The 55572-nt window shown below is 39.2% G+C and overlaps 2 protein-coding genes and 1 pseudogene across 6 annotated transcripts; 2 read left to right on the plus strand and 1 right to left on the minus strand.

Annotated features, from left to right (window-relative positions):
* Positions 1-2185: 2185 nt before the first annotated feature.
* On the minus strand, positions 2186-3596 carry LOC130736787 (protein FAR1-RELATED SEQUENCE 6-like). The gene is made up of 3 exons (XM_057588576.1): positions 3493-3596; positions 3266-3398; positions 2186-3184 (listed from the first exon to the last, which is right to left on the minus strand). The coding sequence occupies exons 1-3, from the start codon at positions 3594-3596 to the stop codon at positions 2186-2188; spliced, it is 1236 nt and encodes a 411-aa protein (XP_057444559.1).
* Positions 3597-5273: 1677 nt separating this feature from the next.
* LOC130738676 (TMV resistance protein N-like) lies at positions 5274-8836 on the plus strand (annotated as a pseudogene).
* A 12978-nt stretch (positions 8837-21814) lies between these two features.
* On the plus strand, positions 21815-24644 carry LOC130738677 (disease resistance protein RPV1-like). Of its 5 annotated transcripts, none has more exons than XM_057590775.1 (3): positions 21815-22638; positions 23108-23729; positions 23892-24036. In XM_057590775.1, the coding sequence occupies exons 1-3, from the start codon at positions 22175-22177 to the stop codon at positions 24006-24008; spliced, it is 1203 nt and encodes a 400-aa protein (XP_057446758.1). In that variant the 5' UTR covers positions 21815-22174; the 3' UTR covers positions 24009-24036. The 5 variants fall into 5 exon arrangements, with proteins under 5 accessions (XP_057446758.1, XP_057446759.1, XP_057446757.1 ...); XM_057590776.1 differs by having other exon boundaries at positions 23108-23724; XM_057590778.1 differs by lacking the exon at positions 23108-23729 and adding an exon at positions 24290-24644 and having other exon boundaries at positions 21818-22638; positions 23892-24183.
* The last annotated feature ends 30928 nt before the right edge of the window (positions 24645-55572 follow it).

A 55572-nucleotide genomic window follows, 5' to 3' on the forward strand; every position in this document is an offset into this window, starting at 1 on the left:
GAAACCAGTAAACGGCCGAAGCCTCTCAGAAAACATTTTCCAAATTCAGCATAATAATCATAATCATCTGCCAATCAATATAAACATCTTCATCTCAAACACAGGCAGTGCGATAAAAGCATGCAAGACTCAAAGACGCTCTAAAACCGAGTTACCCTTACCTTCGTGAGTAGAAGTTGGGCATGGAAATTGCGAACCTAGAACAAAGAAAACACAATCATCAACACAAGCTTCACTAGGAGCAACACGATCTACTAATACTAATCGAAATCGTAAAGAAAGCCTCTAAAGCTTCAGAGTTCCTACTTAGGCACAAATTGACAACGGAGACTTCGTTCGCTAAAACGAGCATAACTCGAGCTACAGAACTCAGAATGACACGAAACCGGCGCCAAAATTTCGACAATTGAAAGAGCTACGCAATGGCTCAGGTCATAGAGACCCAAAAATTATTTTTGGACACGGTACCCAAGCAATAAGGTTTCGGCCACTATGGAAAATAGGGTTTTCGAACTTTTTCTTCGATCTAAATCAATTCACAAGGTAGTTTTAGGGTAAAACTAAGGCAAAGAAATTGTCGGAACAATTTTCGGACAATCGGGTCGAAATACGACTATCCAGGGGCATTTTGGTCCAAAATAAAGGCTCAAAACTTCAAAGTTATCAGTTCGGAAAACAAATTTGACAGCATTGATCCTCATGACATCCGTGACAACAAATCCTAAAGGCACGAAGTCAGATTACAGCTTTTCGACAATAAAGTTTCGAAATGTGAGACAAAAAGAGTTTTGAGTCAATTTTTCAGATCCTGGACAACTGAATCGCAATCAGAGTTTACTGACAGAGGTTTTAGACTCAGGGGAACATAAGGAACATAACCCAAGCGAGAAATCAGAGAAATCGGACAATTTTAGAAAAAGCTCAAAACTTAGAGCACAGAAACGACTTCAGAAACTCAGCAGAAACAGAAATCAGAGGCAGGATTCATGATAGTTACCTCGATACCTAGAAGTAGGGACGAACTGCACGAAGATTGGTCAAGTTTTCGCGGAAATCTCCTCCCCCCTTGCTCCCCACGAAATCAGCCACAAATGGAAAGAAAATGAGAGGATTTTGCTTTTTCGCGCTATTTATAGGCGGGTGAAATCGCGGGAAAATGAAAATTTCGCGATTCCGATTTTTGCAGCACGATCACCGAGAAATTCTAAGAGAGATTCTGGCGTCAGAATTCCAGAACTCAAAACAAATATCTAGGATTTGGGAAAAACGATATCGAAAAAACTCAAAAGCGGTGTCGGTTAATCTGCCCCGAAAAACTACTTTTTGCTGTGATGCTCAAACGACAAAACTTCCTTCTGAAGAAAGATTGGAAATGTCGAAACAAATCTGGCAACGCGGACGGAAAATTCGTTAGAAGTCCCGAATAGAAAAAGTCTTCATCCATCGCTCGAATCTAGGGTTTCGAAGCAAGGAAATTAGCGTCGGCGGACATCCGAAAAGTGAAACCTATCGTGCGTACAGTCCAGAGTTCCGAAATGAAACGCTGGTCGAAGGAAAAATAAAGAAAATCTTTAAATTTTCCAAGGATTCGAAATCTCACTTAAAACGTTGCTCTAAAGCGAAATTAGCCTATTCTGGACACGCTTGCCATAAGGCGGGTGTGCAGACGACTCGCTCTAATTCCTAAAATGACTACGCAACATTCCTCAAGCAATTCCTGAACTTTCTTCTTCATTAATCTTTCTCAAATATCAAACTCCTGTCACGCTTACACTGATTCTACGCGTGAGTCGGAAATTAGCTTGTTCTGAAAATCCAGGTCTTACAGTGCACCTATGTATAGCTGCCCAAGCCGCACACATGTCACTCTTGCTATCTTTGATGCACGCTTTCAGTTTTGTGTGTGCACCTTCAACCCTGTGCAAAGGTATAACATTAACATTAATACATCCTTAATGAATGTAGCATACTTAATGAAATGTCAGTGTCTAAGAATGTACCTGTTTGTAGTTGTGTTACCCATGTGCATATAACGGTCAATCGCATACTTCACAAACTTGTGCTTAAACGGAAACCAAGTTTCCTTAATGTAATGCATGAGGTCGGAGTGCTCCCCAACAAGTGAACGTAAGAAGTCCATGCTCGCATTAAACTCCTCTGCTGACTCGGCATACATGACTCTATTTCATGCGTCCCCGACATCATCCCACATCTCCTTGTCTTCGATAGTGAGCTTGCACTTTGCCTTCTTACACTTAGCAATATGGAATTGGCATAGCAAGTGAGCTGTTGTAGGGAATGTGACTGTAACTGCGTTCATCAAAGCAGTGTCTTTGTCAGTAACCATGACTTTAGGCATGTCCTCCTCCCTAAGTAGCAACCCCCTTAGTTTTTGAAGTGCCCATGTAACTTCAGGTTCACACTCATTGCACATGTAGCCAAAAGCGATGGTGTATGTGAATCCAACTGATGTCATACCAACCATCTCCAGCAATGGTATCCTATACTTGTTGGTCTTGTACGTGCTATCAAGCAAGACAACAGTAGGAAATTGGTTGAACAGTTGGATGGAAACTAGATGGGCCCAGAATAAGGACCGGATCACCTTGGAACCCTCTTCAGTTCTGAACCAGTGCGTGTAGTTGTCTTCCTCCAACAACCTCATCAAGTGCTGCATCTCTGACAATTGTCCCCTCTTGGCCCTAATGTGTGCCATCCGCTCATTGTACAATTGCCTTATGGTAGTCAGATTCTGAGGGTTGACATCTTTTAATGCCAGCAACATGTTACCTGGCTTGACTTTATTGTCAACCGTTTTACCCACCATATCCTTTTCTTGACTTGTAAGGCGACCGACATAGGCATGGCCAACCAGAGTCTCGGCTGGCGCATGGTTGTGGTCTCCACGTACTACAGTCAACCTCCACAAACCATCTTCTGATGTGTATCTCGCCTTGAGCCTGAACGGACAATCACATTTCTTGGTTCCTGTCCCCTTCCGCATCAACACAGGCTTGTACTGTTTGTACTTGCCGCTCATCTCGCACACCAAAATAGCCAACTGTCTGCCTTTACTCCCACGACCCATGCTCCCACAATCAGACCTTCTAATAATGATCACAAAGCCTAGTTGCTTTCCTACATTCTTAGTCCAATCCAAAAGCTCATCCCGAGTAGCAAAAACCTACAGAATATTAACACATATACGCATCACATATAAACTCAACTTATTTGACATAAACTCACTCATTGGTTATGAAAATACCCTGTCTGTGGTAAATTGTTCTGTGTAGTCCGTTGCAATTGACACATCATGTCGATCTTCTACATTGGCTAATTGCCTTTCTTCCACCCTTTCTTGTGGCATGTCCACTTCATATGACTTAGGGAGACTCATTCTGAAATGCAAAACGAAAATTACAAATTGATTACCGTTTCTGTTACAGGCCAGAACTGTATAAATCGCACTTATAAAGCGCGTCACAAACGCACTTTATAAGTGCGACAGAGACGTAGTTTAACATTGCGTCGGGATAATAATAACAGAAAAATGCACTCTCAGTGTGCGTCTCTGTCGCACTTTCAGAGTGCGACATTAACGCACACAAAGAGTATGGTGCTAACGCTTATTAAAAGTGCGATAAATCTAGATCGGGATTAGTGCAGTACCTTCACAGACGACGACGACAACGAGGGAGGAGAATTCGGGTGAGGACGACGACGGCGGCAGCGGCGTTGGTGATGGTGTTGGGTGAGGACGACGGCGTCTGTGGCGTGGGTGGTGGAGGCGGTGGCCGGCAACAATGTGGGTGTGGAAGTTGAGAGTGGGTTTGGAAGTTGAAGAAGAAAGAGAATGTGGTGAGAGGGGGGTGAGGGGGGGGGTGGGTGGTGGGGTTTGAACAAAGCATTAGGAAGAAGGTTAGGATGGACGGAGGGGTATTTTTCAAATTTTCTCTTTTCATTAAGGGTATTTTTGACATTTCCCAGATTTTTAGGGGTCTGAATAGCGATGGGGGGTCTGAATAACAATTCTCTTTGGTTTATGACTTATTTTTGGGTGTTAATCTTTACGGATTTTTATTTCAACTCTAGTCTAATGATAGGATTTACATGATATTTTTCCTATCTATGCTATTTTGTTATGGTTATGTATATGTTTAATTATATTTTTCCATTTATAGTAGAATCTTACGATCCAATTTACAATTTTGTGATTTTCGATTTTGCAACTCCTCTCAAATTTCAGATAGAATATCGATTTTCTTTACTTTTCTTACATGTGTCACTTAACCAACCCTTAGCTTCTTCTTCGCGAGGACTTACCTAAGGATAATTTGGTGATACAATTTCATCTTCATCAAAAAAACGTTTAACTTTGCAAATATTAAAGTTACAAGAAAATACCTCGGACAAAATTAAGTATTGACATTCATTTTCGTCTGCACTCAAAGATTTTTGATTTGGCAAGAGATATTCTAGTCCTTCTAAATATCCATAAGAGATGCACATGATCTCAGTGATATCAACATTCATGAGAATACACACTGACTTGTGATTTGGAAGAAACAATGTAGGCAAAAATGCATTAGAGATAGACGTTTTTGGATGAGTAAGGGTAAAGAGACTGTGATTGAAGACGAGGTCAATAATGTTAATCTTCCGATGTTTGGCAATGTGATGGATGATAAAGACCTCTTGGTTCGTGACACAATCTTCTTCAGTATCTCGCGGGCAAAGGACATATAATATGAGAAGTTGAATGAAGTAAGCTTCAAGCTTAAGAAAAACTATATGGGTTTGCTCTTCCTTAATAAGGTAAGAGATTTTATAGAGAGTGGTGCCAATGTCATTGGGAGGGAAGGAGCTTCTCCAGAATTTAGAGAACTTGGCTCATGAAGAAGGATGATACAAGAGAGTTAAAGATAACCCTTGTTAAAGGAGATGACTTGGTTTCACACACTATATAAGATCCTGAAGGAAGGTCCAAACTCTGCGTTCGCCCATAATTCTTTAAGCAGATGTCTCAAGTTCGAGTCTATGTGAATGAAAGTATGTTACATACTTAGTGGATAGATTTTTGTCGCTGATAGTTGTCTTACCCAACTTAATGTATAGAGAGTGGTGTCAATGTCATTGTGAAGGCAATTAAATATAAAATAAAATTGTAAAAATGAAAATGAAAATTGAAGGAGTTAATAGGACTATAGGAGGGAAGGGTGATTGATTCAATGATTCAATGATTCTCTTCAGACGTGATTCAATGATTCTCTTAAGTCCACAAAAGTGGCTGTAGAGTTCAACCACCATCCACATCCCTTACACTATAAGTTCTCTATCTACTTGGAAATTCTAGTTTCATTTTGAACATTGCCCTGTTTTTTCTCATGGCTGTGCCACAATCAACGTCATCTTCCTCCTCCTTATTCACATATGATGTGTTCCTCAGCTTCAGAGGCTGTGATACTCGTCGCCATTTTGCTAGTTCTCTCTACGAAGCTCTTCGTAAGATGGGAATCCACACGTTCATGGACGACAAGGAACTTGAGAGAGGGGAGGAAATCACACCGGCACTCGTCAAGGCCATTGACGAGTCCAGGATTGCTATCCCTGTATTGTCAGCAACCTATGCTTCTTCTTCCTTTTGCTTGGACGAACTTGTCACCATCATGGACCGCATTAAGAACCAAGGTCGGTTGGTCTTACCTGTCTTCTATGAGGTGGATCCTTCTGAGGTGAGGCATCAAACTGGGAGTTACAAAAAAGATCTGGCTAATCGTGAGGCCAGGTTTGAAGAGAACAAGAAAAAGTTCATGGAAAACATGGAGAGGTTGCGGAAATGGAAGGAAGCTCTTAGCCAAGTAGCCAACTTATCAGGCTATCATTACAGCAAACTTGGGTACCCAACTTAATTTAATCAAGTCTACCTTCTTATTATCTTATATTATCTCCGTTCCTATTTAACTGTCTACGTCTAGAAAGAAAAGAAACGCACATATTAAGGAGTATAATTAATGTTGTTAAGTTTCAAAAGAAATATTTTACACTCTAGTATAGTATGTCTTAATTTAATCAAGTCTTAATTTTACCTTGTTATCTTTTGTTTCTTGAATTGCGGTGTAGACTAGTAGAGCACTTCATAGCTAAATCTTTTTCTTATCCATAATTGAGATTTTGATGATATATATTGACTGAAAGAGTGTGACAATTAAATTGTGTGATGTAGACATAAATATCACAATTTTAACCTTACATCAGTGAATTTGTTGGACAGAATTACAGAAAAGAATACATCGAATGATATTTCAGTCCCTTGTGAAGTGGGCTTAGATGCATTAAATATATATACATGGTGATTTTTCAAACTCATAACGAATTATAAAATTATTTGAGTTTCAAGGGAAACTATTTGGTTTTCTATTCAACCCATCTTATAAAACCCATTGCCTAAACCAATGGAAGTACTGTCCTGAAAATTCTTTAGTCTAGTACTTTAACATTAAGGGGGAAGAAATGCTTGTTTATGTTGAACAAGATACTTCATTGCATGGCAAACAAGTCTTAATTTTACCTTATATTTTATTTCTTTAATTACTGTGCACTTCATAGCTAAATGAATCTTTCTCTTAATTTCCTTCTCCATAATTGAGATTTTGATGCATTTAGTATATATCACTTTACATAAGCTTCTCTGTTTTGGCAGGGATGAAAAGGAACATGAGTTTATTGGAGAGATAGTTAAACAAGTCTCCAATAAGATCAACCGTGTTACTTTACATGTTGTCAAATTTCCTGTTGGACTAGATTCTAAAGTGCTAGAAGTAAAATCACTTCTAGATGTTGCATCTGATGATGGAGTTCGCATGGTGGGGATTTATGGAATTGGAGGAGCAGGGAAAACAACACTTGCAAGAGCAGTTTACAATTCCATTGTTGACAAGTTTGAATGTTTGTGTTTTCTTCATAACGTGAGGGAAAATTCAAGCAAATTGGACCATCTCCAACAGCTTCTTCTTTCTAAGACAATTGGTCTGAACACTGGCATAGGAGATGTCCATGAAGGAATTCCAATAATAAAGCGAAGGTTACAACGAATGAAGGTTCTTTTAATTCTTGATGGCGTTGACAACCTGAATCAGCTGCAGGCTATGGTTGGAGAAATTGATTGGTTTGGTCCTGGCAGTAGAATTATCATTACCACTCGAAACAAACACTTGCTAACAACTCATGGGATTGAAAGAACATATGAAGTAAATGTGTTAAATGAGGAAGAAGCTCTTGAGTTGTTGACCTTGAATGCTTTCAGAAATAACAGTTGATTCAAGTTACAAGGACCTTATAAATCGTGCAGTAACTTATGCTTCTGGCCTTCCATTGGCTTTGGAAGTAATAGGTTCTAACCTGTGTAGTAAAACTGTAAAAGAATGGAAATCAGCTCTAGATCAGTATGAAAGGATTCCGGACAAAGATATCCAAAAGGTACTTAAAGTAAGCTATGATGATTTGGGAGAGGAAGAAAAAAATGTTTTTCTTGACATTGCTTGTTGTTTCAAAGGGCATCCATTGGCCGAGGTTGAAGATATACTCCATGCTCATCATGGTGGTTGCCTGAAACATCACATTGGAATATTGGTTGATAGATCTCTTGTAAAGATCGGTTTGTATGGTAAGGTAACAGTACATGAGTTGATAGAGGATATGGGTAAGGAAATTGTTCGACTAGAAAAAATAAAAGAGCCTGGTGAGCGTACTAGGTTATGGAGCCCTGAAGATATACTTCAAGTTTTAGAGGAGGAGACGGTGAGTAAGTTAGATATAAATGGTTTGGTTTTTCATCTTAAAACCTTGATTTATTGTTTTAGACCGTTATATGCTCTCGTTACAATTGTTTCTATATATGCACGTTTAAATCTTACATGTATATATTGTGCTTTATTTGTGCATTGTCTTAAAAAGGGAACCAGAGACATTGAAATCATCTACCTAGATTTCTCCTTGACTGGCGAAGAAGAAATAGAATGGGATGGAAAGGGCTTCGAGAATATGAAAAAGCTCAGAACACTTATTATTAGAAATGCTCGTTTTTCTAAAGCTCCCGAATATCTCCCAAATAGTTTGAGAGTATTGGAATGGGAGAGATATCCTTCAGAGTATTTACCATCTAATTTTAATCCGAAGCAACTTGCCATATGTAAGTTACCCAGATATTGCTTTGTTTCATCCAACTTGGCTGAGTTATTGAAGACAACACCAAGGCAAGTGTCATGTGTTCATTTATTCAATCTGGTATATTAATAAATAAATTCTCTTTTAAGATATTAATTTGGTCTTTATGTTTTATTTCTTTGTTTCTACATTTTTTGTGTTGCAGAAGCCTGTGAATTTGGAAGTTTAGAAGAACTTAGCAGAGATACTTATGTATTTGGTCTGTCAAATTTAGAAGAACTTTCTGTATTGGTCTCAGATCACTCGAACTTGATTGCTGAAGTAGTTCCTTGTCCGTGTTATAATTATCTTGAAGAATAATTCTATGGTGAGATGAAGTTATTTGGAGGTTCTTTTTCACCATTAATAAAGGCAAATGGAGGTTCACAGAATGAGATGAAAAATGAGGCTGCTGTGCTATGTGGTGGTATACCTCCAAAAATGATAACTGATTCAAATTCTGTAATATTAAGCTGGGTTTGTAACATTTGTTGTGATTGGACAAATCTGGTTTATTGGAGTTACACTTGCAGATGATGGTATTAATCTTATCCTTATTTGTTATTGTAATTTGTTGGCTTCTCAGATTAGTTGCATATGGTTCTAATTCTACTGTTTCCCATTATCTTTTTAATGAATTCCTTGTATTTAGTTCCCTATTGTTCTGCCTACATGTTTCCTTTTTTACGATCAAAGATCACTCAAACTCGGTTGCTAAAGTCCTTTTCCCTGTGTTATGGTGAGATGATGTTATCTGGAGGTTCATTTTATCATAAAATGTACATGGAGGCTCAGACAATGAGATGCAAACTGAGGCTAGTGAGCTATGTTGTTAGTCATATAGCTCCAGGCCTCCAGCAACGATAGCTGATTCAAATTCTATAATCTCAAGCAGGTCTTCTAACATTATTGGTGATTAAGTTAAACTATCTTGTTGCTACTCTCTCTTTTGTTAGGAAGAGATTTGACAGCCATTGTTTATTGTAGTTAAATTTTCATATGATGCTATTAATCTTATCCTTGATGTAGTTATTAATAAATAGTAAATATATCACAAGGAATCCAATAGGAGCTTAGACCATTAGATTTTACATCAATAAGAGAAATGAGATGCTATAACCTATACAAAGTACTGTTCGTATCTGCTACTGTACGCGCGCAGCGCGCCTATCTATTTTCATTTCCCACTGTGTTTGAGTGAAGAAATTTTGATAAATCATATTTCCTTGAGTTTGAATTGATTTTGCCTTAGCTTTTCCTTTCATTCTGGCTTCATGTCTCCTTTTTAAATGTGTTAAATATCAGAATTTATGTTTCTTTATTAAGACATGTATAATAATATCAAATCATCCTAATGGTTTTTATGCAACTTTTCTCTAATATGAACTAATCAAACATTTTTTCATTTCTCCTTGTCCATTTGTTTTTAGAACATCATCTGTGGTTCTCTGCCTTGTTCTGTTGTCAAACGAGATGTTTAGGAATATGTGACTCACAGCACATATTCCGTTGATTTTTGAAAGGATATTGTGTAATGTTAGGATTTGCAGCTCAGTTTTCCTGTGATAGAATTTGGACATTGCACTCTCTACTTCTGCAGCTTTAGGTGTTTTCTTCCAGACTATCCATGCCGATGCCGACCCCTGAGCCCTGAGGAGAACTTGGATTTTAGATGAGTGAATGCTACTCCTCAAAGGTAAATTGATGCTCTTCAGTTGATGCAGAAAAATGTTCATTTAGGTTGTTAGAAGTTGGGGTGTTAGTAGTAGTGTTTCTGGTTGTAATACAACAATAACAATAAAAGAAGTCTTATCTCAGTAAGTGAGGTCGGCTATATGGACCTACTTGATCCATTTTTAAGTTGCCTAACATATACTTCCTCTTTACTCGGGCTTAGGACTGGCTATGACACAACATACGCAGAGTTTAGGATTTCTAGTTGTAATGCTCACAATTTTCGCATTCCCCAAAATGTGGCAAAAATAGTTTTTGTACTGATGTTGATATTGGTACAAGTAGAAAGGACTTGAGAGCTCCCACTTTCTTAAGGTTTGCAGGGTACAGCAGAAGATGATAAACAGAACTCATTATGGCACGCCATTTTTCTATTTTTATATAGTTAAGAAGAAAAAAAACTTGGTTCAAACTTAATGCTCTGCCGAATAATAAGATACAGGATCAGTTTCAACATTGAGTATTTTAGATTAGTCATTTATGTTACTGTTTTTATAGTATTGTGACAGGGATGTGATAATGTGTTATAATTCATATAATATAATTGCTATCATCTCACATCAGGATATTTTTGACACAGACATGCAAAAAGAGAGAGAGTATAAGAGAAATGAAAATATTATTTCTTTGCATGCAATTTATGTATGTTCTTGCCTTGGCTTCAAAAGTCAAAACGTTTGCCTGAAATGCTCAAAGGCAATCACACTTAACCTTGAAGATTTTATAAGTTGGGCTGAAAAGAAAATGATCTTGTTATTATGAATAGTATCAATTAAATCTTTTATGCTCTCTTCAACTGTGTAGTCTCATACCTATACAGTCTCAGAATACCTCTTATTCAGGTGCGAGATCGGCTCATTCTTGTGTCCCTTCGCCTAGAAGCCTGCCAAGAGTCGCTTCTTGTCTATGCCTCACTGCACCAGCGATCACTTCCCGCCCTCGTCGGCCCCGGGTGTAACATTGTCTTTAGCACATCGATTTATCAAAGATTGCTCCCAGCTTTGCACTTTATTTCGATTCAGGTCATTCTTTCTGATGCTGCCACCGGATGAGAATTGCTAATAGGCCAGGGGGATATGAAGTCAAATGTGTTTCATGTGGTGCTCACACAAGTTAATCCTATTCCTAGCTTGCATTCACACGAGATACACATAATGGATTACAATTCAAGTTTCTAGGTTTTTGAAGGTGTTGATTTTTTTTTCTTAAATATGTCAGCATAAAATCAAGAAACCAACGGCACCAAAGCCAAAATATCAGTATTTACAAATGAAAGCGCTTCCGGGCGGAACTTTTTCTACCCAAATGGCACCTGCATAAGCGGAAGCATTTCGGGCTAGGAAGTCAGTAACATAATTACCACTATGATGAACAAAATAAAGTTCAACAGACTCAAGTTCAAAAAAAAAAAAAGGACTCAAAATAAGAAGTAAACAAACGAAACTCCCTAATTATAGAAATCAAATAAGAACCACCATCGGAGGCTTCCCCATCGTTGGCAAAGATGAAGGAAGGTTGTTTCAAGGTGAACACGGCAGAACCCCAACTGGACCGCGAGGGACATAGCCCAACGCATGGCCAAAGCCTCCGTCAACACCGACAACGAGACGCCCACATAGCACTCTACAATAGTAGCAAGGACCTCGCCTGCATAATTCCTGACCTTTAGAAGAAACGATTCTCGTACCAGCGAAACCAACCACATTCACTGATGCGTCAAAGTTGACCTTCAGACAACCTCGCGGTGGACACTTCCAGACCGCAACCATGGCTGGAGCAAGCCATTGGTTCTTCGGCGTCGAACCACGAAGCGCGGAGGCCCTTTAAGTATTTTAGTTTTAGACTTGCCAATCATAGTAGGCAAACCCAAATACTTGTCAAAGCTTCCAACTGCCTTAGCTTTCAAAAGTTGTTTACGCTCATAAAATCTGTTCTGAGGCACATTTTTGCTAACAGAACGCATTAATTTGTCAAGATTTATCATTTTACCTGAAGCACGCTCATAGGTGGCCAAAATATCCTTCAAACACTCGGCCTCCTCCTTTGTCACACGGGCAAAAATGATACTATCATCTGCAAACAACAAATGTGTAATAATAGGCGCACAATGCACAATCTTAATACCCTGCAACTTAGAGGAAGCTATAGATTTCTGGAATTGAGCTAAGAAAACCTCTCCACAAATTATAAACAAATAAGGGGATAAAGGGTCGCCCTAAAGTAAGCTCCTATGGGGCATAAACCCCGGCTGAGGGTTTCCATTTAGCATATTAGAAAAATTCGTTGTTGTTACACAACTCATAATTGATTGAACCCAATTAACTAGGAAGCCCATCTGTTGGAGGACCCGCTGCAAAAAGGGTCATTCCACCCATTCATATGCCTTAGACATATCTAATTTCAAAGCCATCATGTCATTTCAGCCACAAATTTTCTTATGCATACAATGAAAACATTCGTACGCTACAAAAGTATTGTCCTTAATTAGATGCCCTGGCACAAAGGCACTATGAGAGTTACAAATCAAATCAGGCAAAATTAATTTCAATATTTGCAATGTTTTTAGTTATAATCTTGAAAAGAACACTGCAGAGAATAATCGATCGATCTAAAATGGGTCGCATGCACATGCTTCTTTATCTTAGGAATCAAAACAAGCAAAGTTTTATTTAAAATACCTAGCGTAACCATCTCGTGCAAAACCTGCAAACAGAAATGGAGACATCATCCCCAACAATATACCAATTCTTCTAGTAAAACAAAGCCGGATAACAATCCATCCTCGATGCTTTTGTTGGGTGCATCTAGAACAAAGCCTCCTCCACATCCTTCTTAGTAAATGGGGCAGCCAGGACCTGCATATACGCCTCAGAAGCTCTTCCAGCAACCAGTGAGGTAGCTTCCTCAATGCCTTAAGGGTTAGATGAAGCAAACAAACCCATGAAATACTCAGACAACACCCTAGAAATATCCACACCATCCTCATACTCCCTCTTGTGATCATCCTTGATAAGTTCTATTAGGTTCCTTTTCCGCCGCTGTGATGCTTTCTGGTGCAAAAACAAGGTATTCCGATTACCATTTCTAAGCCAAGTAGCTCGAGACCGTTGGATCTACCAGACCTCCTGTTCAAAAAGGACATCCAACCCTTTCTTCGCCTCTTGAATAGCCTCCAACACCTGTTGGGATTGCTCCTTTCTTTGAATCTCTTGAAGAAGAACTTTTGCATCAAAGATCTTGTTTAGAAAGTCCCCAAAATTTTCTTTTCACCAAGTCCTCGGCCTCCCACCAACCTCAAATTTTTTTATTGTTAGATCCGATCCAATGCCACTCCACGCCTCCGCCACCACCTCCTTACACTCATCCTCACTTTGGAGCCAAAGTTACTCAAAGCGAAAGAGATTTTCCCTCCTCATCCCCTTCCATCTCACGCGAGCATTACAAGTCAGTAAAATAGGGTTATGATAGGGACGATACCTGGAGAGATGGGCAATGCCTGTGTCTGGCCAAAGTGTCTCCCAAGCCTCATTGTCTTAGGCAAAGTCAAGTCGTTTCTCAACCATGCTTGGAGCTCGCCTCTTGTTTGACCAAGTAAACATGTACCCCGAAAAGCGGACATCATGAATATCACAACCACTACACATATGTGCTGCCACCTGTAAACATTCCATATCATGCGGGTCACCCCAAGCTTATAGAATATCATTAAAGTCACCAATTTAAAGCCAAGGGACATCTCCATTAGGCTTTACACCTCTATTTCGACCCTCCAAGAAGCCATAAACTACTAAAACCTGCATCGGAGAAAAGTTATCAGGATGAGTTATCCAAAATAAAACATGATTAAGAGAAGCGTTGACCACCTCCCTCTGAACATCATCCGTCCATAACAAACACAAACCACCTGCCGAGACCTACCTTGTCCTACATACTGAACCGGAAAAATATTTGAAAGGCCACTCATGTCACGATGGCGCAACATCTCAGAAGAATACAATTAACCTAGTCTCCATTAGAAATACCACATTAGGAGATATGGAGTCAAATGCGTTTCATGTGATGCCCACGCAATATAATCCTGGTTTGCATTCACACGAGATACGCATAATTGATTACAATTCAAGTTGTGTTATCTAAATCACTCAAGATTTAACTTGGGTAACTCATCCTAATTTGAGTGGTTTGTAAGATCAAGGTTTGATCAGTGGTTGCATCTCTATATTTTGATGATTACAATTAAGGTTTATGATGATGAACAATTGTGGTACCCTAACGTTTGTCTTTTTAAGTTGTGACAAACAGGTTCTGAATCTGACCCAAGCCTATTCGTTCAGAAGAAGAAGAACCAAGGGTTACTAAAAAAGAGAGCTCTTCATCCTACCATGTTCGTTCTGAATAGTGGCAAACGCTTCAGAAGCTCTGAAGATGGAAGCTCTCAAGAAGATCTGAAGAACTCAAGTCAGAAGTTCTGAAGGCCAGATGTTCCAGTGGAACGGTCCAGATGCAGAAGACTCAAGTTCTGAAGACTTACAAGAAGTTGGTTCTGAAGACCCCAGCTATTCTAGCTCTGACGATCAGAAGTTCTGAGGAACTTGTTCAGAAGCAGAAGTTGCACGGTCAGAGGAATCCAAGCTCCAATCTGACGATGATCAGAAGCTTCATCAACGTTCATCTAAAGCTCCTTCATCTCAAGTCAACTGGTGAAAAGACAGGTCACTATCACAGTACAACGTCGTACAAATCTCAGTCTGTCCGCCACCTACCTTGTACAGCCTAGCAGTCTGATATTACAGAATTTCCACTCCAACGGATAAAACCCTAGCAACGGCTACATCACAAGTCTTGGAGTATATAAAGGCTGAAGAAAGAAGAAAGAGGCTAAGAAACTTTGCTGAAAATATTCAACATATACGAACCATTCTCTTAGCATTATTTCTTCACTGTTCTTAAACTTCTGAGTTTACTATTCGCTTGTTAGAAGCACTCTTTGTAAACCCGAAACCTTTTACATCATATTGTAAAGTTCATCAAGAGACCAAGGTTGGTCGGATCTTGAGAGGACTGAATCAAGGCTGATTCAGTATTTAGCTAGTCTTAAGAGGATCGATAGATCAGCTTCTTAAGAGGATACTAGTGAGAAAATCAGTGTATTGTTAGTCACTTAGCAGGTTGCAAAGTGCAGTTGTAACACTCATTGATTTTAGTGGATTGCCTTCATCAGAAGAAGGAAGAAATCACCTTCACAGGTGGACTGGATTAGCTTGAGCTTTTATCTCAAGTGAACAAGGATAAAATACTCGTGTGCTTTACTTCCTATCATTCAGCACTTAGTTTTTATCTTTGAGTTTTGAAAAAGCAGAAAAAGTATATCCAAGATTCAAAAACTCTATTCAAACCCCCCCTTTCTAGTGTTTTTCGCACCTTCAATTGGCATTAGAGCTCCGGTTCTGATTTTAACACCTAACAGTGTTCAGTGATCCAGAACCTTGTGTGAAAAACAAGCAATGGCCCAAGCCAATACTTCCGCTGACAACAATAACAACAACAATCAACTCAGAGCACCAATCTTTGATGGTGAAAAGTTTGAGTACTGGAAAGAAAGAATAGAACTCTTCAGGAGATGGCACGCACCATGATGCAAGAATCAAGTATGGCCAAACACTTCTGGGCAGAAGCAATCAACACTGCTTGCTACATCCAGAACAGAATCTCCATTAGACCAATTCTGGAGAAAACTCCTTATGAGCTATGCAAAGGAAGACAACCTGACATCTCTTACTTCCATCCATTCGGAAGTACTTGCTTCATGCTCAACACTAAGGAGCAATTGGGTAAATTCGATTCTAAAGCTTTAAAATGTTATTTTCTTGGTTATTCTGAAAGATCCAAAGGTTTTAGAATTTATAATATTATTCATCAAACTGTTGAGGAATCCATCCAGATTAGATTTGATGATAAGCTTGGCTCAGAAAAGTCAAAGCTGTTTGAAAGATTTGCAGATTTAAGCATTGACTGTTCAGAAGCAAATCAACCAATAAAAAGCCCAGAGGATGTTGCTCCAGAGGCTGAAGCATCTGAAGATTTTCCAACAACTTCTGATCCTCTTCAGAAGAAGAAAAGAATAGTTGCTTCTCATCCAGAAGAACTAATCATTGGCAACAAAGATGCTCCCGTCAGAACCAGGTCTATGCTCAAACCTTCAGAAGAGACTCTTCTGAGTCTGAAGGGATTTGTGTCTCTCATTGAGCCAAAATCAGTTGATGAAGCTCTTGAAGACAAAGGCTGGATTCAAGCAATGCAAGAAGAGCTAGATCAGTTCACCAAGAATGATGTATGGACCTTAATGCCTAAACCTAAAGGGTTCCATGTCATAGGAACCAAGTGGGTGTTCAGAAACAAGCTGAATGAAAAATGAGAAGCAACAAGAAACAAGGCGAGACTGGTAGCTCAAGGCTACAGTCAACAAGAGGGAATTGATTACACTGAGACCTTTGCTCCTGTTGCAAGGCTTGAAGCTATAAGGCTACTGATTTCCTTCTCAGTAAATCACAACATCATTCTTCACCAGATGGACGTCAAAAGTGCCTTCCTCAATGGCTACATTTCAGAAGAAGTGTATGTCAAGCAACCTCCTGGCTTTGAAGATGACAAACACCCAGAGCATGTCTACAAGCTCAAGAAGTCACTCTATGGATTGAAGCAAGCTCCCAGAGCGTGGTATGAAAGGCTCAGTTCCTTTCTTCTACAAAATGAGTTTGTAAGGGGTAAAGGTGACAATACTCTCTTCTGCAGAACCTATAAGAATGACATTCTTATAGTTCAGATTTATGTTGATGATATCATTTTTGGTTCTGCTAATCCCTCCTTGTGCAAGGAATTTTCTAAGTTAATGCAGGCTGAATTTGAAATGAGCATGATGGGAGAACTTAAATACTTCCTGGGAATTCAAATAGATCAACGACCAGGAGTCACCTATATCCATCAGAAGAAGTACACCCTGGAACTTCTGAAGAAGTTCAACATGAGTGACTGCAACATCTCAAAGACTCCAATGCATCCAACATGCATTCTTGAGAAAGAGGAAGTTTCCTCTAAGGTTTGTCAGAAGCTCTATCGTGGAATGATAGGCTCTCTTCTTTACTTAACTGCATCTAGACCTGATATATTGTTTAGTGTGCATCTCTGTGCTAGATTCCAATCAGATCCTAGAGAGACTCACTTAACTGCTGTTAAGAGGATCCTCAAATATCTGAAAGGAATCACTGACCTTGGCTTGATGTATAGAAAAACATCAGAGTATACACTTTCAGGTTTTTGTGATGCTGACTTTGCTGGAGATAGAGTGGAAAGAAAAAGCACTTCTGGAAGCTGCCATTTCCTTGGATCAAATCTTGTCACGTGGTCAAGCAAAAGACAGAACACAATTGCTCTATCAACTGCTGAAGCAGAATATGTCTTAGCTGCCACATGCTGTACACAAACCATATGGATGAAGAATCATCTAGAAGATTATGGGTTGTCTCTGAAGAAGGTTCCTATTTATTGTGACAACACAGCTGCTATCTCACTCAGCAAGAACCCCATTCTACACTCAAGAGCAAAGCATATAGAGGTAAAATATCATTATATTCGTGATCATGTTCAGAAGGGCACTCTATCACTAGAGTATGTTGATACTGACCATCAGTGGGCAGATATTTTCACTAAGCCCTTAGCAGAAGATAGGTTTTTATTTATTCTTGAAAACCTGAACATGGATTTTTGTCCAGAGTAAGGTTCTCTTCAGAACTTCTGACCATGGTACCTCTGAAGTCATCAGATGTTACCTCTTTCAGAAGTTACTCGATCAGAAGCACTTAACCCACTGGTTAAACTTCTGTGGTAGACAACAATACACGTGTCACTTCATTTGTGACATAGTTCCTTGAGTCGCGTGGTATATCTGCTATAATGATGATGTCTACTCTCCTCTACTATGCTATTTTCAGACTATATACTTTATAACCGTTGACTTTGCCTTTAATTTCTTAGAAAAACTGTCAACGGTTACCATTAAACCCACAATATGCACTATCACACACGATCTCCCACTCACTTACACTTACGGTTTTGAAACTCCCGTGTGCATTGCATTCATTCATACTTCTCCCTCCAACATTTCCCCTTTCTCTCTGAACCCTAAAACCTCATCCTCTAAGAATCATGGGTAAATAAAGGAAACCTAAGGCGAATGTTTCTGCTGCTACCACACAAACTGCCAAAGATCAGGAGAAGCAAAGATTCGAGGAAGCTCAGAAGATTCTGAATGCACCAAATGTAGTCACCTGTGCAAAGAAAGTGGAAGAACTGAATGTGTGCTGCGAAGCAAGAGTTGATTTTGATAATCTTGCTCAACAAGGGTTTGATATCAGGAACCAAGTCGAGTTGCAAGGATGGTCTGGGTACTTCAACAGGCTCGTTGGTCCAATCTATCACAAATTGGTTGTCGAGTTCTGGAAAAATGCAGTGTGCAATGACTACTACGTCGTCTCCCATGTACTGGGCAAGAAAATTGTGATCTCTGAAGAATCTATTGCAAAGCCGCTGGGTTTGAAGTTCCAGGAGGGAAAAAGGATCAAGAATGTTGAAGCAAATGTTGTTGGAATGAGGACCGTTGTCAACAAGGCGCTCTATGATAACTGGTCTTACGAGAAAACCAAGTACAGCTTTAAGGACTTGAAGTCTGAGATGAAGATTTGGCAAAAGATCTTCATGCACTGCATTCACCCTAGAACTGGAGGAACTGATTACCTAAATGCAACTCAGAAGGTAATCATGTACTACATTTCAACTGGTGAGCTTATATGTCTGCCATTCCTTCTTTTCAATTATCTGAAGGAGTGTGTGGAAAAATCAAGGACCACAACTGGTTCTGAGAACAAGAGATTCATCTCCTACATTCCGTATGGAAGGCTACTGTCAGATATCTTCGTCCAAAACAAGCTTGTTAAGACTCTATCAGATCTTGAACTTCACGAAGATCTGGCCACGATAGTTGGTGATACCCTCAATGGCACAAAGTTAAAGAAAATGCAGATCATTGAGAAGATCAAAGTAGCTCCCAAAGAAGACACTTCTGATGAAGTTCGTCAGAGGAATTACCCCATTGATGACTTTCCTATTTGGTCCAAGAAGGACAATCCAGCATGCATTTTGGAATATGTAAGGATGCTCAGAAGACAAGGAGATCCTATCACCCTTACAGAATTCGTTAACACCCTTCCTGAAAGTCCTCCTAAGCTGACTACCAGGAAATCCAGAAGAGCAACAAGCAGCAAGCCCTCAGATCCTAAGGGCAAAGGGATTCTGATAGAGGAACCTGCAAAGAAGAAGGCTGCTTCCAAGACCGTGATCATCAGGGAAGCATCTTCTGAAAGGTCACTGAAGAGAACCTCAACTCAACAACAACAAATGTCTGATTCTGAAAGCTCAGAAGACACATGGGAAGACTTCTCAAGTGAGGAAACTGAAGATGAAGACATGCCTCTGGCTAAGAGACGCAAAATCATTCTTGAGGAAGAGGAAGATGAGCAGGATGACCATGTGATCATCCAGAATGTAATTCAGGGTATAAGAGACTCCTCAGAGGCTGAAGAATCCACAGATTCTGATGAGGTACACTTGGTAAGAAGAAGAAAGCTGCCTCTGAAAGGTCCCCTTCAGCAGAAAGAGACAGTTGCAGAACAAGCTTCTGAATCTGCTTCAGAAGTACAACGTGAAAGAAGATCTAAAAGAACTTCTGATCCAGCAAGGGCTGTCCAACTCACCAGAACCTCACCTATCAGAAGCCATGCTAAGGTAATTACTGAAAGCATTAATTCTGATTCTGCTTTAGTAGTTGTACCTGAACAACCCCTGCCTATATCTACTTCCATGCCCACCTTAACCCAAACAGCACCCACTCAACCTGAAACACAAACTCACACACAAGCTGAACCTCAAGCTCCTATTTCAACCATCCAAACAGCTACCACAGACATTCATTCCATTCCAATTTACACCTCTTCCACATCCATCCCAACTGAACCAGTACCTCCCTTAAATTCCTTCATTCAAGGCATTATTCAAAGTGAGGCAACTCTAAAGACCTTAGTTCAGCAATTCACTTCCAAGCCAGCATCTACTCCACACACCTTTCTCATAACCCAGACTGGTGAGATCCCTGCTGAGAAAGAGAAGGAAGATGATGATGTCCAAATCCTTGAGCCGCCTTTCAATGTGAAGCCTCTTCAACAAATTGCTTCCAATTTTGAAGATCGGATTCCAGACGCTGCTGAGACCTCCTATGTATCCTTGTCCAATTACTCAGCAGTCAACTCACAGGATCTGAGTTTCACTTCACCTGAGAAGACTGTCACCTCAAGGCAAAGGCCAGATACTATCTCTGAAGCTGAGCATATGGATGAATCAGATCACTCAGGCGTCGAGAAGGATCATGAGATTGATTCCATTCCTACTGAACACATGGAAGAATCAAATGCTTCGAGCTCCAATGCTGCCAGAACTCCTCAACCTCAGATTGCAACCAGTTTGGTTTTGGTCATTGTCGGAAGGCGAAGCTCCAGCGAAAGTGTTGAGTGGCAGGCAAGTGCACATGTGGCATATCACACATCATTTTTAATTAATTTTTAATATCTACATATTTAATTTATAATTAAAGTAAAAAAAAAATTATAATTAAAAATTAATATAAAAAAATTAATCACAACTAAAACCCATTAAACGATCTTCATTGTCTTCATGTTTAGATTGCTACCATGACATTTTTAAATGACCATGTTGTTTTTTTATAAGCCATAAAATATATATTGAAGTGAAGTACAAATGGTACTACAACCCAATACAAGTAAGAATAGAAGGGAAAAAGAAGCTAAAAAATAACATAAATTACAGTAACAATTGAGCCTCTTACCACTAATGTTTATTAGATCTGACGGTCTTGATTTATTCTTATATTCTTATAAAAAAATATTTTTTACATATGATACATTTTCGGTGCATAACAAATGCAAAACTAATTTAGGGACAAATTTATCAAATTTGCACTCATACAAGGGTAATGCACCTCTAGCCGCCCACGCCTTAATTAAATCCCATTTGACAATAAAAAAAAGCATATTAAACTGAGCAAAATTATGTAATTGTAACGGGAAGATTAATATATGACTTTCACATGGCCATGGCCCATGGGTGACAATTTGGCCAATATTTTTTTATTGCAATCGTGGCCATGCTTGTGAAATGCCAACAACCATGGATTTTTATTTTTATTTAATTTTATGCTAGAAAAAGACATCAAGGGTGGTGCACTAATTTCTTAAGTGATGTAATTTTACACCACTTTTTTTTACCAGTTACAACATGTCATATTTTTTTTTTGTCTTTTGGCCTCCAGTCTCCACGGAGAAAGGGGCTCGACATGATTGGATACGGTAGTGATGTCCCTACGCACAAATGTATTATTTTTTACCTCAGAGGGGATCGAACCCGGGCCACATCTTATTTTAAAAATATTTAACATATAACAAAGTTTTAATAATATTTAAAAAAAATGATATATTGACCTACTATAACCCGTCAAAGTATGTGGTGTAAAATTGCATTACTTTAAAAGTGGTAAATATTAGGGAAAACCCAAAAAGAGATTAAGTCTTCTTGTACGCGTAAAGCACATTACGTTGTTTTTAAAGTTAAATATGTTATATGTCCATCATATATAAAGTCAAATCTAAATAAGTTATTAATTCTTTTTTATGATTTTTAGTGATGAATAAAGAAAAATCAATTTAAACAAGGATAAGTGATGGCATGTCATTCTTAAATTTATTTACTCACTTCTAGTCATTCTTTTCATTTTTCCTCTTCATCTTCCTCCTCCCACCCAACCACCATTTCTCCCTTATTTTCCCTACCTCTTCAACATTTGTTCCCCTCCCCCTCCTTCTTCGCCATCGTTTTTGTTTGTTAAGTGTTTTTCATTTCTTTTGGCAGAACTTGTTAAAAGTTCAGTGTGATTAAGAAAAATAAATAAATAAAGAAGTCTAATAATGAGTGAAAAAAGTCTTTTTTAATGATCATGTCCCTTCATACTAAAACTTGGGGCAATCGTACTCCTTTTTAAGTGGACTAGCAAAGTCAAGTCACCTACCTCTACTACCTGCCTTGCTAATTACTTTGTGATCTTAAACTTGTTCTTCTCATGGCTCTGCTACCATCATCTTCCTCCTCTACCCGTGGTCGTGGATTCAACTACGGTGTCTTCCTTAGCTGCGGGACTGAAGATACCCTTGAATTCACTGGCCTTCTCTACCAAGCTCTTTGCAACAAGGGAATCCGCACATTCACTGACTGTGAGGTGGTTGACGAAATCACACCAGCACTTGAGGAGGCTATTCAAACCTCCAGAATTGCTATCGTTGGGCTCTCTAAGAACTATGCATCATCTTCGTTTTGCTTAGATAAGCTTTCCAAGATCCTTGACCACTTCAACAGCAAGGTTCACCCAGTTTTTTATCAAGTGGATCCCGATGATGTGCAAATGCTGAGAGGAACTTACGGGGAAGCAATTGCTATGCACAAGAAGAGGTTCAATGATAGAATACAGAAATGGACGATGGCTCTGCAGCAAGTTTCTAACTTGCCCGGTTGGCAATTTGGACTAGGGTACCCCTCTTTTCTTATATCTAACATTTTTAATTAGTTCATCTTATAGTTATATCAAACAATTTAATTGTAATTAAATAGTGTAAACCAACCCATTATCTCAAAAGCTTAACCTATTGAGTAATTAAATGCCATAAGATTGTTTTTATGTTATTATTTCTAACACGCCCCCTCACGCAAGTGCTCGTTTGGGCTTGAAGTGTGAAGAATGCAGATACTCACCTATCATCTCAACCTACCATGTGCTTTTTATTTTTTTTTATTAGAAGAATTGTGGAGCTATAGATCGAACTCTAGATTGCATGATCATAAAGACTCTGATATTATGTAAATCAACTAATTATCCCAAAACTTAAAAGTTAAAACTATGAGATAAAGTCGACAATCACATAAATGATTTTATATTATTATTTCTAACCAATACACACGTATATTACTTGACTTCACACAAATTACTCTGTCTGGGCAGGAATGAATATGATCATCAAGATTTTATTAGGAAGATAGTTAAAGAGGTTTTCAACAAGATTGTATACATTCCAATAGTAACAAGAGAGGATGAGGATGGGATTAAGGTAACATGTTTGTCGGAAGGAATTTCAGAAATAAGCTATAGGTTCGATGGAAAGAATAAGGTTATGTTTATTGTAGATGATGTTGACAAACTGGAGCAATTGCAGCAGGTTAAGGCCGACAAACATTTGCTGGGTTTAAGTGCGTTAACGGACAAAGAAGCTGTTAAAACGTTTTTTGATAAAAAAATCCATAACATGGTAAAAAAAAGATTCTATAGTTTGAAGATGGCAGAGAAACGTGTTTTTCTTGACATTGTTTGTTACGGCGAAGGGTATCACTTGGTCGATGTTCAACATATACTTCGTGCTCATTATGGTTGCTGCGTTACAGATTACATAAGAGTATTGGTTGATAAATCTCTCATACACATTAGTCCAAGAGGTGAGAAAACATTACATCACTGGGCTGAGTGTATGGGTACAGAACTTGTTCAACTTGAATCACCGAAAGAGCCCGGGAAACGCAGTAGGTTATGGATTCCTGAAGATATATATCATGTTTTGGAAGATGGTACGGTGAGTAAGATTAAAATGAATGGTTTGGTTTTCATCATTAATCCTAATTTACCATTTTGGACTATTATACACCCGTCAAATTGTTCTTTACCTTTAAAATTTCTAAATATGTATGTCAAGTCTGACATTTCTTCTTGTTAATTCGTGCATTTCTGTTTAAAGGGAACCGATAAAATTGAAATCATATGCCTGGATTTATCCTCAACTAAAGAAAAAAAAAATAGACTGGAATGGAGATGGCTTCAAGAACATGGGAAACCTCAAGACACTTATAATTAAAAATGCTAATTTTTCTCAAGCTCCCAGACATCTTCCAAGCAGTTTGAGAGTACTAGAATGGCAGAGATATCCTTCACAGTATTTACCACCTAATTTTCATCCTGAGAATCTTGCCATATGTAAGTTACCCAAGCGTTGCTTTAGGTCATCTGACATAGGTGGCTTATTGAATAAGGTAAGTGCAAAATGTGTGTTAGTTTTCTAGTCTGATATATTAATAAATTCTCTCTAAGATTATTCATTGGGCTTTGATGTTTTATTTCTACATTTATTTGCAGAAGCCTGTGAATTTGGATGATTTGAGTTTTGACAATGGTGAACATTCAAATGAGATGTTTTATGTATCTTGTCTGCCAAAGTCAGAAGAAATGAATGTTATGGTCTCATATTAAACCAAACTTTGGATGCACATGCAAGTGCACAGTAAGATGCAAAATGAGGGTAGTCGGTTGTCTTTTAGACTGTGCATCCAGAAAGGAAAATTGAATCTAGTGCCTGTTTGTCAAGTTGGCCTTGGAACATTGGTGACGATTGAGTGAAACCATCTTGTTGTTGTTCCCTCTTTTGTTAGGAAATTAATGATGGAAGAACATTCTATTAAGTAACATAGATTTTAATATGATGTTATTATAATCCTATCCTGTGTTGTTATCGAATTTGTATGATTATGGTCTTTTTAAAACTATAAAGAAAAGTTAATTGGGAGTTGTTATTAAAACCCCTCACATCTATTTAAACCTCCCCCATTAATGTGTGAAAAGTCTAAAATACCCTGATTTTTTAAGTAAATTCCTAAAACCCACACTAACTACCACACTTCTTCTCACTTCTTTCCCATTTCATTTCAAACCTTTAAAAAAACTCTCCCTCAAAACTTCCACCCCCCCCAAGTCCAACCCATTTCATCGTAGTCCCATCCCTCATCACCGTCAATTTTTCTTCTGCAACCAGCACCGCAACCGCGAGCCTGTTGTTTAGCCGCCACCCGGGAGTGGTTCGACGGTAACGTTGCAGCCGCACCCAACCGCCACGCCATTTGAGTGTCGTCGCGATCGGTTACGTCCTCGACCCGACCCAACTCTTTTGAATCGTATCTCGCTTTGAAGGTGTGTTGCTTTCGCACCGTAAGTGTGCGACAGCAACGCAAAGGTGCGACACGATTCATTTGTTTCTAAAGCACATTACGCACCTTCCAAGGTATGACAGAGAAGCCCTTTGACAGAGCGTCTCTGTCGCACCTTCAACGTACGATTTTAATAAGTAACATTTAGAACCTGAGGGTGATGATGATGACAGTGGCAGTGGATATGCAATTAAAGGTGGCGGTGGTCGTGACAAGAAGAAAGGAAAAGTATCCGAGGTCTCTACCTCGAAGAAAAGTTAGGATTATTTGAATTTTATGGATGAACGTAATTTAAGTACAATGACTTGTGACTTAGGATGTGTTTATGACAATTATCTTTGTAGCTTGAATTTTAAGTACAATTAGGATGTTTGTGTGTTGTTCCTATTTTCTTAGTTGTCTACATTTTAGCTAAGATGTTTCATCTGTCAAGATGTGCGACCAAATGTTGGAGCATCTGGTGCAACATTTGCCCCTGCGTAGCTGTGTGTTGCATGTTTATTCTAGAAGCTTTGGATTGAATGGAGTGATCAACAAGTTAGGGTTGTTGAAGAAGCTTCCGCGTGTATATCTGGAAATAAATCAAGTGTAATCAAATCTGTTGAAGAAGATATGATTTGGTTTAAAGTGTAGTAGATTATATCTTTTTGTGTTCAAATCGTTTAAAAGATTTGTTTCAGATTCAGTATGAGTGATTGTTTTATTATGTGAACAAATCTTCTGAAGATAGATTTGTTGCTGCTTGTTTTTGTGGAGAAAATATGTTTGAGATCAAATCTTTGACAACAAGATTTGTTCCATATTTATTTAATGGACTCTTTGTTCGTTCAGCCCATTGAAGATCAAGGCATGCAGGAAAACGACTATTAAAGGAGTGTTAACCCTAGTTGCTGGGTGTGTGTTGGTCATCTAATTATGGTGTTTTTAGGATTGTGTTTTTGTGAGTCCTTGTAGTTATTTTGTACACCACTCTACTGCCCTCATTGATCATTATAAGGCTTAGAGTTGGTTTGTTTAGTTAAGTTGTAATCTCTTCAAACCTGTATTGTTTTTGTAAGGTCAGCCACTGTGGTAGTGATTGTGATAAAGTGAGAGGAGTCTCATACTTAGGAGGATAGACTAAGTATAAATCACTAGTTAGTATTAGGTAGGAAGGCTTTGAACAAGGGGCTTGTTCATCTAAGATCGGGTGTACCAATATTACTAATAGTGGATTTGCTTTCTCGGGTGAAAACCCCCCAGATGTAGGTGATGTTGCCACTGCCTACTACCTACTACCACAACCCACCACTTTCGTCAGCACCACCACTACTGCCACAACCACCTCCATCCACCGCCGTCACCACTTCACATCACCATTCCTACCTCTAAACCACGCCACGACTCCCACCTTCACCATCGCCACCATTACTGCCGCTGCCACCACCGTCACTGTCGCCACCACCACCATCCATCACCACCAACTTCACCACCCCATTAACATCATACTCATTTTTATACTATCTATCATTATTTAGTATTTTATGAAACATGTATAGAATTATATTAACCTAAACAATAAATGACCAAACGTTGTATAGTATTAAATTTTTATCAGACATTATCCTATTAGGCCTCATACAATTAGACATTATACTATCAGGCCTTATACTATACATCATACCTAACAGACCCTTCAGGCATGTTTGGTTGTTGACCAAAAGCAAAAGACATATATCTTATTTTCAAAGTTTATTTAGGATGCAAAATATCGGTGGGTCCTCCTTCCCCGCATCTCATCGGTCTCACTGCATTGTCGTCCTCATCAGTACAACACCCAAATCTGAAACCCAAATCGTCGTGCGTCCTCCTTCGCCGTAACCACTTCAATCGGTGGGTTTTCCAAACCTAGAACCACACTGAACCCTAAACCCAAAATCGATGGGTTTTCCATCGATCGAAGTAGAATATAACGGAGTAGATCCGAAGAGGAGATTGAAGCTTTTCCACTTCTTCTCTTTGTGTGTGCTTCAGAGATCTAGAGGTCGCAGAACCAAAAGATGCAAAGATTTAAGCTTTTATGAGCATGGCTTTTCTAGTCTTCAAGTCTTACTAGGTCTCCCACAACAGAAACGAGCTCCTCTCCGCTCCCAAATTGTGAATGCTTGAGATGCTTCTTCTCTACCAGTTCACCATCCTATTACCGTGTTTTTGTTAGGAGGAGGAGGAGAAGAAGAAGAAGAAGAAGAAGAAGATAGTGTGGTTAGAATGAAGTGTGGTACGATGGTGGTGATAGTAAAGCAGAAGATGGGGATCCAGATCCTCTCCTGCAGGCTCTCTCTCCAGCCACTGTTTCAACCGTTGGATTTAATAAAATCTAACAGACCAAATAAATCCATCTATTTCAAACTTATTAAAATAAGTGCCAACCATACGATTAATCGAACGGTTCAGATTATATTGCCCTCTGTTGTGCTCTACCTTGACCCAGCCGGTCCTTCCTTCATCACCGCCATCGGTGATGCACCACCACGATTGCGGCTGGGCATCCATCTCCCTTCATCTTGTAAACGAATCCGGTGCCACCATTTTGCTCCTTCTACAAATCTCACAGTCATTTTGTTATTAAAGCAATTCCTTCCTTTCCTCATTTCAAAGATGCCAAAGCACCACAAGCTTGCAAAAAAATTAGCCATGGTTAACCATTTATTGCGTGCCACCATCACTGCATAAATTCAAGCTTTTTCCTTGAAACTGTAGTGATTCGCATAAAGCATCATTTTTTTCTTACATTCATTTACCCATTTCTAAAATCTAAGAAATGCAATCAAGCTTCACCAAATAGATTATGGGCTGTCAAGAAGGAGAGGAAGGGGAATAGATCAGACTTCAGAGGAACAAGAACACCCCTGCCAGAATCGTTGGCGGTGCCGTTGCCGGCGGCAAACCAGACAACTATAGTCCTCCTGGAGGTTACAAGCACAGTGCGGAGGGAGAAGGCAAAATGATGTGTTTTGTGAATTGTTACAAGCACAGTGCGTAGTTGCCCCACAGTGTTGATTCATCGTCTGGTTGTTGTTTTTTTATTAAAATTTAATAGGTGGATTTATTTGATCCATTGGATTAATCCAACGGTTTAAACAGTGGCTCGAGGGAGGCTGGAGAGAGAGCTTGAGAAGGGAAGAAGAAGAAAAGAAAGGGAAGAAGAAGAAAAGAAGAGGTTGGGAGTTTTGTTTTGTTTTGTTTTTGTATGGGTCGGGTTCATTTTCCCTATCCAATCACCTTGGCACATCACTTAAGTTTGCCCACGTAAGCATCTAACTTTAAGAAATGGATGAAAGATGAGTTTTGCAACTTCGTCAATAAGTGAGGGATACAAAAATCTAATAAATTCTAAGAGGGACAATTTTTGTCAAATAGTAAAAAGTGAGGGGCCAAAACTATTAAGCCATATATTTATTTGCAAATGAATGTTAAAACTCGAAAGCAAGACTAGTTTTAGAAGGAATTATTGTATGCCTGGATTTAAAATTCGGAACCAATGCAATTTTATCGGGTTCTAAATTTGGAAGTGAGTTTAACTATATGTCTTACAACCGCCGGGTGATAAATGTTGAAAGAAATTTAACTTATTGAAAATTCCAAAATTCGGAAAAACTGGATCTATCGCACCCACTAAATCTTTTCCGCCGAGGAATGAGAGGAAGATGCAGAGAAGTGATGTGCCTAAAAAGCAGTGGGAAAGCAATTAGAGAGAGTGTGACATATTTAGGAAGAAGATGAAGGGGAGGGGTTGATTTTGTGTCTTTTATATTATAATTTTTGAAAACGTGTTTTATTTTTATTTTCAGTTTTTAAAACTAAAATACCAAAACAACTAAAATATGTTTTCTCTTTCTATTTTCTAGTTTTCAAATTGCAGTTTTTTTAATATTCAAACAACTTTTTTCTTTCTTTTATTTTAAAAAACTATTTTTGGAAAACACTATCTGAAACAAGTTTTAAAGATAGAAAAAGTACAATAAAAAAATTCCTTTGTATTTTTTTAGGGGAGGGAAGTATTGAAATTTTGGAAAGTTGAGTGAAAGTTGGGTGTTAAAATTAATTAACCACCAAAATTTACTATTATTATTATTATTTTATTATAACAATAAATACAAGTGGGCATGTGAAAGGGAAAAAAAGGGAAAAAAATATTAAGGGAATCAAGTTGGAAATGGGGTGGGTCCATCACTATGCTTTAGTCTACGTACACATAAACCCATTATATTATTTTAGAGTTCTGATTCATTCATATTTTCACTTTAAATTTATTATTTCACTTCTAATAATTCATTCATATTTTCACTTTAAAATTATTATTTCACTTCTAATTTTTTTTATATTAGAAAGATAAGTTATACTCTACAAGAATTAGTCAGTGGACATTGGTCTTCCCAACCCATACATCCTCTCTAAGTGACTGTAAATAATTAATTAATTATTTTATTTTCAATGTTTTATTTATATTTAAAAAAGGGAAAAGAAAAATGAGGAAATCAATAGGAGGGAGATCCCCTTCACACCTTTCACTTATTCTTTTAGGGGAAGACCTATCCCTTGTCGCATACATTACATTGTTTGTTTTTAACTTTTTTTGGTTGTTTACATTGTTCTCAAATGAGTAATGACTCCCAAACATTTCTCTTCTTATTTTTTTTTATAAGCGCTTCTCTTCTTATTTATAGTTTCACTTTTTTCTATTTTTTTTTTTGAATTTCCTATGAAATCATCTATCCTATGAGTTATTATTTCTCTTCTTATCCAAATCTCACCCTTGGTGTGAATTAGTCGTGTAGAAGATAAGTAGAACTAAGTACTACCTACAATCCTATTTATAAGAATTGAATGAGAGAGTTATTTTAGTTTTTTTTTTATAAGCAATGTATTATATTGAAAAGAAGTACATGGAGTACTTCAGCCCAATACAAAGAGTAGAGTCTAGAGAAAGAAAGAAAAAAAACATATGGTACAAATGACAAATACAAGTAAAGTGATAAAGGTTTTATTCTCATTGTTTGTACTGCTTTGGAACCAAACCCTTATGATTCAATCGTAGTAAAGCAGATACAGATTTATCGTCCTTAGGGATTATGTGAACATCAGTTCCATAAGTTAACTATCGATTCGAGCGGATAAAAAGATAATTGATTGAATTGTTTTTGTGGTTTTTTAATACAAAAGAAAATAGTAAAAGAAGGTTTACGGAGATAACAAAGAAGAAAACATATTTAGAGTGCATTCACCTAATCCTCTAATTGTTTCCACTCAATTAATTTTGTAATGGTTCATTTCATTTATGATGCCGAGAGTTATCCACCTAACTATCCCTAGCCTAGGTGAATCTATCAGTTGGAATTCCTAGACATAATCCCTTACCATCTAGAAAACCCAAAAGGAACAATACAACTCAAATTCTCTCCCAAAGACATTCCCAATGACCAATTCATCCTAAAACAAGGTACCCTAGGCTTGCGAATCTCCGTTGTCACCCGGAAACTCCTGTTAGAACTCAAAACCCCACCTATCACGTGGAAGCTCACTATTGTTCCTACCTAAGATAATCTCACCCTAAGACAACTAGTTCATTGAGTGGTTTCTCTCTTAAACCGGACCCGCAATTATCTCCCGATCTCATGCTAGTCCATAGAAATCTAACACAAACCAATCGATACTTGAAGTGCAGAAAGAATAACTTTAACACACGGCGTGACCTAAGACATAGGCGTTCTACTTTCATTGATCTAAGCATACACCAATTCATATCAACCTCTCGATCTATTTATAAATTAGTGAAGCTCTTTTGATTATCAATTGATTGGTTAGAACCATGAAGTACAAAGAGAAACACCTTACATGAAAGATTTCCTTTTACATCAATAAGTGAGTTTACAACAATCAAAGAATTAAGCTATAACATTCTAGATACAAAAATAGAAAAGAACATATACAAGAGATAAGAAAGGAAGAGATGAAACCCGAAGAACGGAGACGAATTCACGGCGATGGAAACTTTCTCAAGCTTTCCATAGCCTCCAAGAGGTTGTCACCATGCTCCAAAGCTCCACTCCATCAATTCCTAGCCCAGGGACCCTTCCTCCATGAAGCCCAGCCTCCTCTGAATGTTTTAGGGAGGAAAAATGGTGAAGAATGGAAGAGATCCCGAGAAAAATCGTGTTCTGGCCTTTTATAAGGGTCCAAGGCGGTTTGTCTCGCTTAAGCGCTCGCTTAAGCTAGATCCTTTTCTTAACTCTGAAGTACTCTGCTCGCTTAAGCGAGCATAAGTCTCGCTTAAGCGAGGGTTCACTTTCCTTCTATGCCACTGAATGGTTTGCCTAAGCGAGAAAGAATTCGGCTTAAGCGAGATTGTCTTCCAGAATTGATACCCTCTGCCATATAGTTTCGCTTAAGCGAGTAAACATTTGGCTTAAGCGAAATTTTTCATTTCTTGGCCTTTTGACATCCTGTGGCACAAATCTTCATAGATTTTCACCTATCATTGAAAACAAAAGATTAAATGTGAAAAATATAATACTTACTCTATTTCTATACTAAAATTAAGTATTTAATAAGGCTATGTTTGGCATGTTTAGCTGATAAGTTAGCTGAAAGCTGAAAAGCTAGCTGAAAGCTTATAAGCTAGCTGATAGCTGAAAGCTGATAAGCTAGCTGATAGCTGAAAGCTGATAGTTGAAAGCTGAAAAGCTACGTGATTGAAACAAAAGTGTTTGGTAAAACTAGCTGTTCAACAAGCTGAAATTGTAAAAGGACATAAAAAGACATACTTGTATAATTAATTTTATATTTAACATTACTTTATTTTCACATTAATACCTATATGATATTAATATTAAAATTATTATCACTTTAAATATTTTTATTAACTCAAGTTATTTATCATCTTAAAAATATAATATTAATTTTTACTTCTTTTTATTAATATAATATTTTTAATACTTATGGTGCGCAAGGGTGTGGCGGGAAGTACATACGTAAGTGTGAGGGGAAAATATGTTTAGTGTTTTTATAAATATATAAGGGTAATGGTGGAATTTTAATAAAATAATAAGGATAAAAATGAGAATAAATTTAATAAGCTATAAGCTTTAAGCTATAAGCTACCTGAGATAGCTTATAGCTTAAAGCTTTAAGCTACTGAAATAAGCTCATTCACCAAACACTTTTGAAGAGCTTTTAAGCTAGTCAAATAAGTTTTAAGCTAGTCAAATAAGCTATAAGCTAGCTGAAATGGCATGCCAAACATAGCCTAAATCAACTACTTATGGGGATAAAATAATCAACAATGCAAGCATAGAGGTCAAATAAGTGCTTAAAATGATATTTAAAAACACGTAAAATTGGAACTTATCAACTCCCCCCAACTTAACACTTTGTTTGTCCTCAAACAAAAGGTAATGACTTTCATTCAAGCACACATGGTATCTAATTCAATAAAGCTCAAATTTCATGATTTCTCTATTTTTCATATAAGTGATCCAAGTCAGAAATGTGATGCCCACAAAAGAAAACATAACAGTGATACAAATGCACATCCACTCTGAAAATCAATAAGCATACAATTCATTCCTTTCCAACCAGGGATACTCATTCACTCAGCATTTCATTATGTTCAAAGTAAGGTGAGTGTTTCACTCATTTCACTCTCTGAATCACATAAATCAATTTTGTTACCCGTCTCCGCAATTATCAAGACTGCATGTTCAATCAAGGATCTCTAAGGTCTTTGAGGGTTGTAATGTGGTTAGGCTTCAAAGAAATTTGGTTTTTCTGGATATGCAGGATGCTTAACAAGCTAAGAGAGCAGTCACAGTTCAAACCATTCACAAATAATGAATCACTCTCATGCTCTTACCAACTCTCTCATTCACCTTTTTCAATTATGCTCACCCTTTTATTTTTCTTTCTTTGTCAATCTCTCTTCTTTTTTTTTTCTTTGCTTCTTTTTCATCTTTTTGTTTTCACTTTCAAGTATGCTCAAACAGATTGATACACAAACCACACAAAAATAGCACTATTATCCTTCTCCCCCCAACTTGAATACAACCATATCATGAACAAATGCTCTCTTAACCAATTCAGCTTAGGTGAGATCATTGTCTTTCTTTTTAAGCTCAAGGTTATAAACAAGAAGAAATCACATTTTTAGGCTCAAAGGGGTAACAATGGAATTTAAATGAAAAATGTAGGCTATTTGGCTAAGTAGATATATATGCAGAACCAAAAAAATGCCTTGATCATTTCCAAGAAATTCCATACAACAATGATAATTTGGAGACTCAAACAAAACCAATCATGTAACACAGTGAGGATTCTCTCAGCTCACAAGTGTATAGGCTTCACTTCCTCACATGGCTTAGGTTCAAAGCAATCCCTGATTTTCAAAAATTTCATGTTATGCCTATGAATTACATGTGAATTATACAATCATATCAAATTATGCTATCTTTGAGTGAAAATACCTGATAAACCCTGGAATCAACAGTTCAAATCGCATTTTAACACATTCATGCAATTCAATTGATATTTCATCAACCGTGCCATATGAAATCAGCCAGATGTCAATGAAATCTACACAAAGTGTTAATTAATCTATATACCAAAATGCTAATAAGATAATAAAAACAAAATAAAGAAGGACAAAAAGTACTCCCTCATGATGTTCTGCATTCAATCCAGGGTTGCTTATCATAGCTCACCCCCTCCAAGAAATATGATTGTCCTCAGGCCAAACAATATAAGTATCATCATGAACCTGCCTTCAAGACACTTAAAATCATGTTAGAACACTAGATAGAGGAAAGAATAATCAAATCATGGCCTTAAGCATGAAAAAATTCAAACAACACCCTTTTTAGCTCTTCAAAACTCAAAACAGTGTTTTTGGGTGTGTAGTTCGCTTAACATTCGCTTGAGCCAACCTTTTCTAGTAACAAATTCACTTTCTGGGCAAGTACTTTGCTTGAACTAAATTCACTCTCGCTTGAGCGAGATTCTGGCTCCATGCTCGCTCAAGCCATGACTCTACAGAGGCAAAACTATTTTTTTCAGACAAGGGTTTCGCTTGAGCGAATTTAGTTCTCGCTTGAGCGAGACTGCTTGCTCATAACTCGCTTGAGATTGGCTCGAGCGAGAACTTCACAGATTTGAGCTATATTTTCACACAGAGGAACTCGCTTGAGCGAAACTATACTCGCTTGAGCAAATTATGCAGAGAAAAACATAATTATGCAGAAAAATAGTAGGGTGCAGGTGAATTTTCCGATCTTTCACAAGTCTAACCCTCAAATTTCATTCCAAGCATAATTCAAGCTCATCAATGATCAAGAAACCTTTCAAATACTATTTTGGACTTGTGACAAATCTTAATTTCAATTTGTTAGCTTCAAAAACACAAGATCCTTTAATTCACATGCTATTTGCCACTTTTTCACAACTCACTACCCTAAATTTTGATTTACTCAAGTTTCTTTCCCCAAAACTCATTCAAACCTCTATATATATCATGAGAAACTTGTGGAACATCTAGAAATTCACAATTAAGCTCACGTTCGACAAAAGCAAAATCTAAAGTGTAAGAGATAAAACTCAACTTATGAACTCAAAAAAGTGCTAAAACGCACTAAACTTGAAATTGAACAAACCAAAACAACAATACACAAAACATAATACATAAATATACTAAACTAACACCAACATGAGAAAACTCAAAGGCCTTGGTGAGCAACCTGCATAATTATGCAGCAAATTCACTTAGGGGCATGGATTTCTTCCATTTTAACACAACCTCATACCTCAAATTTTGCAATACTTACCATCCTTGCTTTCCATTCATCCCTATGTATGAAAAACACTATTTTGGACCTGTGTCAAGTCTCAATTGAAGATTGTTAGCATCAAAAGCACATGATCCAATTCACATTCCATTCCACATGCAAATTCAACAAGTCACACCCCCAAAATTTGATTTAATCACATTTCTTACTTCCAAACTCATTGAACAATCTCAATATGATAAATAAAACTTGTGAAGCTCATAAAAACTCAGATTTCAACATAACTTCACATAATCACTACCCTGGTTCTAAAACACACAAAAACTCATGGTTTCCAAAACTTATGGTTATATAGCGATTCAAATAACTCAAAAGAGGATATTCATCGTGAAAACTTGCAAAAGATCGCTCAAGAACCAAAAGTGAGGAATCCTTAGGGAATTTAAGAACAAAAACAAGAAAACAACAACTATGCACAATTGACATATATACAACAAACCTATGTATCAAAAACGTCATTTCATGACTAATGGACCTAAATGGGATTAGATTCAAAAGTTGATTCATTCTAGGTATGATTTACAGAGTTCCAAATCTCATATCATGTTATAGGTGATCAAGCTACAACAAGCATTAAGAACAAGAACAAATCAATGAAATTGACACATAAGAATAAAACATAGAATATGTACACTATATACAATCCACTAGTTTCACCAACATTTCAAAACACAATCCCAGGAAATGGCGCCAAATATGATAAAGGTTTCTTCCTCATTGTTTGTACTGCTTTGGAACCAAACCCTTTTGATTCAATCGTAGTAAAGCAGATACAAGTTTATCGTCCTCAGGGATTGTGTGAACATCAGTTCCACCAGTTAAATATCGATTGAAGCGGATAAAAAGATAATTGATTGAATTGTTTTTGTGGTTTTTTAATACAAAAGAAAACAGTAAAAGAAGGTTTACGGAGATAACAAAGAAGAAAACGTATTTAGAGTGCATTCACCTAATCCTCTAATTGTTTCCACTCAATTACTTTTGTAATGGTTCATTTCATTTATGATGCCGAGAGTTATCCACCTAACTATCCCTAGCCTAGGTGAATCTATCAGTTGGAATTCCTAGACATAATCCCTTACCATCTAGAAAACCCAAAAGGAACAATACAACTCAAATTCTCTCCCAAAGACATTCCCAATGACCAATTCATCCTAAAACAAGGTACCCTAGGCTTGCGAATCTCCGCTGTCACCCGAAAACTCCTGTTAGAACTCAAAACCCCACCTATCACGTGGAAGCTCACTATTGTTCCTACCTAAGATAATCTCACCCTAAGACAACTAGTTCATTGAGTGGTTTCTCTCTTGAACCGGACCCGCAATTATCTCCCGATCTCATGCTAGTCCATAGAAATCTAACACAAACCAATCGATACTTGAAGTGCAGAAAGAATAAATTTAACACACGGCGTGACCTAAGACATAGGCGTCCTACTTTCATTGATCTAAGCATACACCAATTCATATCAACCTCTCGATCTATTTATAAATTAGTGAAGCTTTTTTGATTATCAATTGATTGGTTAGAACCATGAAGTACAAAGAGAAACACCATACATGAAAGATTTCCTTTTACATCAATAAGTGAGTTTACAACAATCAAAGAATTAAGCTATAACATTCTAGATACAAAAATAGAAAAGAACATATACAAGAGATAAGAAAGGAAGAGATGAAACCCGAAGAACGGAGACGAATTCACGGCGATGGAAACTTTCTCAAGCTTTCCATAGCCTCCAAGAGGTTGTCACCATGCTCCAAAGCTCCACTCCATCAATTCCTAGCCCAGGGACCCTTCCTCCATGAAGCCCAGCCTCCTCTGAATGTTTTAGGGAGGAAAAATGGTGAAGAATGGAAGAGATCCCGAGAAAAATCGTGTTCTAGCCTTTTATAAGGGTCCAAGGCGGTTTGTCTCGCTTAAGCGAGCCTCAGATTCGCTTAAGCGAGATCCTTTTCTTAACTCTGAAGTACTTTGCTCGCTTAAGCGAGGGTTTACTTTCCTTCTATGCCACGGAATGGTTTGCTTAAGCGAGAAAGAATTCGGCTTAAGCGAGATTGTCTTCCAGAATTGATACCCTCTGCCATATAGTTTCGCTTAAGCGAGTAAACATTTGGCTTAAGCGAAAGTCTTCATTTCTTGGCCTTTTGACATCTTGTGGCACAAATCTTCATAGACTTTCACCTATCATTGAAAACAAAAGATTAAATGTGAAAAATATAATACTTACTCCATTTCTATACTAAAATTAAGTATTTAATAAATCAACTACTTATGGGAATAAAATAATCAACAATGTAAGCATGTAGGTCAAATAAGTGCTTAAAATGATATTTAAAAACACGTAAAATTGGAACTTATCATAAAGCCCCTTGGAGACAAGGCAGACCACCAATGAAACCAGACACGGATTCGGATTCCATAAAATTCTACTTCAAAGCCATGAACCCACCCTTTCTTTCAAAGATACCAGTAAGACAAAGCAAAGTAATTGCCAAGACACCACCAAGTGAGCAAAGTAGAAGCTTGACACAGAAAGGAAAACTCAGCCAATTATCCTCTGTCACGAAGGCAGCACATGGGTTCATTTAGCCATTCATACAAAGAGTGATGAAAATTCCTACCCTAAACCTTAACCAGCACCAAGCCTTCATTTTTATCTCCTCAATAATCACTTAGAGCATCTCCAATGCATGGTTGCTTGTTGGGTTGCTTAAGTGCTATTCTGGTGGGCCCAGACTGCCACATAGGATTTAAGCAACTCATAAGCAACCCATGCAGAATTCTCCCCAGTGCATGGTTGCTTATTTTACTTTTAGTTGGACCCCATTGTACCTCATATGTTTATATTTTTATTTCCACCTAAGCATGATTTAAATATAAATATTTATAACAATATAATATTTCAATTATATTATCTAATTTTTTAATTAACCTGATTTTATCAAATTATAACAGTATAACAAATTCAACTTTTTTGTTGTTGTTGTTGTTCGAATATAACAAATTAACTCCTTAAAAAAAGAGTATAACAAAACAACTATCTATTTTTTGTTCAAAAAAACTATCTATTTCAATTTATTTGATTTTTTTTTTAATTTGGGCCAAATCCATTGATCCATTCACCAAAACAATTCATTACCCGTTTCTTTCCCAAAAAAATCCATTCACTCAATCTCTCACACGTGATCACCCACCGCATTCACCATTCAGTTTATTTTTCACCCAACGCATTCACTTTTTCCATTCTCGAAGCTTCTTTCTCTCTCACACTCTCCAGATTCACCTTCTCTTCTCACAGATTGAGTGAAACCCAAATTCACCTTCACTCACCTCTTCCTCTACTCTGAGATCGAACTCAAATTCACCCTCTCGTTCAAACCCACATCTCTCAAACCCTCTCGTTCAAACCTTCTCCATCTTCTGTCTTTCAAACCCTTTCGTTCAAACCCTCTTCATCGAAGCCTCCATCCGCGTTCTCTCTCACTCTCAATCGAAGCATCTCCTATGTTCGGAGATTCCAGCCATCAGACCGGCGATCGGAGGTTCCAGCCATCAGATCGGCGACATGCAAGAGAGATCCTCTCCATTTTTGTGTAATTTTTTTGATTTGTTTTAAAAATTTGTATTTTAATTGTTAAATCATATTTCTGTAATTGTTAATTTGTATCACAGATCCTCTCCCTTCCCCTCCTGTAATATATTTCTGAAATTTTGGATTGTTGTTGAAATTTCTAAAATTTAAATCTCTTTTCTGGTTTCCTTTATTGTTGGATATGCTTGTTCATGGATCTGTTCTTCCCTCTTCTTTTAACGATTATTCTGTTGCTGAATGGAAAGAGAAAAAACAGTTTTTTAATAGCTGTAGCAAGTTAAGGAGCGTTGCTTATTTAAGCAACGTTGCTTAGCTTTGAGCTGTTAGCAACACCACCTCAGCAAGCTCCAATGGGGCAGAAAAATAAGCAACACACCTTATTTTAAGGAACCAGGTTAAGCAACCCCCATTGGAGTTGCTCTTATGGAACAAACGCTTCTCCGCAAAAGCACGCTGCATTCCTACCCAGCCAAATACCCCAAATAACCGCCACCCAAATGGCCATCAAACCTTCACGGATTACAGAACAACCATCCCAAGTGAACTGGAAGAAATGATCCACAACAATAATGGGCATAACATAATACTTATCTAACCAGTTAAAAACCCACGACCAAATTCTCCATGACACAGCACAAGAGAAAAACAAATGGGAAGAGGATTCAACCATCTCCAAGCACAGTGGGCAAGAAGCATCAGTGATTACAATGTTCCTACGAACTAAATTATCCTTCGTTTGTAACCGGTTTAGAAATAACTTCCAGTAGAGAGCAGATACATTTGAAGGGACAGGGACCTTCCAAAGTGTAACGCCCCGATTTCTCGAGTGTCACACAGTAACTAATCACGTGTATTTTCACAAAGAATTTTCGCCGATTAATTAATTAACCTTTAATTAATAATAAAAGATTCAATTATTGCGAAACTTAACCCTTACGAAAAATTCAATGCGGAATAATTAAAACATATACTTCTGAAATAGAAATAACTTCTTAATGAAAGTAAACCATAACTCCAAGAGTGCAATAATAAATCCTTGGGCTAGAGCCCTACATCAAAAAAAAAATCTCGACAGTAAAATAAAATAAAGAATAGTTCGGTGCAAAACTCTCAGCCCCACTGCAAAGAACTCCTAGTCCTTATCCTGCTTCGGAATATCAGCTTCTGCTTCACACGCCCTCTTCTTGGCCCGTTCCAGCATGATCACACTTTTTCGAGGTCCCACCCTGAAGCACTTGGGATGACCAGGAACGCGCTGCGCCCGGACTTCCGGCTTGACTTCAGGTGGCGGAGACTCCACTGCCTCCTTCGAAGTATCTTCTTCCACGGCCTCCTGAAACCTAGCTGGAGGATGCGGAAACATGACTGATCCGTCCCTGAGAACCTGACTTGCAATGAGCGACCCAAACCTGTTCCTTGCCAAGAATACTGCACCGCCGACATAAATCCTCCGCACTCTGGAATTGTCGGCCTCCCAGTGTCGGTCTTCATTTAGACTATCCAGAACAATCTCCACCCTCGTGATATCCTCCATATCCATTGAGAGCGGCATCTACTCCCCCCCCCCCCAAATAAACAAGTAAACACAAAACAGGGTCAGGTTCAACAGAAAGATAACAATCACAAGGGCAACAGTATCACAATATAAACGTTATATGTCGTTTATGGATATACAGTCAGTTAGTCAATACTAACGGATCCTCACATCGCACAACCCACCAAAACTCCTTGGCCAATCTCGATCATCCGCAGATGAACAATTCTCGGAAGGGACCGCAGTACAACCCTCAATCACGTGGAGACCTAACCGGCTCATCCACAAATCACTCAGGGAGACCCACACAGTCAATCCCTATCCCATGACTAAATCATGGTTATCACGTGGAGACCTAACCGGCTCATCCACAAAAACACCCTCGCGTGCAAGCCCATCGTTCTCATGGACCATAGTCTACCTGACCTATGTCCGCTAATTAATTTCACTTGCAAGCGAGTCACAACATTATTAATTCTCTTTCTCTTTGTTCTTAAGGCTCTAAAGTCAAACCTAGAGTCTTAATTTCATGTCGCAGAAATAAAACAACAATTCAAGCGTCCAAGGGAATTACAGCTGGATGAGCGACCCTTGAACAATTCTCCAATAACAATACAATTCACTTGATGTATGGCATAAACATACTCTCATGCATAATATATCATGATAAAATTATTAAGTAAGGTATCCTAAGGCTTGCGTATTAAAACGAAAGAAACGAATTCACCGAACCCCAAAAGCAGGGCTCGGCCGAGCCTCAAAAGGCCCTTAGGGTTTCCAAAAATTTTTCTTTTCTTTCTCTTTGATCACTCAAGCCCTAGTACAGCCCCAAACAACACATTGATCATCCCAAAATTTCAGAACTCATCACATAAGGATTTCAAGTCATTACAAGTAAGTTTGCATTAGCAAAGATGGCAAATCATTCATGACATAGCATGGCAAATTCTTTAAAAAACTTGACTAACGACCCATGCATGAAAAGAAAGGAAAAAGTGCCCCGAACCCTTGGAAATAGTGTTCGGTCGAACCTTAATGGGGCTCTAGGGTTTTGAAAACAATTTCCTTCCCTTCTTTTCAACCTCATAGGCCTTAGTCCAGCCCCCAAACAACCATACAATCACTCAAAAATTTCAGATTTAACATCCCACACCATTCACGTTGTAACATGTGAAGTACAAGCCAAACATAGCATGTATTTATAAGATTTTCACATAAAATAATAGATCCAAATCAACATCATCAAATAAGGATTATTAGACATGGTATTTCAAGCATGGAAGTCCAGCAATAAACATGTTCATAGAACTCATGCAAAAACATTCATGATCACATCTCTTTTTTCATGAAATTTCCATAGCAAGACCCTAATATACTACCCAAACCTAGGACCAGCCCTTACCTTGTTTGGTGATGGAAAAACAGAAGTTTGAAGATGAAAAGAAGGTTCAAAAGCTGCTGTCCCTGTTCTCTCTTTCCTCTCCCTCGCGAATCCCTCTCTCTTCGCGCTCTATCCCTTGCTCGCGCGCGTGACCGGCGACGATGGTGGTGGCTTGGGCGGCGGCTCCCTTCTCTTCTCTCACACGTTCTCTCTTTGTTTTTCACGTGAAGGTGCTGTAGTGTATCTCTGTTTTATGATTGTGAAAGAATAGGGTTTCCCCCCTTGGCTAAAATCCCATGCAAACCACAAGTGGGCTAGGGTTTGGTTTTCCCTTTTCAAGCCCAAATCTCATCACCTCTGACCCAATTAATTAAAAACCCTAACCAGGTCTTATTTAATTAAAAACCTACTTTTTTTAATTAAATAACCTAACCAAATTCGGAATTAAAATAAAAATGCACAAATTAATTCGCTGGCCCTTTACTGCCAGAACCACACTCGGTCACAATCGAATATCTCGAGCTACAGGGGTTGGAATGACCTGATTCCACTTCGAGAATTGTCTACACTTAAGGGGATACAACTCTCATGAAGGAAGTTTTCCCAAATGAGGTCGTTAAGACCCTCTAAAATTTCACACAAGTTGACAGTTGTAATCTGCCAATTTCCAAACTTGAACAAAACCCTCATTTTATTCAATCTTTCTAAAAAACAAAACAAACTAAAATAGGGCCTTACAATACCACCCCCCTTAAATAGTTTTGCCCTCGAAACTTAAGGTTTTACAAACAAAACGGGATGTGACTACCGCATTTTATCCTCTAATTCCCAAGTCACATCGCCCGTAGCTTGATTCCATACAACCTTCACTAAGGATACTTCCTTGTGTCTCAAGCGCTTCGTGCTCATGTCGACGATCTTGATGGGTGGCATCACCATCGTCAGATCATCCTTTAGCTGAATGTCATATGGTTCAAGAACATGAGAATCATCAGCCATATACTTTCGCAATTGCGACACATGAAGCACATCATGGATATTGGATAGGAAAGGCGGCAACGCAATCCTATATGCCACTGGCCCAACTCGCTCCGTAATCTGGTACGGTCCAATGAACTTTGGAGTAAGCTTCTTAGACTTGATCGCCCTCCCAACACCTGTCATCGGGGTAACCCGTAAGAAGACATGATCTCCAGCTTGAAATTCCAGCTCTTTCCTTCGATTGTCAGCGTAACTCTTCTGACGATTTTGCGAGATCCTCATCTTTTCTTGAATTCGCTTTACTTCTTCGGTGGTTTGCTGAACCAGCTCGGGTCCAATCACTAAGTTCTCCCCATCTTGATGCCAGCACAAAGGCGTCCGACACCTCCGACCATACAAAGCTTCATAAGGTGCCATCCCGATGCTCGAATGAAAGCTGTTGTTGTAGGTGAACTCAATCAGCGGCAACAACTCATCCCAGCTCCCTTTATGATCTAGCACACAAGCTCTAAGAAAATCCTCCAAGGATTGAATAGTCCTTTCGGTTTGCCCATCCGTCTGTGGATGATAAGCGGAACTCAATCTCAGCTTGGTTCCCAAAGCTTGTTGCAAAGCTCCCCAGAAACGTGTGAGGTAAACCTCGGGTCTCTGTCCGACACAATGCTAAATGGTACCCCATGCAGACGAACAATCTCTGCAATGTAGATCTCTGCTAGTTTCTCCACCTTGAAATTCAGACTCATCGGCACGAAGTGAGCAGTCCTCGTCAATCGATCAACCACTACCCAAATTGCATCAAATCTTCTTCGTGTTAGGGGTAACGCCGTCACAAAGTCCATAGAGATGCTATCCCATTTCCACTCCGGAACATCCAGCGACTGTAGTTTTCCTGCTGGTTTCTGATGTTCCACCTTAGCCTTCTGACAAGTCAAGCATGTCGACACATACTCAGCTACTTGTTTCTTCATCCCAGGCCACCAGAAATGAAGTTTCAGGTCTTGATACATCTTGTTCATTTCCGGATGAATGCTCAACCTGCTCTTGTGACCTTCATCCAAGATCAACCTTCTCATAGTTGCGTCATTGGGTACACAAACTCGCCCTTTACAACGCAGGATGTTATCGCTTCCGACAGAAAATTCCGGCGCCTTCCCTTGAGTAACTAGTTTGCGCCACTCAAGTAATCCTTCATCGGTCTCTTGCTTCGATTTGATCTCATCCAAGAGCAAACTCGACACCGTCACCATCCCTAAACTAGGCTTCCCTGGAGCTATCTTCACATCCAAACTCAGATCTCGGAACGCCTCCAGCAGTTCTAACTCCTTGACCATCAACGAGGATACATGCATAGCCTTTCGACTAAGAGCGTCAGCTACAACATTGGTTTTCCTCGGATGATACTGTAGGTCAAACTCGTAGTCCTGCAGGAATTCCATCCACCTTCGTTGCCTCATGTTCAGATCCTTCTGATCGAACAAATACTTCAGACTCTTGTGATCACTGTAGATCGTGAACGTACTGCCATACAAGTAATGCCTCCAAATCTTGAGAGCATACACTATAGCAGCCAATTCCAAATCATGCGTAGGATAGTTCTTCTCGTGAATCTTCAATTGTCGCGAAGCATAAGCAATCATTTTCTTCTCCTGCATCATTACACAACCCAACCCATTATGTGAAGCGTCACAATAAACGTCGTATGGTTCTCCTTCCTTGGGTAAGGCTAGTATCGGTGCAGTAGTCAGTCGCTTCTTCATCTCCTGGAAACTCTCTTCACATTTCTCCGTCCATGCAAAAGGTTGATTCTTCTTTGTCAACTGAGTCAACGGTGAAGTCAACTTTGCATAATCCTTCACGAAGCGTCTATAGTAGCCAGCGAGTCGGACAAAACTTCTGATGTCGCTTGCTGTCTTAGGTTGTTCCCATGACATGATCGATTCAATTTTTCTGGGGTCAACAACCACACCCTGACTTGATATGACATGACCTAGGTACTTCACCTCTTCCATTCAGAACTCACACTTCGAGCCATTAGCATATAGCTTCTTCCCCCGCAATACTCCTAGCACTTGACGCAAATGCTCTTCGTGTTCTTCTTTACTCTTCGAGTAAATCAGAATGTCGTCAATGAACACCACCTCGAACTTGTCCAGAAATGGTCTGAACACACGGTTCATGTAGTCCATAAATACTACGGGTGCATTGGTAACTCCAAACGGCATCACGAGGTACTCATAATGCCCATATTGAGTTCTGAATGCGGTCTTCTGGATGTCAGTCTCCTTGACACGGATCTGATGATATCCTGACTTCAGATCTATCTTCGAGAACACAGTAGCACCCTGAAGTTGATCCATCAAATCATCTATCCGAGGCATCGGATAACGATTCTTCACTGTCACATTGTTGAACTGTCGGTAGTCCACGCATAGTCTGGATCTTCCGTCCTTCTTCTTTACCAACAACACTGGCGCTCCCCAAGGCGACACACTTGGTCGGATGAATCCCTTGGAAGAGAGATCCTCCAACTGCTTTGCTAACTCCGTCAACTCTGCTGGTGCCATCCGATATGGCGCCATTGATATTGGTCTTGTACCGGGCATAATATCAATAGAGAACTCTGTTTCTCTTAATGGCGGTAATCCAGGCACATCCTCTGGAAACACATCCACAAAATCTTGCACCACCAAAATGTTGCGTACGTCGCCGTCGTTCTTCGCCTCTGCCACGATAGAGTTCACGAATGCTGGTGAACCCTTTCCCAAATTGCACGAATTCAAGTAATCCGTAACGCCAGAATCCGGGAAGACTACGACCTTGTTAGCACAATCCAAGAGAATGTGATACTGCGCCAACCAATCCATTCCCAGAATCACATCGAGCTCTTTAAGCCCTAAACAGACGAGGTTCGCAAGGAACTTCGGATCCTCATAAATCAACGGACATTGCAAGCATGCCGTGCGCGTAACTAATCGATCGGCGGCAGGGGTCGTCACCACCAAATCGAATGGTAAATCAGCAGTTAGCAATCCTAACTTTCCCACACATTCCTCAGCTATGAATGAGTGTGTAGCACCAGAATCAAATAACACCATTAAAGAAGTTCCAGCGATAACACACGTACCCTAGATAAGATCATCGGTCACAACAGCTTGTTCGCCATACATCGCAAACACACGACCTGGAGCAGAAGGTCGCTTTCCCCTGGTAGCATTCAGTACAGGCTCAGTCTTAGCAGCATTAGGACAATCCCTCTCAATGTGCCCTGGCTTCTGGCACTTCCAGCATATAATCTCCTTCCCACACTCATTAGCATAGTGCCCCTTCTGGTTGCACTTGAAGCAGACGACATCATCCTTAGGAACACGGGCTTCGCCTATTCTAGCAAAAGATACCCTGTCAGCAGGGCGTTGGTAAGGCTTCTTCATCGGAGCCTTGCCCCTGTCAAACCTACCAGCTTGCCTCTGTCCATCAAACCTTCCGGTCGGCCTCTGCCCAGAACCGATCGGACCTCCATTGTCAGACTTGCCCTTCTGGCGATTTTTCATCGACTCCACTTCACGAGCTTTCTCCACCAGCTGTTGGAAAACTCTGATCCCCAATGGCCTCACAGACTCCTCAATGTCATTCCTCATACCCTTCATGAATCGGTTGCACAGGTACGCTTCATCCACTTGCACTTGGAAAAAGCGAAAGTATTTGGACAGGGTCTCCAGTCTTGCAGCGTATTCCCCTATAGTCATTGTCCCCTGTCTCAGGTTGAGGAATTGGTTCTCCATGTCTTCCCTGCCAGTCTCTGGGAAGTACTTCTCCATGAAAGCCCTTTTGAAAGACTCCCAAGTTATGGCCACATGGTTAGCAGTCATCAACTGTCTGGCACTCCTCCACCAGTACTCAGCGTCTCCCTTCAGCATGAAGGTCGCCAACTTCACTTTCTCAGCGTCAGGTGTGTGGAGAGCCTCAAAGATTTTCTCCATCTCCTGAACCCACAGATCAGCTTTATCGGGCTCAACTTCGCCTTGGAACTTAGGTGGTCCATGACGATTGAAATCAGTTGTCATGCGGATATGGTCCTGTGCCAGCTCCCTTTCAGCCCGTTGTGCCCTTCTGGCATCTTCCTCAGCTCTCCTGGTGTTCTCTTCAGCTTCCCACTGAAGTTGTGCTGCGGCTTGGGCAGCAGCAGTTGCAGCCTGCTGGGTCATCACCTGAGCCAGCTGAGCCATTGCTTGAGCAAGCTGAGCATTGGTTGGGTCCTGTCTCGGAGGCATCCTGCTTAGAAATAGAACCACAACCCAATGTCAGTGCCCACAATTTAAAAGAAATAACTAAGTATGCAATAAATAACTAATATCAAGTATCACGACAATGATACTAACTTCAGACAATCCCACAGTCAAGCAAACATCTTAGCAAACAAGTCTACCCAATCCTCACCGCGGAGTTTCAAAAACACCTTTATCAAAACAAAACACAACGAGTTCGGAAACTCGTAAGCCCAAAACCCTTAGTGCTTTGGTTTCTCAACCGGAGCTCTGATACCACAAGGTAACGCCCCGATTTCTCGAGTGTCACACAGTAACTAATCACGTGTATCTTCACAAAGAGTTTTCGCCGATTAATTAATTAACTTTTAATTAATGATAAAAGATTCAATTATTGCGAAACTTAACCCTTACGAAAAATTCAATGCGGAATAATTAAAACATATACTTCTGAAATAGAAATAACTTCTTAATGAAAGTAAACCATAACTCCAAGAGTGCAATAATAAATCCTTGGGCTAGAGCCCTACATCAAAAAAAAATCTCGATAGTAAAATAAAATAAAGAATAGTCCGGTGCAAAACTCTCAGTCCCACTGCAAAGAACTCCTAGTCCTTATCCTGCTTCGGAATATCAGCTTCTGCTTCACGCGCCCTCTTCTTGGCCCGTTCCAGCATGATCACACTTTTTTGAGGTCCCACCCTGAAGCACTTGGGACGACCAGGAACGCGCTGCGCCCGGACTTCCGGCTTGACTTCAGGTGGCGGAGACTTCACTGCCTCCTCCTCTTGTAAGCGTGACTCTACTGTCGCGTCCTCCGAAGGGTCTTCTTCTGTATCCTTCGAGGTATCTTCCTCCACGGCCTCCTGAAACCTAGCTGGAGGATGCGGAAACATGACTGATCCGTCCCTGAGAACCTAACTTGCAATGAGCGACCCAAACCTGTTCCTTGCCAAGAATACTGCTCCGCCGACATAAGTCCTCCGCACTCCAGAATTGTCAGCCTCCCAGAGTCGGTCTTCATTTGGACTATCCAGAACAATCTCCACCCTCGTGATATCCTCCATATCCATTGAGAGCGGCATCTACCCCCCCCCCCCCAAATAAACAAGTAAACACAAAACAGGGTCAGGTTCAACAGAAAGATAACAATCACAAGTGCAACAGTATCACAATATAAACGTTATATGTCGTTTATGGATATACAGTCAGTTAGTCAATACTAACGAATCCTCACATCGCACAACCCACCAAAACTCCTTGGCCAATCTCGATCATCCGCAGATGAACAATTCTCGGAGGGGACCGCAGTACAACCCTCAATCACGTGGAGACCTAACCGGCTCATCCACAAATCACTCAGGGAGACCCACACAGTCAATCCCTATCCCATGACTAAATCATGGTTATCACGTGGAGACCTAACCGGCTCATCCACAAAAACACCCTCGCGTGCAAGCCCATCGTTCTCATGGACCATAGTCTACCTGATCTATGTCCGCTAATTAATTTCACTTGCAAGCGAGTCACAACATTATTAATTCTCTTTCTCTTTGTTCTTAAGGCTATAAAGTCAAACCTAGAGTCTTAATTTCATGTCGCAGAAATAAAACAACAATTCAAGCGCCCAAGGGAATTACAGCTGGATGAGCTACCCTTGAACAATTCTCCAACAACAATACAATTCACTTGAGGTATGGCATAAACATACTCTCATGCATAATATATCATGATAAAATTATCAAGTAAGGTATCCTAAGGCTTGCATATTAAAACGAAAGAAAAGAATTCACCGAACCCCAAAAGCAGGGCTCGGCCGAGCCTCAAAAGGCCCTTAGGGTTTCCAAAAAATTTTCTTTTCTTTCTCTTTGATCACCCAAGCCCTAGTACAGCCCCAAACAACACATTGATCATCCCAAAATTTCAGAACTCATCACATAAGGATTTCAAGTCATTACAAGTAAGTTTGCATTAGCAAAGATGGCAAATCATTCATGACATAGCATGGCAAATTCTTTAAAAAACTTGACTAACGACCCTTGCATGAAAAGAAAGGAAAAAGTGCCCCGAACCCTTGGAAATAGGGTTCGGTCGAACCTCAATGGGGCTCTAGGGTTTTGAAAACAATTTCCTTCCCTCCTTTTCAACCTCATAGGCCTTAGTCCAGCCCCCAAACAACCATACAATCACTCAAAAATTTCAGATTTAACATCCCACACCATTCACGTTTTAACATGTGAAGTACAAGCCAAACATAGCATGTATTTATAAGATTTTCACATAAAATCATAGATCCAAATCAACATCATCAAATAAGGATTATTAGACATGGTATTTCAAGCATGGAAGTCCAGCAATAAACATGTTCATAGAACTCATGCAAAAACATTCATGATCACATCTCTTTTTTCATGAAATTTCCATAGCAAGACCCTAATATACTACCCAAACCTAGGACCAGCCCTTACCTTGTTTGGTGATGGAAAAACAGAAGTTTGAAGATGAAAAGAAGGTTCAAAAGATGCTGTCCCTGTTCTCTCTTTCCTCTCCCTCGCGAATCCCTCTCTCTTCGCGCTCTATCCCTTGCTCGCGCGCGTGACCGGCGACGATGGTGGTGGCTCCCTTCTCTTCTCTCACACGTTCTCTCTTTGTTTTTCACGTGAAGGTGCTGTAGTGTATCTCTGTTTTCTGATTGTGAAAGAATAGGGTTTCCCCCCTTGGCTAAAATCCCATGCAAACCACAAGTGGGCTAGGGTTTTTGACGGAGAAGAGATTCATGAAGATTGGTGAGCCTCCAATATTCCTCCATCAGTAATTTCCTATCCATAATCTCCTCTTCATAAATGAGCTGATCCATGGCCTTCAAATCTAATTCATTCATCTTCAGAATAGTTCCTTTCCTCTTTGCTGCCAAATCTCCGAAAGACTCATCATTCCATTTTTTCAGCAGCAATTTCAGCTTTTTCAATTTCTCTTTCATGATAAACGTTCCTCTCCCTGGAACATTCAAAGCACTCCAACTTTCCTGCACAAATGAACGAAAGTTAGGGTCATTAAACCAACAATTGAGCACCCGAAAGGGTTTAGGGCCCCAATCTTGATTCAAGCTCTTGAGCACAATCAGACAATGGTCAGAAAATTCCTGATCCAACACATGTTGAACACAATTAGGCCATAAATCCAACCAATCCAAGGATACCAAACAGCGATCAAGTCTACTCATAGCAGCACCATTTGGTCTTATCCAAGTAAATCTGCGCCCTGCAGAGGGAACATCCACCAATTCCATATCATAGATAAATTCATTAAATAGCTCCATGTCTCTTCTATACTGAAAGGAGTCCGCCATGACACCCCTCCTCTCATCTGGGTTCCTTACGGCATTAAAATCACCAACGAAACACCAGTGGGATACATTACTCCTGCTCCTCCAATCCACAAGTTCTTCCCACAATTGCCTATTGTCTTCACAGGAACAGGGGGCATTGTAACACCCCGACTTTCGGGAGTCACAATTAGTAACCTATTAAATAAAATGGAATTATTTTCCAACAAGGATTTAATAAAAGCGGGTATATTTTTTTTTCGTTTGCTTTCTTTCCAAAACATTTCCAAAACCTGATATGTATACTCTTACCCAAACCCTTACACCCGGCCTTGACAAGGCAAGCACCCGTGAGTGACGATGGATGTTCAAGACATATAAAATATATAGTGAAGTAATGTCTTAACCGACAACAAAGTTCAAAATGCGATAACACCCTAAGTCCAATATACTTCCTACAATCCCCTCACTGGAGATTCACAGAAGAGTAATGCATCGGAACCTACCCAAGACCAAAGTAAGTAATACAATCATCCCTACGAGCTTCAACCAATGACGGTAAGCTTCTCTACCCACGGCTCTAGCCTTACATCTAACTATTACTTCCACAAGTCTTCGGTTGGTTCACTCACTCCAAGGAAGTCTCATCGTCAATCAGTCCAATCACCTTCTTGCAGCAATCAACAGCTCCTCAGAGACACACCTGTTAGGGCCTGGCAGTTTGCCGACCGCCCAAACACAAACAAATCAAATAAGGCAGAAAGGGTCAACTTTCTAGAGTAATGTAATATAAGTCCTAGCTTGATTTAGTATAGTTAAGTAGCGTGTGAATAATAATTAGACACAACATAAGTCAATCTCTATCCTTTGAACGTCAAGTCATCATTCCGTCACTCGCCGTCTACGCCTAGATGTATCTTCATTTCCTTGCCAGGGCAGCATCACGTCTCACTAATGGAAACGCACGACTCAGCGGTCAATCATCTAGCACGATGAGCTCTATACTCTCTAATCAACAAACAGATAACAGGATCAAGGACTAGCCCCTTAATCGATCCAAGTAATATGAGCTAAGGTCTAACATCTTAAGCAAATAACAATTAGTATGACTAAGGTCAATCCTCTAAATCAACTAACACATAATAGGATTAAGGTCCAGCCACTTTAATCCAAGGATAAATAATATGATTAAGGTCCAACCACTTTAATCAAATAGCAAAAATATGATTAAGGTCCAGCCACTTTAATCCACAAGCAAATAATAGGATTAAGGTCCATCCTCTTTAATCCATTAACGAATAATATGATTAAGGTCATACCCCTTAATCAAGAGTAATTAATAGGATTAAGCTCCAGCCACTTTAATCCAGGGGTAAACAATACGATTAAGGTCCATCCTCTCTAATTGATGGATAAATAATATGATTAAGGACAAACCTCTTAATCAAAGAATAATTAATAGAATTAAGGACAAGCCCCTTAATCAAGTCATGCAGGTATGCAAGAGCTAGCAAACCACGATTCGTCCTCACCCGGATACGTGTCTAGCTATGGTTCATGTCTCTATCGATTTTCCCTAAGGTAAACGTCGATCCTTTGACCAATCACTTCACACAAGGAGCAGCACCTGCACTTAATGGCGGTTCTACTCATAACGGCTCCTCTTCATGATGTTCACAACTCGAATCATTATCTTTCCTCGAACCTCGAATCTTCGACCCTTCCCATTTTCGAACTCATTTCATATCCTAAGTTTTCCTCAAAATGGGTTATCTTTATTATTCAAAGTGTTCTATTTTGAGTTAATTCATTAAGGAATTTATTCTCAAATCAAGTCTTATGCATTCATTTGTTTCGAAATCTAACAAGTCAAAAGATCAATATCATCCCCAAGTTCTCTTTCCTGAGAAAGCCTCGATCCATCACGTCAGTAGTAGCTCAGACCTTCCGTCGGGTCCTACTTGCTAATTCTTATAACACTTCGCATTTACAATCGATATAATCATAAGGTTTTGGCATAACTTCATGTTTATGCACATACCTAATTCAAGAAATAGCAAATGTCTATCCATTAAAAGAAATAAGACTGAAATCTCAGTAAACGGCCCGAAGCCTCAGCAGTCAATAGAAGCATAAGCCTCACATATCAATATCATTTAACAATTGTCGCTTCTTCGACACCTAAGCATATAGCTAATAGCTAGGAGAGTTGCCCTTATCTTAGCCAATGTTTCTTTCTCCTTCGCCTTTCCTCAAGCGTTCCAATTTCCTCGAGTCCCAAGCTTGCACTTCTCAAACCTTAAGCAAAAGTACGATTACTTAATCACTAAGTAACAACTCGACTTAAAACGACTACCAAAACCGGAAAAGCTTTCTAAGCTTTAGGAATGCAACACTTAGGCACGAATAAGAGGATTACCCCGAATGAGTGAAATTGACCCAAAACTCAAGTTTCAAGTAAGCAAGTAGCAAGTACGCAATTAATGTTCTAACTTCAAATTAAAAGCATGAAACTTGCCAACAACCATAATTGATTATCCTAATCATGCTCCTAGTGCATTTGGACATTTTCTCCACTCATTTTCTACTTTAAACTCACAGCCTCAAGCCCCCTTTTTAGCATACAATTTCATATTCATTTTTACGCATGTCATCACCGAAACATGGTAAACAACAACAATAAGTAGCAACAACAAAACAGCGACAACAGTTACAACAAAACAGCAACAATAACAGTAATTACAGCAGGTCAGCAACAACAATTACAGCAAAAACAGAAACAGTGACAGCAACAATAAAAACAGAACAGCAACAGCAATTACAGCAAAAACAGAAACAGTGACAGTAACAATAAAAACAGAACAGCAGCAGCAGCACTTGAAACAGAACAGAAACAGCAGCAATTAAACAGCAAAGTCCCATTTACTTTCTCATTAATGTAAAATTCATGCAACTTGATCATGCTTCAAACCTGAACGGGTCTCTATAATTTTTCACAAAGCTTCACCTCATTTTTAAATCACCATGCTTATAGTTGAATCTAAATTTCTCATCATGCATTCATTTAGGCCATAAAATGCACTTACTTAAGAAACAAGTAGCACTTAGCATGTTTGAAATAACACATAACATATTCCACATTTCCATTGCTTCTCACATAAGACATGGTACTTAATTACTTAAAGGAAAAGTAACATTTAGCATGCTCAACCATTCATCCACAAAACTCTACCCAAAATTTTCCCGAAATCACCCTAAACATCATGCATCATTACTAGAGTTTCAAGAAAAGATTTTTCTCCCCCAATACACATGCTAGCTCTCGGCCAAAAATGGATAATCCAAGATTGATGTTTTCTTTTACTACAAGCTAATTCCTAGGCATCATGCACCATTATTAAGGCATAAGAATTGATTACCGCGTGCTTATACTCTCCCCAAGGCGCTAGAATCAAAAATCCCCAATTTGGAACCCTAAAATTTCAAAGTTATGATTTTTCTGAAATTGGTTTTACATAGCTCAAATTAAAGCATATATAAACAACTAATGCAAAGACCCTATGCATGAATATGACTCTAACATAATTAAAGCTCAAGAATTGAGAAAAATGGGTATTTCTACCCCTTTTCCACGTAATCATCAAAGAACATAGCATCTATGCATATAAGTTATCAATTTGGACACTAGAGCATGCATACAAGCTATTTGAAGCAAAGTTTGAAGCTAAACCAACCTCTAACTCAAAAGCTCAAAATTGAGATGAGAAAAGTTGAAGGAAATGGAGGTGCTGCAACGTGAAGGAGATGGCATGTGGATGAGGACGAAGAAGTGGTGGTGTGGTGGTGTAGCTCCCATGGTGGTGCTGGTCTTCTCCTCGTGAAGGAGAAGAAGAAGAAGGCAAGGTGATGGTGCAGTACGTGAAGAAGAGACATGGATGGTGATGATGGTGAGAAGAATGGTGTGCGTGGGTGCTGCACAAAGAGGAAGAAAATGAAATTATGGGAGGATGGTGAGGTTGCTCACGTTGAAAGGAAGAAGAAATTGGTGCTCGTGATCAGAGGATGATAAATAAAAATGGTGGTATGTAGGTGCTGCTCAAGGGAAAGGAAAAGGAGAGTTAGAAATCTGATGATAATATTCAGTATGTGTGGCACATGTGGTTGTGCTTTGAGGCTTAAGAAGAAAAATATATTTTGGTAAGGATAAGTGAAACACAGAGAGAGAGAGTCGGTGAGGATGTGAGGATAAGAATATGGGTTAGATATTTAGATGATATTTTCAGAAGATATTTTAGACACTGACAGATTTATCTCATAGAGTTAAGAGAAAAATATAGAGATGATGTATTACTATACCAAAAATTATGGGGAGCTCTATGAAATAATGATATATAAATTAGGATCACTTCGAGCAAATTAAAATAATTCATGGACAAGGAAATGAGTAAGAATTAAGCTAAAGAATAATTGTTAGACAATTAGAATAAATATGACATTGTCATATTACGCAATTAAGCTATGTATCCTTCCATAAAATGTCGATACTTGCTCCGGGTTCATTTTAAATGAGAAAATGGCTTGAACGTAGTCTACTTCAAAATATGCCGCAGAACTACATTTTTGCAATTGGCTTCGGATGAAGAAACTTCCTTCTGGAAAGAGATCACAAACATCGAAAGAAATGAGGTAACGCGGATGGAAACTTCGTTAGAAGCTCCGAATATAAAAACTATTTGTTCAGGTTCCTATCACGCTTACACAGCACCCTAGGCGTGAGTCGGAAATTAATTAATTATTCTAATTCTAAAAATGTGGGTCTTACAAGCATATACATTAACAATAATACAATAGTTCTCGTGAGAACTCCATCTCCCTTTCAGGCTGATCCATCTTAGATTGCAGTGTATTTCTTCTGCCACAAACCCCCCTTCCGTCAAATACACAACAGTCCTCCCCCTGCTAATTGCATGAGAAAAAACCCACTCAACCTCCTCATTCCCCCATAGCAGATTACACAAAGATGCATCAACAGATTCTAATTACGTCTCCTGGAAGCAAGCTAAATCAATCCCCTCTTTCTGAATTAAGCACTTGATTGACCTACCTTTGGCACTACTGCCCAACCCTCTTGTGTTATAGCTTAGGACCTTCATTAAATCACTACGTTGTTCCCTCCATTGGTCTAATCAGCAACCACACTTTCATTCACTGGTTGATATCTCTTTTCCATCTCAACCAGTTTATCGATAATCAACCGCTCATCCCCATCGAAACGAACCCCGAATTCCTTACCCAACTGCCACAAATTAGCTGCCTCAGATTCCTTATCTTTCAACCAAAGCACACTACTGCCACTTCTTGTTCCTGGGTTGATTATTGAATAGGCTCTGTGTCGCACCTCCCTCCTTGAAGCAGCATTCCTCCAAACTCCTCTAGAGCAAGAGGACGTCGAAGGTGTAGCAACTCGAGGGATAGTTCTATCAATCCCCTC

The sequence above is a fragment of the Lotus japonicus genome, chromosome 2 (assembly GCF_012489685.1).
Source record: "Lotus japonicus ecotype B-129 chromosome 2, LjGifu_v1.2".
NCBI classification, from domain to species: domain Eukaryota; kingdom Viridiplantae; phylum Streptophyta; class Magnoliopsida; order Fabales; family Fabaceae; genus Lotus; species Lotus japonicus.

Coding starts and splice junctions, on each gene's coding strand:
- LOC130736787 (XM_057588576.1), bottom strand. CDS start 3,596: ATGTCGCACTCTGAAAGTGCGACAGAGACGCACACTGAGAGTGCATTT. Junction 3,399..3,492: donor GTCTCTGTCGCACTTATAAA/GTGCGTTTGTGA, acceptor TTTGCATTTCAG/AATGAGTCTCCCTAAGTCAT. Junction 3,185..3,265: donor AACAATTTACCACAGACAGG/GTATTTTCATAA, acceptor AATATTCTGTAG/GTTTTTGCTACTCGGGATGA.
- LOC130738677 (XM_057590774.1), top strand. CDS start 22,175: ATGGCTCTGCTACCATCATCTTCCTCCTCTACCCGTGGTCGTGGATTC. Junction 22,639..23,107: donor GGTTGGCAATTTGGACTAGG/GTACCCCTCTTT, acceptor CTGTCTGGGCAG/GAATGAATATGATCATCAAG.